The 71,558-nt window shown below is 41.0% G+C and overlaps 5 protein-coding genes across 10 annotated transcripts; 2 read left to right on the plus strand and 3 right to left on the minus strand.

The window, feature by feature from the left end:
* Positions 1-4,209: 4,209 nt before the first annotated feature.
* On the plus strand, positions 4,210-24,383 carry cntnap1 (contactin associated protein 1). The gene is given in 25 exon segments (XM_029438324.1): positions 4,210-4,378; positions 8,616-8,717; positions 9,277-9,470; positions 9,763-9,916; positions 10,260-10,463; positions 10,676-10,860; positions 11,150-11,299; positions 11,477-11,738; positions 12,690-12,839; positions 12,930-13,104; positions 13,699-13,805; positions 13,911-14,033; positions 14,632-14,835; positions 14,926-15,082; positions 15,164-15,291; positions 15,381-15,554; positions 16,392-16,610; positions 16,724-16,963; positions 17,072-17,311; positions 17,487-17,614; positions 17,753-17,846; positions 18,141-18,371; positions 18,460-18,479; positions 18,481-18,505; positions 21,060-24,383. Coding segments are annotated over 25 exon segments (3,927 nt in total). The 5' UTR covers positions 4,210-4,317; the 3' UTR covers positions 21,260-24,383.
* A 61-nt stretch (positions 24,384-24,444) lies between these two features.
* Positions 24,445-37,407, minus strand: ezh1 (enhancer of zeste 1 polycomb repressive complex 2 subunit). 4 transcript variants are annotated; one of them, XR_003832638.1, is made up of 20 exons: positions 36,637-37,070; positions 35,564-35,747; positions 35,317-35,442; positions 34,028-34,150; positions 33,421-33,538; positions 33,024-33,257; positions 32,015-32,117; positions 31,561-31,724; positions 31,075-31,166; positions 30,811-30,967; positions 29,605-29,783; positions 28,600-28,691; positions 28,267-28,295; positions 28,058-28,183; positions 26,749-26,927; positions 26,538-26,633; positions 26,348-26,429; positions 26,177-26,257; positions 25,935-26,080; positions 24,445-25,850 (listed from the first exon to the last, which is right to left on the minus strand). XR_003832638.1 is itself a non-coding variant. In XM_029437543.1 (20 exons), the coding sequence occupies exons 2-20, from the start codon at positions 35,741-35,743 to the stop codon at positions 25,790-25,792; spliced, it is 2,307 nt and encodes a 768-aa protein (XP_029293403.1). In that variant the 5' UTR covers positions 35,744-35,747; positions 37,307-37,407; the 3' UTR covers positions 24,445-25,789. The 4 variants fall into 4 exon arrangements, 3 of the variants coding, with proteins under 3 accessions (XP_029293403.1, XP_029293402.1, XP_029293404.1); XM_029437543.1 differs by lacking the exon at positions 36,637-37,070 and adding an exon at positions 37,307-37,407 and having other exon boundaries at positions 25,996-26,080; XM_029437542.1 differs by having other exon boundaries at positions 25,996-26,080; positions 36,637-37,069.
* Positions 37,408-40,202: 2,795 nt separating this feature from the next.
* Positions 40,203-45,711, plus strand: ramp2 (receptor (G protein-coupled) activity modifying protein 2). Of its 2 annotated transcripts, none has more exons than XM_029438720.1 (6): positions 40,203-40,459; positions 41,013-41,078; positions 41,156-41,185; positions 42,980-43,012; positions 44,163-44,337; positions 44,429-45,711. In XM_029438720.1, exons 1-6 carry the CDS (start codon positions 40,300-40,302, stop codon positions 44,676-44,678), a joined length of 714 nt encoding a protein of 237 aa, XP_029294580.1. In that variant the 5' UTR covers positions 40,203-40,299; the 3' UTR covers positions 44,679-45,711. The 2 variants fall into 2 exon arrangements, with proteins under 2 accessions (XP_029294580.1, XP_029294581.1); XM_029438721.1 differs by having other exon boundaries at positions 41,016-41,078.
* Positions 45,712-53,078: 7,367 nt separating this feature from the next.
* Positions 53,079-54,630, minus strand: apnl (actinoporin-like protein). The gene is made up of 3 exons (XM_029438316.1): positions 54,584-54,630; positions 53,963-54,085; positions 53,079-53,872 (listed from the first exon to the last, which is right to left on the minus strand). Exons 2-3 carry the CDS (start codon positions 54,064-54,066, stop codon positions 53,416-53,418), a joined length of 561 nt encoding a protein of 186 aa, XP_029294176.1. The 5' UTR covers positions 54,067-54,085; positions 54,584-54,630; the 3' UTR covers positions 53,079-53,415.
* Positions 54,631-55,434: 804 nt separating this feature from the next.
* LOC115012593 (bryoporin) lies at positions 55,435-58,959 on the minus strand. Of its 2 annotated transcripts, none has more exons than XM_029438287.1 (4): positions 58,887-58,959; positions 57,406-57,546; positions 57,022-57,130; positions 55,435-56,110 (listed from the first exon to the last, which is right to left on the minus strand). In XM_029438287.1, exons 3-4 carry the CDS (start codon positions 57,123-57,125, stop codon positions 55,681-55,683), a joined length of 534 nt encoding a protein of 177 aa, XP_029294147.1. In that variant the 5' UTR covers positions 57,126-57,130; positions 57,406-57,546; positions 58,887-58,959; the 3' UTR covers positions 55,435-55,680. The 2 variants fall into 2 exon arrangements, with proteins under 2 accessions (XP_029294147.1, XP_029294148.1); XM_029438288.1 differs by having other exon boundaries at positions 57,406-57,466; positions 58,887-58,950.
* Positions 58,960-71,558: the final 12,599 nt, after the last annotated feature.

Here is a 71,558-nt window from a genome sequence, read left to right on the forward strand (position 1 = left end):
AGAGAAGACAGTGGGCAAACAAACTGGGAGGCAGACTAAATAACTGTGGCTTGTCTGCTGCTTGAGGGAAATACAATCCAGTGGTGTGTGTGTGTGTGTGTGTGTGTGTGTGTGTGTGTGTGTCACTGGCTGTGGCTCTGCATATGTGTATGTGTGAACTTCTGTGTGTGTGTGCATGCTCGTGTTGGCAGCAAACATGAGAAACAAAAGTGTCTAAGCTCCATGCATATCCACTGTGCTGCAGCTGTGGTGTCACTGTGCACAGATCTTCTACGTCTCCTTTGTGAATAAATCCACTTTGAAAATGTATGTAAGCGTGTGTGTGTGTTCATTAACAAGAGTCTGTATAGGTCAGTCGCGGCAATAGGTGTCATTGCTTGTACTTCAACACACGAGCATCACTCGGCTGTTTTAACAGAGTAAATTGGAATCTGATGAGAGCTTGAACTGGAGGGAGGACATTGACTAGAACCATGTACGTTGATCTCTTACAGCTACATCTCTTATCATTTCTTAACGTTAACAAGGCTTAACAGTGACAAGTGCTCTACCACAGATCAAATGACTAAAACAAAGAATGATGAGGCTAAAATAACAAGACGGGAAAATATACAGAAAAAAAAACTCACTAATGGCAAAAATTGAAATGGTGATATGAAGAGTGGTATCAATTTTCTCAACTACCTCTTGGCAAGAAAGTGAACAAGTGTTTTTAGCAAAATGTCGAACTATTCCTTTAAGATCACTTGGTCTTAACGTTCCCATCACCCCCGATCTTTGTCCTAAACTGAGTTTGTTGGTGTACACACTCTGAAGTGAGTGGTCGAACAGGTTGTAGCAGCTGTCTTTCACACACCAGTTGAGCTAACACAGGGGGGGGGATCTTCAGAGGTGGGATCCCAGTCTGGGCTTCCCCAGCTGGGCTTATTTTCAGCTGAGATTGGCCTTCACCAGCAGGAGGTCATATTAGTGTATGGACACCTGAGAACCAGCTGCTTTAATAGCCCTGTTTACGGCAGCTCATCCGTCAGTATGTATGGTTCCCATAGGTGGTGGCAAAAATAAACACCTGTCTTAGAGTCCAACTAAAGGACAATCTTGTTTCTGACTCACATTTTCAAACCCGCCACCATCAGCGTTACTCGCTGCCGTTTTGTCTTTGACAAATCAGATACATGTAAATAAAGCCAGTGGCAGATTCCTTCATCCATCTTCCTGACAAGTCACTCAGCCATAATAACAGATCAGCAACACTATCTCTTGGAAACATCTGGGCGTGAGTTATGACTTGACCCCTGTTCATGAGTAGGAGTGTGTCTGCGTGCCCGTGGTTGTGGTTTTGGCAGTGTATGTCTATGTGTGAGAACGTTTTTATGCGTGTTTTCATGCTCGTACCCTCAGCACATGTCCTTTGCAGAGTACAGTGGCACCCCTATGGAAAATACACACAATGCTAATGGGGGCAGGCCAAAGTACAATCTGATTCCAAAAAACTAAAAAAATCCCTGTGAGAAACAAGTCCATCACGGGTCTCCACCTGTGAGTCTGTTTGTGCATGTGTGTTTTGACATTAGAGGAAGACACAGAGAGCGTGACCTTGTACTCCGTGTGTGTGTATGTGTGTGTGTGTGTGTGTGTGTGTGTGTGTGTGTGTGTGTGTGTGTGTGTGTGTGTGTGTGTGTGTCTTTGTGTTTCTATTAGTTTAGAGTGGGATTAAAATAAAAAGTGGGAAAGTACATCATGAGTCCTGGTGCATGTTTTCAGCTTTGTTTCTGTAACTGCTTGCAAATATTTTTGGCATATTTTCCCCATTTTATTAACCAAAATATAATTTGCTCATTCATTTATAATTTATGTACAGGTTTATTGCATTTCTGTAGCATGATACTGTTAACATCACCTGCAGAATACAGTTACGTAATTAATAGATTGTGGGAAAGAGATGAACTGTTCAGTCAAATGGTGCAAGCTGACATCTTGTGTGAAAAACAGAGATCCATGTCTGAGCTTTATCTGACATCTAGTGGTCAGTTGTGGTTTGATTATGAAACTGCTGCTGCAAACTGCAAACTGCTGCTGCAAACTGCAAACTGCTGCTGCAAACTGCAAATTTCTATTTTTTTTCAAATTCACATGCAAAACAAGTGTATCACTCTCATGATTCACACTTCCCCTTAATTACTACTTATCAGCTAAATGTTCTTAACCTACGGGTCTAAACAAGCCATTTCATCCCTACGGCTAATATGAGTCATATATATTGCCTTAAGTTACAGCTGAATACAAAGTTAATTACTTTAGTGTTCTTCCTTATTTTAAGATATTTTAAAGACATTTATTTTTTAGAATAGTTGGAATTATTTCCTCTCATTGGCAGAACTATTCATATAATGAAAATAAGAGGGGTTAATGACTGATTTAGTATATTTTGGGTATATTTTGCAGTAAACATGGTGCCACATGGACTTTGTGAAGGAGGTTGAGCGATGGAGAAGCCTGAAATATATTTGCAGGGAATTCTGTCTGTGGATGCTCTTGTTAATCAGTTCATCACTTGAGCCTTTGTGTTGTTTTCCCCCCCCAGATGTGTGGTTTAACCCCAACTAGACCTTATTAGGTGTTGTCTGAACCGGTCTCTATGGTTACTATAAGGTCGAATATAAAAGGTCAACGGGGAAACAGATGGCAATCCAGCCTCATCACAACCTCTATAAGCTACGTGCAGATGTGTGAGAGAGAGGGAGTGCATGTGTTTGTGTTTACTGTACATGTTATCAGAAGACAACATTTGGTTTGAACATCTTTCACTAATGTTCTCAAACAGAGACAACTCACTTAAGAAATAAGATACTGCTATTTGCTGTTTTACATTTATTAAAGTATGACACACTACATACAACTTGGTAGTAGTAATGATTACACACAATAGTATGCATCACTTTGCACTAACAATTAGAAATCCTATCTTTTATATTCAGAACACTTGAGGGATATATTGAGATAAATGACCTCACCTCTCTTCTCAGTTTAAAATGCTGATTTGATGTCCTACTTTACTCTCCCCTGTCATTTCTGTTTGCCATTGTTTTCTGTCTGCAGATATAACTCTATACTCTTATGGAATTTCAGGGGGGAAAGCCAGAGGCAGGGAGCTTACTAACTGACAATCTGATTTGATTGAAAACACGGTAAATCCCACGCTGGCCCAGGCATTCAATCTCACATCATCACAGACACACTGCCGTCCCATAAACCCACTTCTTAATCCCAAAGCCTTTTTATTTTGTGGTCAATGTGCCACCCATTGCCACAAATCCTCCTCTGCCTCTGTCTCACCCCGCCCCCACCCCCCTGTGTGTGTGTGTGTGTGTGTGTGTGTGTGTGTGTGTGTGTGTGTGTGTGTGTGTGTGTGTGTGTGTGTGTGTGTGTGTGTGTGTGTGTGTGTGCAGGGATGAGTCTGAGTTCATGCACAGCTGGCATCACCATCCTGTAACCTGCATGCTTGTGAATGCACTGGCATGAACAGATACCTGGACGAGGTCAGACAGACGACCCACAGAACTGTGCAGCCTGCTGGTCTGCTGTGATTGTCATTCTTTATGGTTCTGCTGCTGATACAGGATATTACGGTGCTGATACATCCTATTTTGAGATTCAAGTTCAGATCTGTGTTCCTGGAGAGAAAGACTTCTTAACCATCTCCTCACTAACGCAGTGCACTCCAGTTGGCAGCCACGAAACGTGTGCCAAGGGACGATATAAGATGCCAGTGAAAAGAGGAATACATCTTTAGTGCATTGATCCTCATCCCAGATGGAAAAGTGTTGATTTTGACCGATACCTCAAGATTTATTTGAAGATCGAAGACAACTTAATTTTATTCTTTATTGTTTTGGAAAAATACCATCACTCTGCTGCGGACTAAAAAGTTATTTTCCTTCCTTCCTTCCAATCTCCTTTGCATCCTGTGGAAGGGACGCAACATAATCCCACTCCCACCTTGCCTACAAGCACTCGGCTAGTTTACAATTATGTTGAATTATATCACGCCGGAGCCACAGCATTACATGTCGGACATGTGAATGAAACAATTATAAAAGGATATAAAAGAAGAAGTGCGCGCTCTCGGCAAAGCGCAGCATCAGCACCAGCATCCGATGCGCGTCCCCGCCCCGGTAGAGGCTGCCCGAGAACCCGGCAAGAGGAGTTGGAGCTGCGCGAGTTAAAGTTGGGCTACAGGGGGGTGAGAGGATGCTGCAGAACAATCTACGATCTAATTAACATATCATATGCGGAGAAACGTGTCCTAAGTGAAGGATGACTTGCAAAATACTGAGCATATGCCTCTTATTTTTGGGTTTTCAACATTGCTCATCACGTAAGTCTTGTGAAACAGCAATTGTTTTTTCTATTATCTGCTGCTAGAATATCATTAAAATATTTCAAAGTGTTTATACATTTTAATATTGTTTAGCGTTTGATCATATGCTTAACAAAAAGTTGCAAGATAACATTCGGTTATAAGTGGAATATACCACCGAAGGGCAAAATGTAGCCTGAGGTGTTGACATCGTTGAAGGGCAGTAACACACGTTGCGTTAAAATCAGACAACCTTCAAACACAGACCATTTAATTTCACTGCTTGTCTTGGCTATTGTAATTTCAGTAAAGCATAGTTTTGTTGGATTACACTAAAAAGTGTAGAAGCAAACCGCGTCGGTCCTGCAGAAGGTGCGCATGGTAACCCCCATCGCACTGCACTGTCTGCATTGCAGTGCTTTCCCTCAGCCAGCATGGCTTCAACTCTCGACTTAATTGCAAAGCACGATGCTTCTGTTTTGTTTCACTAATCTCCAAATCGCTTTGATCGTGTATGTTTTTGTTGGGTGAAAATCCGCTGAACACATTTTCAAAGAAGCGGTTGAGAGAGCAGGGCACAGCGTCCTGACCGGGACCAGCCCACTGCAGTACTTTTTTTGGGAAGCGTGTTCCCGCACCATCTGTCCTTAAATCCCTGCATGCAGCACACGACGAGCGCGGATTCACCTGGCAGGGAAATCGTTATACTGTAAAACCAGTGAAGCAGTCATGTGGCGGGTTTAGTTGGACAGTGGTGGGGCTGTGTTTGGGGTTACAATTGGATTAGGGAAAAAGTGCAATCTACCTTTCTATCACAGCGCGTGTATGCATACTAATACGCTTTAAGATTGATATCAGGGTCAGGATGACCTCATAGGGTCTTACCTGTCATTTAACCCCAAACAGCGCATTGCATGACTCATTAGTTTTTTTGATATCAGTGGGAGATCAGGGAGGAGGGATGCCTTGTCATGTGACTTCTTATTAGCGACTGTATTCTAACATGAGTTTAACCAGATGTACAGTATTACCTCTGGTTGTTAATGTGGATACACTTTATTTAATATATTGTGCACCTTTCTGAGCTCTTTCTGTTTAGTTATTGTCATAAAATAACATTCTTGAATAAAATGGTTTGTATATGATGCCATGCTACTGCTGAAGTCACATGGCATGCTGGGAAGTGAACGGTGCAATCATTCTTTAGTGTTGAGAGAATTAAAAAGTGAATGAACAGGAAACTCTGCAATTGATTGGAACTTTGTCAACGTCACTGGATCCCTGAAGTGAGTGGGGGCCTGTGTGTTTGGCTTGTTGTAGCTCCTGTTGGTTCTTTATTGCAGACCAGGCCAACTGTATATCTGCTCTGCACAATGGAGCTTTACCAGATTAAAATGGAGCCTCAGATCCCAGAGCACAGTGACCCAGCCTGGGGTGGGGCTGATGCTCACTCTGTAAAGTGTGTGTGTGTGCGCGTGCGTGTTTTATTTAGGAGGTTGTGATGCATGTGCATAAATCTTAAGTTTATGCTTTTTGCATTCTGTCATGGTTTACAGCACATGCAGCAGGAGACTAACTGGTCCATGTGAGGGGAATTAATATCAGGAGAACACACTTGGCTGTTTTGTTCTTCTGGACAGAAATTGAGATGTGAATGTGATTCTGATGCACTGCATGGTTTGTGTTTGTATCTCTGGCAGTATTCAGACACCACCCACTGTGAAGCCTGCCTGGGTATGAATGATTTATTAACAGAGTATGCTATATTTTACTACCATTATGCTGTTCTGTTGCAGTATTAACAGCAGTACCTTGATACATTGTTGATATACTGTTGCTGGACATCTGCATTCAGTTGACATACATGGTTTGCTGTCTGAATCCTCAGCTGTCACGCATCAAAGGCTAGTGACAGAAGGAGGAGGTGCCTCTCTGCATATTGTATGTTACCAGCATGATGTGTCAGTCCAGACACACCAGCCTATACACTTACAGCAGACTGATGATTCAGCAAATATGGTGCAAGAGCTGTATGCAGTCACACAGTCCCCCACAGCCCCTTAATGATAAATGGAGAAAGAGACTTCTCCGTGTGGTGCAGAGAAGGGGGGTTACAAGGAGAGGGGTGAAAACCTGGTGACTGGATGCTCTGCACAGGCTTCAGGTACACTTTAGCTACTGCTGCATCACGACAACGCCCACTTGGGGAGAGAGAGGAAGAGAGAAGTAAAAAAAATAGCAAGATGATGAGCGAGAGTCTGAGCTAATGGGACGCAGGGAGAACAAGAAAGAGTGGATTATTTTCAGAGTTGCACTGAAGATGAAGAGTGAGGGAAAGGAAGCAATGCATTTAATAGGTGGGGTTGCGGAGTGCGTGACAACAAGGAGGAGCTGAGGAGCTGAGTGGCCTGGGTTAACCTGCTGTAGTCTGGGATGGAGCTGCTTTCCACATTTAAATTCCTCTCCTCTACAACTAAGGAATTAAAACAAATCAATACATACTTAAGCTATTAGTAGCAAATGAGCTTCGCCAGTGTAACTGCAGCACTGCATCTAAATATATTTGTTTGAATAGCCATATGAGCAGCGGATCATTTGCAATGGCGGTAAAGGAGTGATGCAGCAGAGATCTGTCATAGATCATCTTCAGCTTACAGTAGCAGGGGATTCTGTATGATAAAGATGGTGAGAAAGCCTCTTAGGGAGGGCAAACAGAAGCAGAATGTCAAGGTCACATTTCACTTGCTCAGCATTTTACCTCCACCTCATTGAGCCATGCTGAGTCCATGCTTGGAAGGTGACAAAACGCATGCTCATGTGACCTACTCATTCTTACAGGAGGACGCAGAAAATGGTGTATTTGTGCCGTATAATGGCTCACGTATGTTTCATATGTTATTTAAGGCAGTGGATAAAAGCTTTTTACTTCCTGCTTTCTGCATGATTTGATGGGATCACTCAGTCTTCTGCTCCCTGACGAAGTTATTTAAAATTTGAGTCTATGCAGCACCCTTCCTCATCTTGCTCCATCTGCAGCTTGCATACTAATTCTGCTAACGGCTTCTGTTTCTAGCCTTTTCTTGTGCTCCATGACCTCAGTGATTGTAAGAACAGGAGTTACAATGCCAGATATCCTGGTTACTGGTTAACAACTCCAAACGTTTAGAGAGGAATATACTGATAATGGAGGAGGAAGAGGAAGAGGAATGTCACATTGGAGCAGCTTTCTACCTTCTATTTTAGTTGGTCCTGTGCACACTCAGATTAAAACATTCCAATTTCTTTGTATCTGCCTACCGTGATACTCAAGTAAAACCCAATTCATCTATATTTTTTAGCCTATCTATATGAAATCTGTTAGGGGTGTCAAAGAGCATACTTTAGCACCTAAAAGGAGACAGTGTTTCTCTTGCAGCTCGAGGTAAGGGCTTCTCACATTCACTTTAGCAATGACACAAGCAAGATTAGCTAGAATTATGGACAGTTATATTAGCCGTGGGCTGGGAAGTGAGCCTGAGCAGACGGGCGATGGTCCGCTCATATTGCAAAATAGCAATTCCACATGACGACAATCTCAGTTTGCCTTCGACTTTCCTGCCCATGAGACAGCATGCATTTTAAATAAATTACACAGAACAAAAAACAGACATGCAGGCACTGACAGGCATGTACACACACCCACAAAGACATTCATGTGACGCAGCAACATATTTATTGTGCGTCTGCAACACAAGACCAGACGTCTTTTGAAATAGGAAGGGGGCGTTGTGCAACCGCAGGCCATTCACAATAGTTTATCTCAGAGATAGCGTGCATAATCAGAAGCTGTCAGTCTCTTACTTCACCGCTCGACCCACCCATCCTGTGAAGAAATGAAGATGATGCACAGAGTAGAAGTCAGGACAGTTAGTTAGATTTATAAGGCTTGGTCCACCACCTTATAAGGAGGCCATTTAGGGACTGTGTCCTGTGGAATATGAATATGTAATCCACCATCTGTATACCTTTACCAGCAGAAATATTATATATGTTTGTGTAATGCTTTGAATTTAATTGGGTTGATCCGGCCAAATTTGTATTTCATGTCTAATGGAGCCTCTACTCTCCAAATGCTGTTTTCTTATCAAGCCGTGCAGCCGTGCCAGTCTTTGTTGCCTTGAGCTGTATCTCTTTGAAAGCGATGTGTGAATGCTGCATTAACAGAAGTCGTTTTTATTAACTTCTGACCTTGGTGTCTTCCTTATTGTCACTGCAGGAGAATGTGTTGATCCGCTGGTCTCCGGGCTCTATGCCTCATCCTTCCTGGCCTCCTCCAGATATAACTTTCTTTACTCTGCCAATTTTGCCAAATTGTATGGTAAGTAGTGTTAAATTCATCCATGATTTCACACCATTCACCCCACAGACCTTTCTAATGGCACATGTGAAGGTACATTAATGTTATTAGTCACACCTGTGTTTTAAAGGGTTATTCCCACAGTGGCAAACAACCTAATTTACAAATACTGCAGTATACGTATGCTACAGTTGGGGACTTCTTAAACTCCTTGGGGATCGTAAACACGACATATGTATAATCTACTTTCACTTTAGCACAGAAATAAGGACCTTGGATTATATAATCTAGCAGTGGAAGAAACAATTATAGTGACTGTGGGAATTTAGTTAGAACATCTGCTAACTTCCTTGTTAGTTAGCTAACAGATCGAGGCCAACAATATAAATAATTGTCTACAATTAGCTAAATAAATTAGCCTTTTACAACAAATATTACATGTAGACATAGTCAGAGTTAGTGTTTAATAATGTTTGTGCCGTCTCCTCATCGTCTTGTCTTAGCCTAGGAAAGAAAAGGTTGTTGACGAACATATTTAGTACACTGCCTCCAGACAAAGACTGCTCTTTCTCCCCTTCAGGCAGCAGTGGCTGGTCCCCATCTGCCAGGGACAGACAGCCATGGCTGCAGGTAGACCTGGGCAGGAAGTATCGACTGGTGGCCATCGCCACCCAGGGGACCTTCAACTCATATGACTGGATCACCAAGTACACCCTGCTCTACGGAGACCGACCTGACTCCTGGACGCCGTACATCATGCAAGGAGGAAACTCTGTAGGTGTCACAGAACCAGACTGGTCGGGGTGGGATAAAGGCCATAACGGGGATGAAGCGAGGATTAACTAGTCAGATGTAATCTTTACAGACGATTTTCCATTCAACGGGTGTTCTATTCAATTCATTGTCACTGGCACAGAAACAAAGACAGCACAGCATATTACATCTCTCAACACTGACAAAGTTAATCTCATCATCAGTTCATCTCCGGCCCTTTTAATAAGGCGTTAACACCATTGCAGTGACTCAATAACTCTCTCCCCTATGTCCCGCTCTTCTCTGTTTTCAGACGCTGCCTGCAAACTGGAATTATTATCAGGAGAAGAGGAATGTCTTCCATTACGCCTTTACTGCTAAACACATTCGTCTGCTGCCGCTGGCGTGGAACACAGAGAATGGAGGGAAGATCGGTGTGAGGCTGGAGCTGTATGGCTGCTCGTACGGTAAAAAATGACTGATGGACACTTCCAAGGGATTTACTGTCTCTGATTCACTTCCAGGGACATTCGACAATTATAGTGTGAATCGTATTTGAAAATATGCCACTAAATCTAAGTGCTAAATATGCTACAATATGTTCCTAGTTAATAAATGACTAAGCTCAGTATCACCTAAATCATTCTCAGAAACATTATTGCAAACACATCTGATGAGCTCCAGGAAATGTGCCATGTAGCATTTACTCAGATAATCCTTAAAACCTAAAAAATGTTATATAAGACATAATATGCACATCACATCTTGATTTGGAAATACTGAATCCATTTTGAAATCTTTTGTCTGCAGATTCCTATGTGCTACAGTACAACGGGGATGACTCAGTGGTCTACATGTACCCAGAAAAAAGGTCCCGTACACAACACGACCTTATTTCCATGAACTTCAAGACTCTGGAGCAGGATGGTCTTCTGTTACACAGTGAGGGGATTCAAGGAGACCTCTTAACCTTGGAGCTGAAGAGAGGCCGTCTTTACCTGCACATTAGCCTAGGTACAGCCTGAGTAGTTTGTTGGATATATAATGTTATTATTATTATTATTACTACATAGACATGGCCACGGAAGAGTTATGGGTGATGAAAATATTGGCATACGTGACAATGACGTCCATCTCAGAGAGAAGCAGACTACTGTCAATCCTGAAATAAAGCCGAGTTGTCTTTTTGTTTTTACCTCCCCCTGTCCTTGCCCTTTGTTTTTCAGGAAGCAGTGTAATACACAATGTTAATGGTCGAACTACACTGACCGCTGGCAGCCTTCTTGATAATCTACATTGGCACTATGTCACTATCAAGCGCTATGGTCGACAGGTGAACTTCACAGTGGACAGTCACACAGTCACAGGAGTCTGTAAAGGAGAGTTTACACACTTGGATTTAGATACACAGGTACTTTAAAAAGTCATATGTTTGTGTGCGTAGTTACAGTATAAAATGTAAACTAAATGCTATGAAAAGTAAAGTAAATGTTTGCTGAATACATTTACTAAGGGATTCTTTGGAGGGTACCAAATGCATTGTACTTACAACTTGTAAACTCTTGTTTTCAAATATTCATTACAAGCCAGTTTATTAGCTCATTTGAATGCTTACGTCTTACTTTTTGCATTTATTTACAATTGTCAATTGATTTTCTTGTTAATTATAACGACTAAGTGACTTAATACCTTTCTCCTAGTTATATGTAGGAGGTGTCATAGAGCAAAATTTGCCTCACCTGCCCACTACACCAAATTTCCGGGGCTGCCTGGAAAACGTCTTTATCAACGATGTCAACATCATTAATATGGCTAAGAGGGAAGAACCTGAAATCCGAATCCCACGAAAGGTAGGGCTTTTATACAAACCATTATACAGCATTCCAGTGCTATCACTGTTTCTGATGATCACCAATAATTGTAATTAAACAACATTACTTTATCTGTTCCATGCTCACAATACAATAACAATCAGGGGAAATATGTTTTATTGTAACTGAAGTCTGATTTCTCTTTCTTTCCCTCAGAAAAAGATGCATTATGCCTGCAGGGACATTCTGCTCAAACCAATGACTTTTGCTGGGCCCAACAACTACCTGCAGGTGCCAGGCTTCTTCAGGAGGCCTCGTATGTTTGTGAAGTTTAAGTTCCGCTCATGGGACTACACAGGGCTGCTAATGTTCACACGATTTGCTGATGACCTGGGCGCCCTTGAGCTGGGCCTAAGCGAGGGTCAGATCAACGTCACTATATTCCAGCCTGGCAAGAAGAAGCTCCAGTTTGCTGCAGGTGGGTTTGTGCAAGTTTTGGCCTTGTCAAGTCAAGTCAAGTCACATTGACCAAAGTGATGTAGGCTACAGACCAGAACAGGTTGCTAAAATCTAAGTGAAAGAAACAGCAACATAAACATCAATACACACAGATGCGACAGAAAAGATAACGTTTAAAGATTTTGGAACATACAACGTCATTTTTCATGCAGTTCGCTAAGCTGTTGCTATGCCTGTCAAGTTTTCCCTTCACATGCAGTTTACAGTGATACAAGTGGCAGATTTACTACACAACATTCATAATCTTTTAAACAATGGGTCCTTGATTTCAGACAGAGGTAGACACAAGCTCACTTCTCATTTCTACATTTATTTTGAATGCTGAAATGACAACTGTCGCTAACAGAGTTTTCCAGCTGTAGCTAGCTAGCTAAACTAATGTTAACACTAAAATTCAGTGAGATGTCCAGCTGACTTTTAAATGTTTCCAGCTGATTTGATAAAAGGTTAAAAGGGTCTTAAACATGTACTTGATGGCTACATACTTGATATCGTGCTAAAAGACTGAGACAAAACTTGTTAGCCAGACATGCTAACGTTTGCACCTTATGTTAGCATGTCTGGCTAACATAAGGTGTTAGCAGACAAACACACGCTGTTAAGTCCTTCATTAATAATAATAATAATAATAATAATAATAATAATAATAATAATAATAATAATAATAATAATAATTGAACTTGTAAAGCGCCTTTGCTCTTTCGTTTTTTGGTTTTGCATAGGCTAAAAAAGACCCCAACTTACAAACATGTTTGATAGGTTATTATAGATGACAGTAACTACTGCCATGTCTGGTTACTGTCGTTCAGATATCCTTGTTTGGGGCCGGGGTTCTGCTAAATGTCAATTCTTGATGAATGTGCATTAGGCTTGTGATCTCTGTACTGAATCTGATTTCTCCAATTTCTAGGCTACAGGCTAAATGATGGTTACTGGCATACAGTGGATTTGGCAGCCAGAGACAACCTGCTAACCCTCACAATTGATGAGGAGGAGGGCTCGCCACTGAAGATCACTAACCCTTTCACAATTCGTACAGGAGACCGCTACTTTTTTGGAGGTGAAGTGATGACTATTGATGACAATTCCTGAAATCTTAAAAATGTGTTATTTATGTGTTCAATTCATACATTTGCTTTCCTGCGCTCAGGTTGTCCGAAAACTAATAACACAATAAGGAAGTGTGAGACGAAGCTGAACCGCTTCCATGGTTGCATGCAGCATATCTTTATAGACAATGAACAGCTTGATATCGACATTATTCTGCAACGACAGTGGGGGCGCTATGCTGAGCTGTTGTTGGGCACCTGTGGCATCACTGACAGGTAAGAAATATCACCTAATTTATGATATGTAGCATAAAGCATTCATGCCTGATATGATTGAATTAATAGAAGGTAGGGATGCACGATATCCGATATGACGATATTTTGGCTGATTGCCGATGCTGATATTTATTTTTAAAGCCTTGAACAGCTGATATAAATGACGTGCCAATGTCATCGTGCATCCCTAGTATCAGGAAATTGCATAATAAAATATATGGCACTGAAAATCTATCTTCTCAAGTCATTTGAGTCAAAAAGTTCATACTCCTATCATACCATAGTCCTTAATTAATTATTTCTTTATCGTCTCAGCTCTCCTCTGATGTTGTCAAAGCAATGTGATCGCATTCAAAATGTTTGTGAGGCGCTTGGCACTGAATTGTTAGTCTTCAGAGTGAGACAACACTTCTTTAGAGCTGACGGCAGTCATCACCTCATACTAAGTTTCACCTTATCTCAAGGCTTTCAACAAGAAACAACTAACAGAGAAAATAGAGAAAGTGGAAATGAAAGAAAGAAAACACAACACTTATGTAAGTCTCACTTTTGTAACATCAACATACTCAGTATAATCATATCTTTTGTTTACAGATGTAGTCCAAATCCATGTGAACATGAAGGCAGATGCATCCAGTCCTATGATGACTTCATCTGCCTGTGTGAGAACACAGGCTACAAAGGAGAAGTGTGTCACATGTGTAAGTGCTGGCTGGCAATCTTTTCCCTGTAATAAGTATGATGATTACACTTGCCCCATTCCATATTTCTTCAAATAATAACAAATTGATCCTGTCGAACAACAGCGGTCTATAAAGAGTCATGCGAGGCCTATCGACTCAGTGGCAAGTATTGGTCTGGAAACTACACCATCGATCCTGATCTCAGTGGACCTCTGAAACCATTTGAAGTGTACTGCAAAATGAAGTGTAAGTAATCACTGTCACTAAGAAAATACAGCGCCAGACTCAGGTTATTATGTTCCTTGTAATGAAAAATGTGTACTAAACCTTCACGGATTTTTATTGTGTTGCTGCCCAGTGTTGAAAACGTTTTGGGGGCAGTTCAGGAGAATTTCACAAACATTTTTTATTTAAAACAGCCGTTAAAACCATCCATTATAGTATTAGGTATCATCCCATTAGACATGGAAAGAATCGTTTATAACTTAAACAGAGAAGAGGAGTTTAATAGAAATTGGATTAAATTGGTCACGGAAATAGTTGTCTTTCTTTTATTTCTTTGGTTAAATACAGTAAACATTTATAAATGTGGCTGGATGAATGAAACAAGTGGCATGCATACTATAAAGTAATATAACATTAATGGGAAATTAAAAGAGATTGTGTGTGTGTGTGTGTGTGTGTGTGTGTGTGTGTGTGTGTGTGGTGGACAGGTGTACATTTTTTAATTTCTAACCCTTCTGTTCCCATTCATTCTTTTCCTTGTTCTTACATTAATATTCTCTCCATCCTTCTCTTTTAAATCTTAATCACCATGACCTATATCTGCCATGCCTCTTCACAGCATATAAAGCTTGGACAGTCATTTTAAATGATCGTGTGGACGGTACCAAGGTTTCTGGGAGTTCAATAGACCGGCCGTATATTGGAAATGTGAACTACTGGAACGCCTCGTGGGATGAAGTCACTGCTCTAGCCAACACCTCCATGTACTGTGAGCAGTGGATCGACTACTCCTGCTACAAGTCCCGTCTCCTCAACACCCCCAGTAAGGATTAGTCAGTGCATTCATTTGGTAGTGTGTTCATGGAAAACAAGAAAGATAGTAAACTAACACACCATTTGTTTTTCAAAATAGATGGAAGACCTTTTGGATACTGGATTGGTCGTAACAACGTGAGTCACTATTACTGGGGTGGAACATTCAGAGAGGTACAAAAGTGTGGCTGCGCGATCAACCGAACCTGCACCGATCCCAAATTTCAATGCAACTGTGATGCTGACTATAGACAATGGTGAGAGAGGAGACATTGTGCGGGTCTATCTTGTATCTTTGACACTGGCGAAGTCTTAACATCCTCACTGTGGCTTTTCAGGTACTCAGATAAAGGCTACTTAGACTTTAGAGACCACCTGCCTGTGAGGAGGGTGGTGGTCGGGGACACCAACAGGACCGGCTCAGAAGCACAGTACACCGTCGGGCCCCTTCGCTGCCATGGCGACAGTGAGTTTATCGATTATGGGTTGTGATATTCAGCTTTGTTGAAGGGTTGAGAGTTGTTGTTTTTATATATATTTACATTTTTTCCAAAGGAAACATCTGGAACACCATAGCCTTCACCAAGCCTACGTACATTACCTTCCCCACCTTCAGGCCAGGCTCCAGTGCTGACATCTCCTTCCACTTCAAAACCTATCGTGACCACGGGGTCTTCTTGGAGAATTCTGATGACCAACTTCGAAACTTCATACGTATAGAGCTGAATTGTGAGTTGACTCATCTGTCACCAGGGAGCTATAGAGGGTATGCACGGGACGACAACTTAGCTGGAAGTCACTGCGGTTACGCCCACAGAATAGCAGCGTTAGCGTTCAGCTCGACTGTCGCGAAAACACTAAAGACGCATCTAAAATGGTAAAGAGCTGTTGTGAGATGGACTATACAAATGGATTGCTTCAATTAGCATAAACAACAACATTTAACAAAAGTACAAAATTCGGCTTCACAAGGTTCACAGACAAAACAATTGTTGTTTGCTAGTCAAGATGTCTCCACATGTACACCCTGCTAACTTTATTAGCATAAGCCTGTTGCATTTTACCGTGCATAAATTAGCCTAGCCGCTACTGGATTTATCCGCTAGCTTAACAAATGATTATTTATACGTTTTCTTACTCATTGACAGAAGAGCATGGTTGACTTTCAGCTTGCATGCATGTTTTTTCAGCAGGAACAATTTTGAAACAGATTAACTAAAACTGCTGTAGCGAGAACAACAAGAAGGTTATGAGGTCAATGTCCATGTACCCCTGGTTCTTTGGTAAGTTGTAACATCACTGACACGTCCAACTGCCTTTAATTTAAGCAGATAATTGTTTATTTTACTCCTGGTCTCCCAGTTTCCCGTATTAACGGCCGCCATGTTGCAGGATGTTGTTTTGCCCTATTACCACTAGTCCAACTGAGGGGGGCGTGTTCCAGTGGGAAAGTGACGTCAGTGCATACCCTCTATTCTCCTCAACTTATTTATCTAAGATTTATCTAAGATTTACTGTATGTTTTTTTTTTAACATTTCTTTTCTTTGTCCTCTTTTCTCTTTCAGCCACACATAACCTTTTGTTTTTGTTTATGGTTGGTGATGGCATCATTAATGTGACACTACGCTCTCCTGTTGCACTCAATGACAACGAGTGGCACTTTGTTCAGGCTGAGCTTAATGTGAAGCTGGCCCGAATCAAGGTTGATTACCAGCCTTGGGCTGTTACTCGTTTTCCAGGTCAGACTTTCGTCACCATGAAGTTTACGCATCCTGTTCTAGTAGGTAGGTTGCCTGAAGTGAACTTGGAAATGTGACATGGCATACACTGGACTTAATGTATCCTCTCATTTTGAGTAAAGATGAATAACCACTGATGAAAGTATTCTTTGTATTAGGTGCAGCCAACCGCACCCTGAGACCTTTCTTGGGTTGTCTTCGAGGGTTGCGGATGAACGGTGTTCCTATTGATCTAGAGGGGAAAGTAAATGAAGAACAGGGTATAAGGAGGAACTGTACTGGACAGTGTCTGAATGCTACCATACCATGCAGACACGACGGCCAGTGTATGGAGGGCTATGCCGCCTACACTTGTGACTGTAACAACACAGCTTATGATGGTTTCTACTGCCATAAAGGTGAGTGCAATCATATTTACATGAGCCCTGACAAAACCTTCACACACTGACATAATCTACAGCAATACTTTGCAGCAGATATCTAATTCCCCAATGATCTTTTGTAAGACATCGGAGCTCACTTTGAAATTGGCTCGTGGCTGAGATACAACATACGAAAGAAACCTATATCGGACGAAGCAGCATGGGCCAACTGGATCGATCCGCATTACGACAACTTCAGCCTCGGCTACAATGACACAGCAGATGATATAGAGTTCAGTTTCAGCACCGTTCACAAGCCAGCGGTGTTGCTCTACATCAGCTCCTTCGTCCAGGACTACATTGCTATAATCCTCAAGACTGATGGTAAGAGAAGCTCAGAAGAAATGTGTGTGAGAATGTGCAAGCTGATATTGCATATGTAGGGCAACAGATTCACTTCTTTCACAGATAAGAGTCTCAGAATCTCACAGAAAGCGGATGTAAAGCAGTTATTCATAAACACAGTATATTGATGTCTCTCGTTTTCTTTCTCCTTCAGGTAGTGTGGATCTGAGGTATAAGCTTGGACTCATAACACACAAGTACCAGCTGACTCACAGAAACCTGGCAGATGGATACCCCCACTTCGTGAACATAACCAGACACAACAGAACCATCAAAACACAGGTTCATGCTGCCTACTGCTGTCACAGTGTAAACTCCTGACTGTTGTGCACCCACCTTAGCTTAGCTTAGCATACAGACTGGAAACAGCTAGGTTGTCTCTAAAAGTAACACATCTGCTTTATTATGCCGTGTCCACAGGTGGATTACATGGAGCCCATAGTGGAAAAGATAACCTTAGTGGAGGACGCCAGGTTTGACTCTCCAAAGTCCATGTTCCTGGGCAGAGTGATGGGTAAATATCTGATTTAACACTTGATGAGAACATGTAGCCTAATGTTTTCATCGTGCTGCCGGTATTATTAATACATTCATTAGTTTAAGTGGGAAGTTTGTTGATGATTTACTGTTTGTCATAAATGTATTATCTCAGGATAAACCCCCTTTTTCAAGCGGGTCCCAAACAAACACTCACCAGACAAATAGAAAACAGAAAAGTACAATAATAGGCAAATGATGAGTAACTTATTCCTATCAGATAGAGTTCGAAACATCGAAAACACAAAGTCTTTTCCGTCTGCTCTTCCAGAGGTTGGTGACATTGACTATGAGATCCAGAGGCATAATTCTCCTGGCTTCATAGGCTGCATATCTGGGGTGAGATACAACGTCTACGCCCCTTTAAAGGCCTTCTTCCGTCCAAATGAAACGGATCCTCCGGTAAAGACACAAGGCTACGTGTCTGAGTCCAACTGTGGCGCCTTCCCTCCCATCCTGGGTTATGTACCGTGGGAGGTAGACCCCTGGTTTACCACTATAGGTGAGTTTATACCTCCCATAATGCATCGGTACAAAAAGAGAATAGTGTTTTGAGTTCATCCACTTATTGGTGTCCCTCTCCCTTACAGAGTATGTTTATATCCATGACTGACCTAGGCCTGTTTTGGATAACAGGTAAGATTACTTTTTTTACTTTCTATTCTAGTGAGAAGTTGTAAACACAGTTACTGCCTTGTTTCTGAATCACTGTTTCCCTCCTCTCCTACATCACACAGTCTTTTGAAATTCTCTTTCCTTTTGTCCTAAAACCCTCTCCTACTAAATTAGAGCAGGGCTGTCAGGTACCAGTGTTGCCTTTTGAGTGTTTAGTCTGACTGTAGAATGAAATGTATTATATGTGGGACAACACCGAAAAATCGTACTTATTGAAAGATAAACAGAATTTCTAAAGCATTATCATCCTGGAGATTATATTTGAGCTCAGATTATCTTTTTTAATCTTCCTGAGTATATGAATGAAATGAATTCAAGTAAAATATGCTTATTTGTCTTTGCAAGAGATGTGTACACTAATATGAGTACATTTGTATACAATACTCATCCGGAAATAGATCATTTATGATGAGTACAATAACTTTACACCATAAAAGCTATTACCAAATAATGTAATGATATTAAAACAATCACGTAAAAGGAAAAGAAAGAGATTATGACCTAAGGAGTTTAATGTAATTTGAGAAAGCTATGATAGAAATGTTATTTAATTCTGATGTAATACATCATTGTGATATGAAATGATGGAGACATCATATAAAAATAACATATGCATTAAAACAAAAATCATTTAACCGAGGCTGCATTTTGACAAATGTGTTTTTCTCTGTATATCTATGGATTTCTTGAAAACATCAATATTTAATATGCTTCTTCCACAATGTAATCCCCATGATATCCCTGCACCTTATTACAAGAGGAATGTTGAGACCACAAGAGCGTTTTGCAGCACAGTATTACAGATGACGGACACAATTAGAGCAGGTCTCCCCGGTGAGCAGCAGAGGCTGGAGTCTCAGGGTTAAACTGCAGCGCAGAGACTCTCTGCTCCATCCCTGTCTGAGACCTTCACCGGATCAGCTATATTTAGTCTGCATGGGCCGAGCTTACTCTCCATCATTGATAGATTCAGATTCAGATGAATTATGCTAATGCGGGGCATCAGCATGTCATTATCAAAGATTTGTGCGCTTTTCAATCAGCCCAACAATAGTGCCCTGCTGGTTATCAGACACAACCTGTCTGATGCAACGCTCAGGATAAAATGCTTATGTCTGAGAAACAACACCACAATGTTGTTGATAAAGAACAAGTGCTGGTGCAAACAAATCTATCACAACGATACCTGTGACAAAAACACTTTAAATACATGTTTTGCTTCGTTGCTGCTCTAACATCTGTGTTGGGTGCACATCAGCATCGACCCATCATTCTCTATATGCATCTACTGAGGGTATGAGGGGTGGAGGCCTTTTCCAGCATGCATTGTCAGTAACACGAGGAGACACTGTGGACATTACACAGTGAACACATTGAGTGACAAACAAACACACATCTACAGGTAATTTAATGTCTCCAGTTCAGCTGACCTGCAGGAAACCCAAGCAAACACAGGGGGGGGGACATTAAAACTACACAGAGCTGAAGTCGGAACCTTTGGTTGTGAAAAACATCTGTAGGTGCCAAGTCTCACAGGCTGGTCTCGTAAAACAAGAACCACTTTACAAATCTAGGATTCTAGGAGACTGACTTTAACAATCATATTAGTAGCACCTGAGAAGTATCTCTAAGTCTCAGTCCCAGTGTGATGCTGCAAACTCATGCACAACACTAGGCTGCAATGCCTTCCTCAGAACTCTTACCTGAAACCTCCGAAGACCGCAGCCAATTAAAAGTGCAGCAGCACGAATACTAACCAGGACAAAAAGATCAGAGCTCATCCCCACAGTCTTCAGAAACCTTAACTGGCTCCATAATATCCTCCTCCTGGTGCATAAGGCTCCACAGCAGATATCAGATCTGAATTTACGAACCGATAAAGATTTATCACCAATCTGCGGAGATTGCATTCAGTAAACTAAAAATATGTTATAGCTAATCTGGTGTTCTGAGATTTGCACTTTCAATGAGTTAATTTGTAATCAACCTCAGGGCATTCTTACTCAGTTTAGCATCACATCATTTTCTGCTGTTTAAATACTTCTCTTTTCTTTGGCTTTCTGTTCCATTGGGATACGCCATGCTCTCTTTCTCCATGTTAAGAACTATGAAAAGGAGTTATACACATAAACTTGAACTTGGACAAAAGTACTGGTCTGTCTGTGGCAAAGACCAGTACATTTTGGGATGTGAGGTGCATAAACAAATCAATACAAAGTGGCGCCAAAGATGTTGCAGAAATACAAATAGTGCTCAGGATTCAGTCACCGTAGACATTTCTCTGTGTGCAGTTTGTCATGACTGAAACCTGACTTGATGGATGTTAGAGGAACATGGTTCTGGCACATCTTATTGTCATTACAGATACTATCAGAACAAAATGGCTGACATAATGTAATAATATCGCATTAGGAATTCAGTCAAACAGAGCCTGGTTCTCATTAGTATTTGAAAAAGCAACTCTTTCCTCATTGTGTTGCAGATTAATTCTGACTGTGCTATCTTTATCCTGCAGTCATTGTCGTCCTGGCGCTGCTGCTGCTCTTTGGAGGCCTGTACAGCATCTACGTCTACGCGTATCAGCAGAAGGGAAGCTACCGCACCAATGAACCCAAGAACCTGGAGTCCCCCAGCAGCTCCAGGCCTCTGACCGAGACCCTGAGAAGAGAAAAGAAGAACCTCCCGGAAATTGAAGAGGAGTTCAGGAACAACTAGCATGACAGGACTTTTGGGATAGTGGGTGGGGTTTGAATGGGGATTGGGGAGAGGGAAATAGCACTTAAAACAACCACAGATACCTGTATTAAGTTTTCTAGTTCTTTCGTTCTCTTTTTTTTGTTTTTTTTTTGTTTTGTTTCCGTTGAGTGGGATCAGACGGCTGGTGCTCTACATAGTGCGTGTTTTGGTAAGGGTTACAAGTTCACAACAAGCCCCATGTTGCGGGAGTAGCCAACAAGTCTCACACTGTATTGCAGGGTGAAATACTGAAGTGCCTCATCTGAGCAAGCTCGATCTGAAGAAACATAGTTCCTTCAGATCGGGTTTAGATTAGACGCTGTGGGATCAGGATTTTAAGGGATGTTTAGTTAGAACATCAGTTTCATGTATTCTAACCCGTTTATTGATTTCCTGAGACATTTTTGAGACCGATTAATGCTACCAATATCTTACTGTATAGATTCATTGCCATCTAAGATATACCTTTTGATGACAATCTCTGATGGAGCCATTTTTGACATCATAGTCCGTCTTGGGTTTGAGCAGTGAACACATCTGAGAACTAGTGAACTAACCCAGCGCAACACAAATCCAGGTCACTAAAACAAAAGTGGTGTTCATGAATAAAAACTACCGACACTGGCATGGAGCTTTGACATGTTAAGCTTTGAGATGATGCATATAAAGATTGTAAGAGGTATATACGCTTATACTTGTTGTATTGCAGCCTATAACAGCGCATTACCTATACAGAATGGCACATGGAAGTGGTTCACAATTGCCATGGTGTCAGTAGATAGCAGCTTTGCCGATTACAGTATGCTCTAACACATGCTCAACTATGGCGCTTCGGAAATGAAAGTGCGATAATGTGATACTCTTCTAGGCTTGAGAGCTAACAGGAAGTTGGTGTGGTGCAGAATCAAAACGTTGAGGTGATGAAGCTCACCAGGGACAGACTGACCTAAAAATATCCTAGTTGTCATTCCCTCTGTCTGGTTGCTCATATTATGGTGCAAGCTGCCAAAAGCTCGGTGCTACAGAGAGTTTGATTGGGCAGACATCTCTCACAACAGTATTACAGAATAACCAGTCTTTTCACAATCCTTTCATCCCCAATAATAAGCATCTTTCAGGAAACAGCTGCTCCCTGTGGCCATGTGGAGAAGCATACATAAATACACATGCACACACAATAGCATATGTACAGAGGACCACAAGAGTGTAAATGCTAATCTTTTACTTGTCATACTGCTAGAAAATATTTTTGCATAATGCTGTAGGACAGTAGCCGACCACGCTGCCATCGCTGCTGCTTGTTTAGCTGCTTTCAGTGGAAAGTCGAATATTCTACCTATATAGTCTCATGAAATGTTCTTCTCTGGCAAGATGACGTTTCATTTGTGGTGCAACCAAAGCTCTAGGCTCTCATCACTCACTGCAGCGCTCCTTGATACTAAAGCACTACTGTGTGTGTGAAAAACAAGTCAAACATTTGTAACATATCAGCTATGCATTGTAGAGCATGACCGCACTTTGCAGTAACAGGCAAAAAAAAATACGAGCTTCTTCCAGCCATCAATGATGTTAATGTTTATTTGCAGATGCACAAAATCAACTAGGATGTAATGAGTGTATACGTGAATATATGAACAATGTGTTGAGCGACTTTTATATTCCTACGATTAATAACAAAACAAGATAAGAACAGTTAAATAGAGTGCTTTGAATGTAAATCCTCTGACTCTGCAATGTATGAGCAGACACTGCAGTGAAGACTTTTCATTGTAGGCTGCTCAGCACTGAAAGTGAACGTATTCATGGTAGCTTTCTGAATGCTCAGGATAAAGAAAGTACAGTACTTGTTCTCTGTAGCACTAATACACTTCCCAAACTCTACATTTTCTTCCGTTACAGATGGGCAGAACTGTGCAACATTGTACATTGAAAGGATGTAAAAACTGCAATTACTGTAAAGGCACGACGTGCTAATAATGTATGAACATGTATAGATTCGGCCAAAGATGGCATTTACAGGCTATATTTTTAAGAATGCTGTAATGAGATGAATGATACTGAAAAGTTTGAAGCGGAGTGAAACTGTTGGTTTGTGATCGACTCAAAGAATAGTTTGTGTGTTTTTGTTAAATGGACAATCACCACTCAAAGTTCATATTAGGCGTGAGCCAACAAACTTGGGTCAAATATGCTTTGTTGCCTATTAGGAAAGAGTCGACTTATGTATTATATAAATGTATACACCTCACTGTATTCATTGGTAAATAGACTATAAACATTCAGCCTAGCATTGTCACGTCATTGCCACTCAGTATTTAATCATTCGTGGTCCCTGGAGCGCGTGTATGTGTGATTGACGGGATGTTTCGATGTTTGTGCTTTCATAGTTTGACCACAAAGATACAACCTACTGATGTTAAACGAACATGTGCACTGACGCCACATATCTAACTCACTTATTGTAGTGCACCAACAGTAGTGCAGTGAGACAGAAACAGGCCTGGATGTAGCTTCAGAGTGGCGTCTCCACGTCTCCGTGCTGATCCTGAAGTGTCCATCCTGCATCCTAATAGTGGAGGCAAGGCTGTGAATACAATAGATGAAGATGAAATGACCAGTAGAGGGAGTGGGTCAGAAGGATGTTGTTAACTCAGGGTATCTGCTGATTTCACTAAAGGAGTGCTCTTTAATTCTTCCTGGAGTTAAACCTAAAAAGATTAACATCCGAATTAAAAACGACAACATATATTCAAAGAGGCATAAAGTAAATTTGGGTTCAAATGATTTGTATCTATGAGATTTTAAGGCCTTAAGACTTTTCCACACTTCAGATGAATCTGCAGATCCCCTGTCAACAGTGACATCATGTGTGGAATCAGATGATAAAGCACCAGAGGAAGTAGTTCCACTTCTCTGCACCATCAAACCGAATCCTTCTGCAACAGGTACCAGAAACATTCATTACAGTTGTGTTTGTGATCACACTGAAATGTTCTTCAATCTGCTCAATTTTGTTTTGTAATACTTTCACTGTAAATGACCATTACTGTGTAAATCAAGGCAAAGCCAAACTGTCACCTCAATAAAAGAAGCTTGAAGGAAATTGTCAACGTGTTATTTTAGCTGATGAGACAGTTAACACACTCAAGGACTAGAACCGCAGGTTTTAATGTATAAAGTTAAACTTTTATTTTTATAGGCATACACTGTACATAGCAGTAAACTCCATTTTGTTCATCCCTATTGAGAAAGATCTCGTTTCAAAGTGGGCTTTAATGTTTTATAAATGAAAAACAGGGTGAATAACAAATCTGGACATATAAAAAAAATAAAGATGATGAAAGATATTTTACATTCACATGTGGGGGACTTTAATATTTGGTCAAACACTGATAATTTTGCTTTTCCCATGGTTATAACCTTGCAACGGTTACCTTTTACATTTTACCTGTTAATTATGCAACACATCCACACCTTCAGCCTTTTCCTGTGTGGAATCATTTGGCACTTACAAGGAAGACATTTACTGTGTGACTTGTTAATGTATTAATTATTTCCTTCACAAAAAGTGTGAAGGCCTCAAGATCATGTAAACATGACGATAAATGTTGGATGTGCATGAACGTTGCTCAGAGTACCAATAGAATGGGTTAATGTGTAAAATGAAAAGAGGGATGAGATCTCTTCACCATCGTCTAGAGGTTACATTCAGTCAGTCGGTTTCTTGTCTTGGTTGCCTATTTTTGCAGAACAATGATATAAATGCACAATAACTTATTTCACCATAGAGACGTGGTGCTGATGCTAGCTGCTGAAAAGGTTCATAGAAGCACACACAAAGCTGTCAAACGTGGTCAAGATCTTCTGACGAACAGGCAGTGGGTAACATCACACTACATAACTGAGAGACTGCACAGAGCAGAGTCTGTCTGAAGCTAACGCTGTGGCTAACATGTTTAATGGTTTGTTTATCCAAGAGACAGCACATGCATTTCACTGATCATCATTAGGTACGATGTAAAAGCTTGCATTACGTATTGAGAGGTCAAACAAAAGCCGGTCTATAAGTACAGTAACAAAACTTCTTAGCGAGTAACACACTTGAATAATGGATAATCACAACCTCTTTGCTTTAACAAGATGAAATGAAAAAAACTAAACATGTGACCCTCTTGGAGCAGTAAGCGATACAGATTAATAGTATTTCCACTTTAAATAGTTTAATTTCATAAGCTTGGCGTATACACTCTTGCAGGTAGGTGGGTGGGTTTGGGAAGATGAGAGGGAGAGCTGACTGCTGTCACTGAAGGAGATGGTGTGGTGTCTGCAGGGAGCGCCTGCTAACAATACGGAGGGACTCTCTATTTTCAGAAGTGCACGAGAGAGGGAAGAGACTGCGACTGTTCATAGAAACTCCTCTTCTAGATGTGACGCTACAGAGAGGGACAAAACCATTAGTGGGTGGCTGAGGATTCAGGGGCAGGTGACGGAGGTAGGCATCCGGTGTAGCTAATTCATCTCTGCCTCTCTCTCGATCCCCACATATTTGAGGGCATCCGCTTGGCTGTATCTGTGGAGGGAAGATAAAGGGAAGAGTCTGAGTTAGTATACCAGGACTGCAGAAACTAGAAATTCAGTCACAATGTACACTGGCCTGATCTTTTCTGTTTTACTTTGCAGCTGATGGAGAGTCACTAAAAGGCCTGTGACTCTACCTGTAGTCGAAGAATAGCTCCTCTCCTTGTAGAATAGCTCGTTTGGCAAAGATTCCAATGCGATGGTCTCCATTTACCATTACCACTGCAATGGTAGCAAATAGCATTAGCTAAGGAAAGAACAGTTTTCATCCCTAAATGCTCAAAACTTGACTCCAAAGCAAAACAAACGCAGTCTTACCTTTTGCGTAGCAGTTGGGATTAACTGAATGATTTGCAAACCGGATTTTGTTCCCCTTTCGGGTGGCATCCACCACGAAGTCTTCAGAGAGACATGGAGTATATTAAGGATTATTTAAAATACGGTAACAGTGGTATGGTTATGAGCAGAGGAGGAGTGGGGAATACTTACCATTGTTCAAGTTGAAAAGGAAGCTAGACATGTATTTGTCATAAATCCTTCCACGTCGGTCTGCCTCATCCTGGGAGATCAGCTGCTCACACACAGGAATAATAAACACTGTAAGTACAAAACTTCAATCGAGCCGAGAGCTTTAAGATATATGAATGTTTTTAATCTGACTTAAACTGCATGGACTCGCCTCTCCGCAGTATTCAGAGATGAACTCATTCTTCTGAACTGACTCTTTGATGAAGGTGCCCCATCCTGCCACATCTGATGGAGCCAAAAGCAGGTGCTGAGAGAAGTCAGATAAAGGTTAGGACACACCACGTCATAGGAGTGATCTCCAGAATAACGAACATCATGTTTGAAATATTTAACCATTTAGACCTTCAAGTGTCCTTGTGTACCTTTTTTAGCCCCCTCTGGATGCTGCAGTTCTTGCAGGAGATCATTTTGCTGTCCCAGTGCTCTGCAGTGCCGCAGCTCATGCACAGATCCGGGTCACATTCCCTCACAGCCAGGTAGCAGGGACACTGCTTAGTGTTGCACTGTGTCTTACACCTGCAGCCCGGGAAGCGGTTCTGGCCTGGAAAGCATTAGAAACACACACAGCTGCTATGAAAGGGAGACATGCTGAGGAGGTTTATGAGCAAACTGCAAGCAGCAATACAGGAAGATGATACATTATATGAATTTGCCGAACAGAGTTTAATAATGATAAATAATTCCATCTCGAAACGCAGTTTCAACTCTCAGGTTGAGTAATGCTGAGAAGCCCATCACTCAGAGACCTCTGCTGGCAGATATGCTGAAATACAATTTTGCAGAGTGAAACACAACACCCTCCGGGCAGATGAGCGGAACGATCAGGCAAGAATAACCAAAATGTCTTTCCAGAAGCCTCTTGCTTGGGGAAAACTGTTCCCAACAAGAGCTACAGGCAGCATTTGTCTTCTCTGTCGTGCCGGGTTTAAACCCTCCCAGTCCCAGCCCGTGTGGGTTTGATGTGTGTGTATCATCAAGCATTGTTTAGCTGGAGCTGTCTGACTCATACTGATGGTGGAGATGGTGTTGTATATCAGGCACAGAGCCTGTCACATCCCTTTGATTTCTCTCCAGGTCTTTAGAGCACACACATGTGCAACCGGGGTTGTTTCCTGTTTGGCCCCGGCTCTCCCCTGCTACGGGAAAGGGCGAGGTAACAGTCGGGTAGGGAGGAGGGGCGAGAGAAGGTGACCGAACCACAACTAATGAAGCAAAATCATCTTTTCCAAACCAGAGTAAAAATATTTACTTCATCTTATCCCCTTTCTCTGTTGTAAACTCTCCAGAGGACAAAATACAAAATGCATTCCTCCACCAAGTGGCCATTTTGGAAAATACAGTTCTGGGTCAATGCTGCTGCAGAGAACGCCTCATTGTGAATGCAGCTCTGTATTAAACAGACACCCACCTATCCTGGCCAGAGGACAGTTTCTCCTCTGACTGCTGCCAGAACACTGCAGAATCATTTTACATTCTGCTGCCCTGCTCTATTGTGGCCTGGAAAAAGGGCTTTAAGGCTTTCAGTGGAAAATGTGGTCATGACAAACAATTTCCCTTTAGCATTACAAGGCAGACAGAACTACTTATGTGTTTTTGTGTGCGCAAGAAGGAAATAAACATAGAGTTCATGAGAGCACGGTCACTCAGGTGAATAAGAAAGGTGACACTCACACTCCTGCTCGCACTGGCAGAACTTCTCACAGAAATTCTGGCTCATCACACATGGGCAGGAGCTGTCGCATGGATGGTCGGGGTGATCACATGGTTGGTATTTGTACACCTGATTGGACGAGTTATCTGGAGCAACAGAGGAGACAAAGCGTTGAGAATGGCACAATACACTGTGTTGTATTTCAGGTTTTGTTTTTAGGTGAACATACCTTTCTTTAGCTGAATCTTAGCCCATAACCTGCCACATTAAAGAAACACAATGACGGGGTTAAAAAGTCCTCTAACTTGTTCCGCACCGCTTCAGTTCATTTACTTTTCATTGCTTATTAAGTGACACAAATTGAAGTGTGACAGTAAAACCAAATGCAGTTTCCACACAGAATAACCCTTATCTCTGTGTGACTAATTATTTATTTGAATTGATCTATTCAGGGAAGTTTCACAGAGGGCCAAGATCCTTTTTGCAAGAGGTCGTGTCATGATCATGTTCCATTGCTCAGAAAATGGTGGTGAAGAGAGGGAGAATAATGCTGATATCATGCCTGTGTTTCCGTTTCTTCTTCTGGGGCGCGATGCCTCCATCAACCAAAGGAACACGATGGACCAGGACCTCCTTCACCGCAAACTCGTACACCTGTGGGAAGAGAAAATGACAGAAACAACATCCTGCTTATTAATCAGTGTGTTGTTGTGCCTTCTCAAATCTGAAACGTAATGACGATTACATCACAGAAAATCCTTCGCCCTCCATCCTCTGTTATCACAACTCCACTGCAGAGACCACACATACACATGAGTCTGTGTGCACACACACTCAACCGCTTCTGGCTGCCAAAACCCAGATTTGGCCTCTTCCCTAGGACACAGACATACATAATGATGCAGCTGTTTTCAGCATTTCCGCTCAGTTAAGCAGTGGGCGTGGTGCTCTGGATACCAGCAGCAACGTGACAGACAGTCCAAAACACACTCAGGTCGGGCCATGTGACCAGAGGCTGCTTCAACATGTTTAAAATATGTTAAATATTTGTTGTGCCTGCTCTTTACTGCGTGTTTTGTTCTCAATAGTAAAAGTTTCAAAGTCTAATTTAGAGTCAGTTGGAATATGTTTCTCCATATGTCTTGTTATGATCGGCCCATACGACATGAGTCATGTTTGACATAAGTCTGGGAATGTCTACGGTTGAACGACAGCATCACGAGAGAATATGAGAGACGCCACATCTGGTAAGAGTCCTTGTTTATGGTGCCACATGCCATTCTCTCTGTACTCAGCCCAATTACTCACACCATAAAACCACAGGCACAGGATGCATGTGTTATTTCACTCGCGCTGACGCAAACGCGACAGAAATCAGCAACGTAATTATGTCGTCTCATTTCAAAACAGTCAAAACATCGGTTTTAGATTTTCTTTTAATAATAAATCATTTAAAATTTGAAATACATGTTATAGCTAGCGAAAAACAGATGACACCTAACGACTCACAATTACTGCACATTACATTTCACCTGTCCATCCAGGAGTGCAATGCTAAACATTTTACCTCCTTGCAGTTCTTGGTACCGATGAGGCGAGCGATGGAGCAGAAGTTGTTGAAGTATGTGCCGTGTAGCACTCTGAACAGGGACTCCTCCGCCCCGCTCCACTGGACCACACAGCTCGTCTCCCCGTCATCAACCCCTGGACGCAGCTTGGTGGGAGTCTGGCATCGCGAATTCTCCTCTATCACACACACAGAAAAACACTTTAGTATAACTGACCAATTAATTTTGGAAGTCTTCTTTTTAAATCTACCAATATGCAGCTGCGCACACACACTTTGTTTTGCAGAAGGCTTTTGACAGCTTTATATCCGTAATGCTAATTTAACACGGACACATACAGCTATTTCTGGGTGCCATTTTTGTGTATCTGCATGTAGACACTGCATGTGTGTGTTGGCTTTTTGGATATTCAAGACTGATGCTCATACACCCACAGCTCGAGGTAGAGAGCTGAATGTTGCTTGGCAACAGGCTGAATGCAGCATTGCTGTGGCCACATGCTTCAGCACTGGATATCTATATTAATCTGCTTCAACAATCTGTTTTTTTCCACATTAACACGTGCAAGAGAGTCTGCTGAGTCACTGGTTGAGCTCGAGCGGTTTCCAAAACTAACAGAGACTTCCAGTGAGGCACTGATGGCGATGAACAACAACCTGAGAGCTCCAGGGGAGAAGGGGACAATAAAGAACGAGAGGAGATTACTCTTATTTCCCTCCCGCTGCTCCCCACATGAACATGTCAACAGAATTGAAAAAGAAAAAACTAAAAAACCACAGTAAGAGGAGTGGGAGAGGGAAGAAAGTGTTTATGTTGGGGCTGAAGCATGCAAAACTAATGGCTGGTTTATTTTGCTTGGCAAGAGAGAGCTGATATTGAGACGAGATGGAAGGAGGGAGACAGAGCAGGATATCACTTTTAGGCTATCATCTTTGGCCGAATTTCACTTTTCTGAAGGGCTGCAGTCAGTCGGGGCAGACTTCCAGGAAGGGAGGGATCTGTGAGAGGTTTTGGTAAATGATGTATGAGGCCTCAAAGATTCACTTTCGAGAAGCTGGGACAATAGAAATGGGCAATATAAAGCAATAAGTGAAAGTAAAAACTATAAAATAAGAAACATATAGTTAAACTGAACCTTGTTCATGCTTAGAGTACATAGAGGTGGTTTCAAAAGCAGCTCCAAACTCAGTTCCTTTAAGTCTTACCGGAGGAGGAAGTGGCTTCATGGTCACTCTCTTGTACTTCCTCAGCAGATGCAGACGGTCCAGGACAGCTGGAGCTGGTGGGGCGCTGCTGCCTTTGGCGCCTCCGAGACTTTGGTGACCGCAGCATATTTTGATCCACAAACTCTTTAGCCCCTTTCTTCAGAAGAGGACGGGGGACAGAAAAAACAACCAAGTGTAAACAACAAGACGCAGCATGTACTACAGAATGTATGAAGAGGTTAAATAATTGTGAGGTTGGCATACCTGTAACAGGAAGCAGTCTACGCCACATGGTTCAGTCTCTATGCGGATCTCCTTTATCTTCCTCTTGTAAACATTGGGTGTAGCATGGAAAGCTTTATGAAAAGAAATGTTTGTAATTAGTAATGTAATCCTTTGGGTTACAAAAACAAATAATCTAATCAGAATACTTTTTGGATAAATCAAACATTGAAAAAATGTGACTTCCACAAATATTACTTTTTCTCTTTAAACATCTCAAAACAATAAAATAAAATAAAATGCATCTAGCATATTCAGCATTTACTACTAGTTATTTGTTTTTGAAATCTGGTTTGGTAATCCCAATTACATGTAACCCATTACTACCTAACCCTGCTCTATATATCATGTACCCGAGGTGCAAACAAAGAGCTGGGAAGTCATACAATGATCATATTGTATTTCATCACAATCTCACTGAGAAACTAAATGAGAAATAATAATAATAAATATAAATCAAGCCATTACGGTGGAGGAAACAGTCGTATTTAAAGCAACGTCTGCAGAAGAGCGTGTGGAAGGAGTGTAACGACTGCTCCCGCTGTACAGACTTAGCAAAAGGTCCGTCTAGGTTTGGGGTGCAGAGTGGGGGCAGCTTAACCGGGCGCGGGGGCTCCAAGAGGCCCTTGTACCTGTGGAGGTGACAGGGAGAGTTTTAGCAGTCATATATAACATGTGCACAGTTATTTTACCACAGCATTAGTATCATTTGAACATGTTGCTGGGTGAAGCTGGAGGTGTTTGTTTTCTGAGTGAAGCTCTTTCAGATGCTGATGCAACTGCTCTTTTGAGTCAGAGAGCCTGAGAGGGAGCCGCCATTATTACTCTCCTCCCTGACAGCTTGCGTCTCCATGGTGAACACTAAGCAACGGCCTGTTCAGCATTGTGCACATAGATTCCCAGTTAACTGCACTTTTCTTACTTTTCCTTCAGCTCCTCCGTGGTGCCCTTATAAGGGAACATTGAGGCGATGGCTGTAAATATCTTATCGTTGGGGACCTTCTTGCTGCTGGACAGGTCCCTCACTTGAGACAGAAAGAGAGTTGATTATACAAATAACACCGTTTTGTCCACACATCAGGTTTTGATGATACATATTCATGTCATCACGTTTTCCTAATGCTCAAGGCAAGATCAATAACATGTTAGAAAATACAAACGTCATTCATGGATGTGTTTGTGTACCAGTACCTGAATGACTCCGTAGCCAGGTGTGCCTCCATTTCACTATCACTAAGTGTTGGCAGAGTGTGCAAACAGTCTAGTTTCCCATAAAGCTTAGAAAGAGAGGTCATTAAGTTCTGTAATTATACACCATAATAATACACCATATCAGTGTCATGGACAGACAGGTTCCCTCACACACTGCCCATGCAGGGACACAGGGGCAGCTTTAAAGTAAACAATGCCTGTGCATGGGCTGCTGTGGCAGGGCGACCTTGTGGCAGCTGTAGTGTCATGAGAGGAACACTACCAGCCTTGTTCATGTTGCAGCCCTCTTGTTCTGTCACGGGACAAAGTCTGAACCATTGACTATTAGATGACATCACATATTGGTTTGTGGAATACAGTTGTGAAACCTTGGCTTCTAGTTATAAGACGAAAACACAGAGAGCACCAAGCGTGGACAATGCCGAGGTAGTGAGGTGTCAATCACAAGGTAGCTCCACCCTAATTACTTTAAATGAGACCATGTTTGACTAAATGAACATCATGTTTATTGAAGAAGACTTGAAACTAGCAATTGAGAACATAAACTCAGTAGGAAAAATGTTTACCGAGGTCATAAATCAACTTAGAAATAGGGTCATTTTCTCGTTGACTTCTATACAATCTGGCTTATTTTTGATCCCAATGGATTCGTCTCTGCTGGCCATTAGAAAGAAGACAAGTTTAAGGCACTTGGCTTCACTTTTCAGAACCTTGCTCACCCTCAGTAGTGCTCCTCCTCTTCCTCCTGATGAATGCTGCAGCACCAGGTTTGGTCTCTTCTGAACCCTCCGCTGAGCTCCTCCTCATCACTCTCTCGTCCTCCTTCTTTCCCGTCACCTCTATCGCCGCCGTTGTCACCGCTGCTTCCTCCTCTTCCTCTTCCTCGTGGTCCGAGTACTGGCACAAGGCCTCCACCAGCTCTTTAAAGACCTCGTCGTTGATAAACCCCCCCTCTGGGATACAAATAACATGTCAGAACCTAACAAGTGCCAACATCTTTAATATTTTTGTTTTCACACGCTTCCAGAAAAGATATCATCAGCATATAATAAACCCCTAGTCCCGAAAAAAGATGCTAGATTATGGGATGTGTGCAGACATCCTAATTCAACACACCTCTGTCACCATGGACACCATCGTAGTTATCGATGAGTTCCTCTAAGAAGGCCTCGTCCTGGTCCAGCACCTCATCACCCATGTATGGGATGTTGTGGAGGAACGTGTCATCCTCCACCTAACAAACAAAAACTCCTGTCAAGACAGGAATGCGACCATACCTGCTGTTGGCACATGTCAAACCACCTCCTGTGATGACCTACACCTGAACACGTGTTGTAGTTCACACAATGTCCACATGGTCCTGCCTCTGGACATTTTAAGTCCAACAAATGTACACAAGTGGAGTAGACATATAAGAAATGTAAACCAAGTTGTGTTGCAAGAGCAGTGTGTGTTTATGTCCTGTGAGCCTTTTTCCAGTGAAAAACATGTATTTCAAAATAAAACCTTATTTGGCATATAGGGTGCTTTTAACTTGATGTCATGCGTTCTTGAGTTTCTCCAACTGGTTTAGATGTTCCTTCGATTTAATCAACTCACAGAGGACCGTGTCCGTTTCCATTGAACACACGTACATCTTTAAAATTGGAATCAGGTGAATGAGTAAAATAATATCTAAAGTGAGCTATGCACCTGTAACAACACAATGTTGTTTATGTCATACCATGAAGTTGTGCTGCAGAGGCGACCAGGAGTACATGAAGGGGATCCCTGCCACTGTTGACAGTGGTCTCATGGCAATGGCTTGAGCTTTGAATTCTGGGAAGCCAAACTCCACTGTACACATCTGTAAGAGAGCCAGAGTTGGATTAGGGGTGACAAGACAATAGAACAGACCTCAGTATTATTTGACAACTTTATTACTATATAATCAAAGGCATACAGCTCCACCCCAAACAGAAAATAAACCCCGTCAACCCAATAATGCGACCCTGACAGAACAAGGGAAGAGAAACATTCTGTCCTGCCCTCAGGCTGTTTGTTTGATGAGCTCCCACAGGACCAGAACATTGAGCCAGAAATTGAGATTGTAAAATCTTACAAGTGCCTGGGTGTTAATCTGAACAATAAACGGGACTGGTCCGACAATTCTGTAGCCGTTTACAAGAAAGGACCGTTTTGAGGACAATGGTGTCATTAGCCATCTTTTTTGGTGTCTTCTGCTTGGGCAACGGCATCTTGGCTGCTGACAGACTAGTATGGAAGGCCAGCTCTGTCCTGGGGAGCCCTCTGGACACTGTGGAGGTGGTGGGAGACAGGAGAATGATGGCCAAGCTGTTATCCCTTTTGGACAACATGTGCCACCCCCTTCAGGACACTTTGTCAGCACTGGGTAGGTCGTTCAGTGACAGGCTGCTTCACCTGTGTCTGACGGAGGCATGCCGCAGGTCCTTCCTTCCTGCAGCGGTCAGACTGTGCAATCACCACAGTCCTCGGTAGGCCACCACAGACACACCAATAATGACTGTAATACCACTGTTGTGCAACTTTATATATATTATAGTTATTACTACCTGCTAGTTCACTTACTTTTATTATGCTGCGACTTATTTCCACCATGGTTGTTTACTTATTTTATATATTACTACACATGTTTGCTGTTTGTATTTAATATGTTAGCCTACTCATTTCATTGTCTTTCACCGTTTGCTGTTGTAACATTGTACATTTGTTACTCGTCCCGTAAAGGATTTATGATTCTGATTCTGAGAAACCACTTTTAGATCCATTTCTGGCACACAGCTTTGTCCTGAGATATTTTAGTAACACCTGACATTCAGGTGAGAATCAGAGCAGAACACTGATGCTGGTGAAGAGGATGCAACATGATGGAGACGAGCATGGTATGTGAAGTTATATGTTGCGCGCACACACACACACACACACACACACACACACACACACACACACACACACACACACACACACACACACACACACACACACAGACACCTTCTTGTTGGCCAGAGGTCCACCAGACGTTGACAGAGGAATGGTCTGAATCCTGAGTCTGGACCACTCTGCATTCAGGAGATTTGTCTTCTCCTCAATATTTTGCCTGTTGGACATGAACAGGGTCTGGAATCAAACAGAACAAAGAGCAAGTCACACACACTGTAAGACACATACACACACACAGTGAGTGTAGCATGTAAAACACACATCTACTGCAGAAATGTGAATAATTGTGTTGACCCACCTTGACCTCCTCTACTTTTTTAAGGCGTTTTAATTGGCGAAGGCGCATATACTCAGACTTGACCCTCCGTCTCCACTCTAGTAAGCTGCGGGAGGGTACAAAGGAGGAAGGTGGAGGTTTTGGGGTTGCTGGGGCAGCAGCGGCACCAGGAGCTGGAGTTGCAACAGCTGTTTCCTCCATGACTCTTTAAAAAGACAGAGATAGTCAGTCCAACATCATCACATCTTTTAGGAATTTCCTATAGTGCATCAGTTTTCACCACCTATTCTATCACAATAATTCTCAATAATACAACTAATAGGTATTGGTATAACTCATAGTTTTGTTGTTATACACTATCAGTCCCTTTCTGCAATGTATGTGTAATAAGTATTTATTACTATATACAGTAAGTGCACTAACATACTCTCCCTATGGATCTCACAGACATAGCACTTCCTCCTTCACACTCACTGGAAGCCTATTTTAAAAGAGTGCCCCCCTCTGTTGGCAAAACAAAACTGACGTGTAAAAAAAATGCCTTCATCACTGGAGCTTTAAACTGCTCAGTGCAAGACCGTAGCTCCTTTTTTTTTTTTAATCATAGACGACAACTGAGCAAATAATGACCGAACAGACTCATCGTGTGCACGCACATAAGTAAAGTCTCTAATAATGGAGCAGCACGGGGTATCCACATTGCTCAGGAGTGGGCGTGCCTCTTCAAAAAACAACATGAAGCAGAGCAGAAAAGTGCGTAGTACAGTTTTACTGTGCTTTATAAAGACCTTAGTGAACATCAACTTCCATATGCGAGCTAAAGCAGAATCACAAATAAGTACAAAGACAAAACTGAGCTCGGAAAACTGCTACACTGCATTTCTTTCCTGGACTATGAGTCGTGCACATGTTTCAGCCACAGCTATGAAGTGCGCTACGTCCTGGAGCTGCAGCCCTGTAGAGACTGAGTAACAGTATCCATTTAAATGTGTAAAGACGTGCGCACCGAGCCCCACAATGACAGCACGGTATTCCAGCGGACGCGTGTGCACGTCTACCTCTAGCCTACAACCAGTGTCGCAGTTATTAAATACCTTCAAATCCACGGCTTGAGTCCTATTTGTCGCGAAGAGACTGCAAAGAGATCAAGTCACTGTCTGATTTTTTTTTAACAGTCGAGAGATCCGGAGCAATTAAAGGTTTGCTTTGCTATGGATCTGACGCAGATATCGTCTCCGCACGGCGAGGGGATCGCAGAGAAATCCCTACGTTATCCATGGGCATGGTGCTGGAGGTTGTTGTTGTTGTAGCTTACAAATAGCTGCGCACTTGGCTTTGTCGAGCCAACCCGAGCAGGAGGGTGACGTCTTTATTATGATCACAGCCTTTCCTAGCCGAGGAGGATTTATTACTATTCTGCGTCTAGGGAATAAAAAGTAGCGTGGAGCAGCAGCCACAGCACAGCCATTTACACGCACGCACAGGAACTGATGCAACTGTCCAGAGTACTAGATCGCCATCTAAATGCGTGAAGGCATGACGCTGTATGGGGTTTGATCGGCGTATTAATGCAAAGATTAAAATAAATAAATAAATGAATCTCACATAAATATTTTAGTGTTTTTTTTTTAAAAAGCAAAACAAATAAACTGCTCACAGACCCAGAGAATATATTCACCTATTATTACTAATTACATCGATTGTGCAGATTGTGTAGATAAAATAAAGTGTAGACAAATATTAAGAATGAAAAATGATCAATACCTAGTTGAAAACTCCTTCAGTGGAGTTCTATCGGATGGAAAACTGTTCAGTTGTTGTTCTGCATTCCTCCTCCAGGGAGAGCCCGACGCATTTTATTCTCTTTCTACAGAGAGGGCTGGATGACCGTCATCAGGCCACTGATGCCATCACGTACTCTACGTCAAATCCTCATTTACACAACTTCAGTTGCAAACATGACAAAAGTATGTTTTTGGTTTGTGTTGAGTTTTAAGAAATAATCAGCACGATGAGGAGAAGGAGCTTCATCATTTAAAACCAGAATGTACACATAAATCCCTGAACAATGCATCTCTGTGGAAACAGGAAATATATATATATTTAATTAAGCAACATACATTCCAGAATACTTGAATATTTCTGCATCTTTTAACTCTTTTAATTATTTTCTCATTAAAGGAAAATATTTAAATTCCTAATTTTAATAATTATTAAAAATGTTCTGTTTCAGGATTTAAATCCTCCACACCAGACTCTCAGACTACAACAAACAATATGACAAACAACGCAACAATATACTTACACAAATAATCACAAGTCAACTTTTTATTTACACAAAATCTCCTTTGTTGACCAGAATTTATGTATTTTTAAAAGAGTTAACTGAATCTTGCACTCGATCCTCTGCAAGCTTGTTCCACAGCACAAAGTCTGCAGGCTACATTTAGTTTTATACGTCAGAGAGAAGAACAACATATTTCAAAGGGCTTTGAGATATGAATTGGCAAAGCGTCTATATAGAGTTATTTCTCAACTCTAGAGGGTGTGTACCAAACACCTCATCTTTAAGGGGTGTCTGGTTAGGAAGATACAACTAGAAGTAGGGACTCTAACTTCATTTTAATTTATTGTTATTATAGTAGGTGTTGAACTTGGATGTTGTGGATATACAAGGGCAACAAGTCAAATATCATTTTAGGGATAGGATTGTTGGCTGTTAAATGCAACCCTGCATCATGTCTAAAAGGTTGTAACAACATAGATGATAGTTATTCTGTTAATATTTACAACTGTTTAGTTTATATTCGAATGTTTCTTTTCTCTCCAAATGAACCTTTAGCCGGAGAGACAAAAGAAACCACATAAATGTTACTCGTCTTGCACATGAGATAGCACTTATTAACTACTTTCCATCCCATGAAACTCAGTGTGTTGCTCTCTGATCAGCGTGCAGTAATTATGCAAAAGTATCTGATCTGATATAACATGTTGGTCCCGTCTACAGTACAGTAGCTTGTGCCATGTTGATGCCGACCTCTCAAACAAAAGCACAAAACACACAGAGGAAGATAGTCTTGGGGAGCATGGTGGTTATCAGCAGGAAGCTTTTAATTCTGTTTAATGTCAACATTGTGTGTTGGTCTTGGCACTTCATATATGGTGCAGCTTTTGTGATCTGGGACAAAGGCTTGGAGATAAACTTTCACTTATTCTACCTTCCCCTCAACACAACATTTAAAGTAATCTCCTTGCAGACAAATCCATTCATCTATTTAACTCACTCACAGATTTATTTATGTCTGTTTGCGTGACTTTTAAATGTCAGTCAGTTCCATAGAACATAAAACGAGTGGCCTCCTTTTTCTAGAATAAAATGTGAAAGCAATTTTGGCCCTGAGCTAGCTGGCTCTCTCCCTAGTCCAGCAGCTGAGGAAGAGCACTCATCCTTCAGTGACGTGGGATGAGTGCATCAGCTCCATACTGGAGATCCCTGACGCCTCCTCTTACCAACGCAGACTGACGTCAGAACCAGAGGTGGTGGGAAGGGGGTGCTCGTCCTCAGCGCTGATGGTGTAACAAAGCGCAGATACAAACAACATATTACTCACTCACCAGTAGTAATATACTGCATAGGAAATCCCAGGCTCTACAACAAAACCCCCGGAAAGTCTTTGAGCATCCAACCGCATATGTGAAGAGTTGTTTTTGTGGCGCCAGATGGACTTGCACTACATCTGATAGGTTGCCTCAAGTGATGTCACTTGAGTCGGCCATTGTTGAGGCTGCAGGTTTAAAAATCTTGCACATCGTCTCTTCTTGAGGCGACGTTAGACGTTACTAGCATACTGTAACACACCCAAATCTCCAACCACAAGAAGTCTGCGGTCGAGTTGCATTGTGGGTAATGGAGGTGCCAGGTTTTTAAGAAAAATGCATGGAATTAACGAGACGGTATCTGGTTCTTATGCATTCATTTAGATTGAGTACTCTTTTAAATATTATTTGTACTTTCATTAACTGCTAGTTAAATATATATACATATGTTTTCATGTACCTGTTGAATATAGACTAGATTTATAGATTTGTGTAAATGCTAAATGTATTTTCTCACAACAGTTTGGAGGAATGTTAGTCTGCTTGTACATATACAGTTATGGCTATTTAGTCAGAGGCCTTTGTGGAGTACTTACCTATGGGGGTACATGTTTTGTTTATTTAGGCTACTTTTCCTTTGTTTACCATAATTATGAATATGCATTATGGGTATTTAAGATGGCGACTCTCTGTATTTATGCTCGAAATGTTACTCAACATTAAAATCCTTCGAACGGGAGTTATCTGTTACAACTGTACTAAAAACAAATGCATCTCTCTTATGCTTCATGGCTCCTGTAATACAATGAAAGTTACAAGTTACACTTCAAGCAAAACATGCAAAACACAAATATTCAAATGAATCCTTTTAGTCCAACCTGCTATTAGTGGACTCGGTGTGTGAACTCATTATTACCATCTTAATATTGGCTGTGTGGATAAAAGTATTTATCAAAAGCTAGAGGGAGAGAGAGAGAGGGAGAGAGAGAGGAAGAGGGTGGGACTCTACCCAACATCTCTCTTTGGAAACAGAGGGTGGGATGAGAGAAAGCAGCAGATAAAGGAGGGAGAGAGTGATGGTGGTGCACCAGTGGATCTCAGCAGTTCGAACCTTATCAGAGGCTCTCTGTCCCATTATGTGAATCCGCCCATCCTAGGAAATGAGGGCTTCCTGTTGTTTTATAGAGCCTTCCTGCAGAAAGGTTGAGATATGTAATCCCTACCCACCAGGGAAGACGGACAGAGCATTGTCAGGCAAAATGACAGCCACTAGTTTCTCACTTATGTTCTCTGGCTGTTTTGTGACTCTTCTCATCTGGGGTAAGTAGAGGATTTATACTGTCCATTTCTTCACACTTATGATAAAAACTTCTTTCCTTGCCCTCTCTCTCACCTCTCAAGAGGAATGCTTAGGGGCTTGCAGTGATTGAGTGGCTTTTAGAAAGAAGCTTAGTGAGTCTCATGATTGAGTTTTTACATTTTGGTTTAAGGGTCATAAAGTGATTTTGACAAAACACATTTGTGTTTAAAGAATCTTGTGTTACTGTAGCTGTTGAGAACATTACCACCAGATCATTATTAAGGCTGTCGTTATTATCTGCTACTATCTATTAAATGAGATATTGTATTCTCGTTGGAGGGGAACGTGTTGTAATGTCCTCGAGTTGAATGTTTTAAGATTTCCTCAAAAGAGTGGTCGACAATGGGAGGATGCCTTGACCTGTTCACTTCCTACAGTTTACCCCTTGTTATTTCCTTTACCTACTCTGCTGCTGACATCTGTTTACACAAGAGTATCCATCTTTATTCACTTCAATAATTACGTTACATCTTTTTTCTCTCTTCAATATTCAGTATTGTATTTCTGTTCCAGCAGGATGCACATCAGTTGTTTGTCTGGTTGATGAAAAGTTAGCGGCGCAACCTGCCACAACAATAGGTATGTGCACTTTAAAGAAAATAAACATCATACATGACTACAAACACTTGAACTAACATGACTTCCTTTCTCTACAGGATATCACTCAACAGATATGACGGTTGCCAGTAAGTTTCTACTTTATTACAGACTTTAAACTACATGCGTGTGTCTCCCCAACAAAATACATCTGACAATGTTCAGGTTTTGATTTAACCTTACTTAAAAAGAAATACATGAATCCAATTGACTTTAATTTAGCGTTACAGTGATTATATATGTGTGTCCACTGGGGGATTGTTTTGGATCAGTTCTTTAAACTCATGCTTGGCCTGACACTGACAAACACAGAAGGCAGAGCACAGAGATCCTGCTTTCTGCCAAGATCTCCTCGTGTGTACTACCATGAGAATCCAAGACAAACTCGTGGGGAGGTCTCCACCAGTGAGGGTCAGCAGCGGTAGACACGAGGCCCACAGTGGTTTGGGGTCGAAGGTTAACTTAAACCTCATTATGAACAGACCCCACCTGACTCGACTTCCTGAATCTGTTCGTCATTCACCCCATGCAATGTCTGTGATCAACGCATGAACTCCGGGGTTGTGAAACAACTGGAACTTTGGAGCTGCTTTCACTGTTCCTCCTCCTGTGCCTTCCTTTTTTTTTTATTTCCCCCGACTGTCCCCCCTCCTCTCTCTGCCAACTCCCCCCCCCCCCAACTCTGAGCTCCTCCTCTGCTGAAAAGACACATTTCCTGATGTCATTACTAAATCAAAATGCTGCTCGGCAAACAGATGTTGTGAGAGGCCCAACATGTGGATTAAGTGACATAAATGAACAAGTTGGCCGTGAGAAAACATAAACCATACATTCCATTTTTCCATTCAATCAATGAAACCCCCCCTCGCTCACACAGCTCTTTAAAGTGGCGATCGGTGTCAGTGAGAAACTACCTTACGGATGTAGCACACACTTGAGCTTCTCCTGACATAAAGAAACTAAAGTTTCCCACACTCGTGGAGGAAATATAAGTTAGTTTGCCTTTTAAACAGTCAGCTCAGACGAATAACTTCTTGCAGGTTGGGTCAAATTAACCTAAATATGAAATCATGGCTGTCTGCTCAGCACACCCTGCAGGGTCATGATTTCATATACTCCAAAACACTAAGCCCTAAATGTTTACTTATGTTTCCTATTTGGCAGAGGCAGCCCAAAAGGCAAATAAATCACATGCTGTGAGCTGGCCAGGCCTTCGACTGTGAGAAACTGAGACTAAAAAGCAGAACAAGAGTTAAACAGTAAAGGGTTTTCAGATGTGAGTCCAGCCCTGCTTGGGTGTGCTCCCTTTTATTTGGGAGAATGGAGAGGACAATCTCTGTTGCCTCCACCCCTTTAAAAAAGGAAGAAAATCCTAAAGAAACGTGCGTTGGAGAGGGGAAGAGCTCCTGCCGAGGCGCAGGGCCGTCAGACAGATCTTCGGAGAACATCTGGTAACCGCGGGTAACACTGTTTGGACATCTGGTAACCGAAAGTTACACTGCGTCTCTTCCATCCTGTCGGGTTTCCTGTTATGCCTCGCTGTACACAGTCTTTTAGGTTTATTATACATGGTCACCGGTTGGGGGAAACGCACCTTTATTAACTTTTGTCTGACATGAAGGGAGCACTTGGTTTCATTGGGGTATTCCTCTCCTTTCTCTGCGGTGAGTGTGTGGTCTCGTTCTACAGTAACAGTCATGTAAAGGAACTCCTGAGCTGCAACACACATTAATACTCTTTGCATTGACATTTGCTAGGATGTATATATGTGTATGTGTTTGATGAATGTATTACACGGCAGATTTAAAGACGGTTGTATGTGAACTGCCAATAGTTACATGTAAAGCTTTTAAAACTAAAAATCTTATTTTTCTTTGTTTTAGATGCCACTCATGGAACATCTACATTGTCATTTGGTAAGTGACAAAACTTTATAACCGAATGCATAAACATCCTGTATCATTCTCTGAACAAAGACTCTCATGGAGATCTTCTGTAAAGTTCTGTAAACCTTATTCTCATTTTCTAATATGCTCTCTCTCTCTCTCTCTCTCTCTCTCTCTCTCTCTCTCATCTGTCGCTCTCTGCTCTGTCTCTCTCTCTTCTCTCTCCTCTCTCTCTCTCTCTCTCTCTCTCTCCTCTCTCTCTCTCTTCTCTCTCTCTGTGTTCTGCTTCTATCTCTCTGCTCTCTATATTCTCTCTCTCTCTCTCTCTCTCTTATCTCTCTCTATCTCTGTCTCTCTGTCTCTCTCTCTCGTCTCTGTCATCTCTTCTCTCTGTCTCTCTCTCTCTCTCTCTCTCTCCCCCCTCTCTCTCTCTCTCTCCTCTCTCTCTCTCTCTCTGTCCCTTCTCTCTCTCTCGCGCTCTGTCTTCCTCCTCTCTTCTCTCTCTATTCTCTCTCTCTCTCTCTCTCTCTCTCTCTCTCTCTCTCTTCTCTCGCTCGCTCTCTCTCTTTCTCGTCTCTGTCTCTGTCTCTCTGTCTGTCGCTCGTCTCTCTGTCACGCTGTCCTGGCTCTCTCTCTCTCTGTCTCTCTCTCTCTCTCTTCTCTATCTCCTCTCCCTCTCTATCTCGATTCTCTGGTCTCTCTCTCTCTCTCTCTGTCTCGTCCTGTCTCTCTTCTCTCTCTGTCTCTTCTCTGTCTCGGCTCGCTCTCTCTCTCTCTCTCGTCTTCTGTCTCTCTCTCTCTCTCTGTCTATCTGTCTCTGTCTCTCTCGTATGTCTCGGTCTCTCTTCTCTATCTAGGTCTGTCGAGAGAGAGCGGATCGAGAGAGCTGCGTCGAGGAGGGGGGAGAGAGCCGAGAGCTCTATGAGGAATAGTCGAAGCAGAAGAACTATCAGCGTCGCGAGGTCTCTCTCTAGGAGAGAGATTGAATCTCAGCTGTCTTGACTCTATCTTTGCATCTCTCTCTCTCATCTCTCCCTCTATCAACTTCTTATCTCATCTCCCTCTCTCTCTCTCTCGCCCTCTCTCTCTCTCTCCGCCATAGATCTCTCTCTCTCTCTCTCTCTCTCTCTCTCTCTCTCTCTCTCTCTCTCTCTCTCTCCCTTTTTTTAAACTCTTGCAGCTTGTGGGCCTACTCACAATTGTAGGTTGTATTGCGGCCACTGTCATCACTATTATCATGGACCAACAATGGAGTGCCTTTCCGAGCTGCTTCAGTTTTTCTGTCTTCCCGCTTTTGATGAGGCAATGGCAAAACTGAACAGCACTGACTGGTGCACTTGGGGCAATGTGAGCGGGTAAGTAATGTGTGTAATTATTTTTTAACATTAGAAATACTGTTAAATATTTGCTGATGTCTGAATCCTCTTCTCTGTCTCCACACTGCAGTCTGTACAGTAACCTAAGCCTCTGCACCGAGGAGATATCTGACTGTCTAGTGATCCCATGGCCAAACCCACTGGTGGAACAGATCTTTGTGGACATTCACTCCTCGTTCTTCGAAGATTGTCCCTCAGAGGAGCTAAGTGATCCAGCACCAGTCATTGTCTTTGCCCTGGTGATAACTCCCATCTGCCTGATCCCTGTCATGGTTAGTCTAGTGGTGCTCAAGTCCAAGAATGGGGATGGCAGCTCCTAAAAATCCTGACTGTTGTTTTTGACCTACACTCTCCCACCTCTCCTAACCTGAGGACTACAAGCTTGTTGTTTACATCTCACCAGTGACCTTGCAGAGGACTGAATTTTTCTGCGCTTCAAAATTCAGAGGAATTTTGAGATATCAGCCACAGAGGAAACCGAGAAGATGACACTGATTGTGTTCAATAACAACCTCCCCCATGCTGAAAGAGACACGCTGTGATCAAATCTATGTTATAAAACATTCTGTACCGTACTGTGACACAAGTTTTGTTTTCAACCACCCACTCAAGATCTGAACATTTATCTATTTTACTGGAGAACGCAGTATTCAGGGTTATTATGACAAAAGCTCCAGAGCTTGCAAACGTGTAGTCAAAAATGTATTTGTATTGACTCTCCTCATTATGTTGGACAGCAGCTGTGTTGATAAAAGACAAGGTAATTTGTATTACTGAACTCCTGAACTCGAGTCTTGAAAAAGAGTCATGTATATGTTTTAAAGAAAGGACAGGAACATGAGTATAGTAGGATGCATGGATCTGGTTATGTGAGTCATAGCGTATACAAGGTGTGAGGTCAAAGGTTACAGATGGGACACAATGAGTGGCAACTCCCAGAAAAGGAGATTTCTTTCCTGGTATTGTCTATTTTTGAAGACTAAGAAACTCTTCAGCACTTTCCCCTGTCCAAACAATGACAATCCTCATACTCACATGAGGAGCTGATTGAAGTTTACCTGACATCTCCGTCCAGGTCAGACACAAAGAATGACAGACAGACAGACGGACAACTGTCTGCGCAGAATAACGATAAACACTGAGCAACGACACGAAGATAAAAGATTTATGTGTTGTTCAGTCTTGAATGACGATAAAGGCTTTGTATTTATATACTGTGTACCGTTGTAAGGACGTAGTGGACTTACTGTACTATCGGAGAGAACACATTCTGACTGCTCTCACACAATTTACTGTATGTATTTTGATATGCTTTTTTATATTTTATACAATTAAATCTACAGTTTGATTTTGGCCGTTGCTTGTTTTTACTGATCGAGATGCATGAAAACTATCAAAACTGGTTTCTTCATTAGCCAATCATAACATGAAAGAAGCAGACTGTCTTCACTAGGACACACTAACATCATTAACACATCATTCTGGCAAACGCACCCATTTACCTTTGTCAGTATTTGATTAAACACCCCTTCCCCTTGAGTGCGGTGCAGATGGCACAGCTTTGTGCTTCGGGCAGTTTCACTGTATCATCGGTGAGAAGTATATTGGGGTGCAGTTGCTGTGCAAGTTCTGATGTAGTGAAGGAAGCCGTGACAGCAGTCGTATCACACCCTCATCTGGCAACAATGCAGGGTGGGCCTGTGTCAGCGTGTACGTGTGTGTGTGTGTGTGTGTGTGTGTGTGTGTGTGTGTGTGTGTGTGTGTGTCTGACAGGGCTGGGTGGGAACGTGTGTTTGGTGACCTTCTTCCTCTCTAGCTGTCGGGTCGTCCTCGTTCCCACTCGCCTTCTGATCTCATCCAATTCTGCGTTACTCCTTATTGTTACAGCAAGCCAGAAGGAATTCTGATGCCACTATGCAATACGCCATCGTGGAAACAACATTATGTCTGTGTGATCAATGCAAAAGTCAAATACCCACGATCAATTCACAGTACATGAGTTTGTGTTCAGCAGGAAAGCCTGCCCTCTAGTGTTTGTTTGTGATACACTGACTGCTTTGCAAGTCTTTATACATTTGCACTTACCAACATGACTGTCATCTCTGATGTTAAGAGGTTAAAAGTTTAGCTTTTAGCAGTTCCTTTTTGCAATGCACCCATGGGTGTACAGACACCTATCACTGGAGTACTTTGATTCTGAAGAAACATTTTAAACGTGATAATTCTCAGCAAGTTCTGGAGTTTTAAGAATTGTAAAAACAATGTTAGTTACTGTAAAAGCTTACATAACGAAATTGGTTGCTTATGTAGAAATGTGCATTTCTTTGCAACAGTACTGTGAAGTATGCTTTCGCTAGTTATCCTTCAAGGGAGTACATGAGGCCAATAGGTTATTCCACAGTCCTTCAGCTATGCCACAGCAAAATTATATAACGTATAATAATCTGCTGATCTTGACACAATCCCACGGGCCTCAGTTTCAATGATCTGCGCTGACACTGAAGTGGGGTGACTTGATGCTGTGGGGTTGGAATTGCTTGCTGAAATGGACCAGGGAGCACATCAGCAATCCTCCAGATATATTTCATTATGTAAAATCTGACAATAGTAAGTTAGTACTGACACCACATGAATTGACACTATCTTAAATATGAGTTACTGTTTGGTAAAACATATTTGTAGTGTGTAGGATTATTTGGCATCTAGCGATGAGGTTGCAGACTGCGACCAACTGAATACTAATATATTATATTATATATATATTACTGTAGAAACATGGAGGTGCAACATGATGTAGACATGAAGGGCTCAACAACAATTCTTAGTTTCAGGTGATCATACACTAATACAAACATAGTTATGAACACTATATGTTATTTATGCCTCTAATCTTACACAATAACCTTTAATATAAGCTAATTACCATAGCCAGATGATATAATGAAGATGACTAAAATAAAAGAATTTGATTTAAACTACCAATAGAACAGAACATATGAGAAAATATATACGGCACACCCGCGAATACATAGATATATATACACCAGAGACCGTGCTCTCTCAGTGATCACACCCAAGAGTAGCAGCTGTGTCTCCAGTTGCAGGTTTTGGCTCTGGAGCCTCAGTCAGAGCCTCTGGGTCTTCTCACAGTGGGAGCCGATGTCTGTTATGTCCGTGAAATCTGGCAGAGTGGTTGGAAGGACAGCGGGAAATGGCATCTGTACCTCAACTGCTGGTTCCTTTGGCAGACTCAGTAGTGTGGTTGGGTACAGAGGTGGCTGACAGTGTCAGCTTCACTGCTTCATATAAAGGAGCATTCAGCAGCATCAGTGACAGCTGCTCAACCTCAGCTTCCTGGAGTTATTGATATCTCATTGGATTTATAGACGTGTGCATTCATTATAAATCTGTTTGTGTTATATGTTTATCTCACTGACTAGTTTATTTTCAGCATTTGTAGACTGGAGATTTGCCACACTTGATGAAAATGAAAAGATTGCACCCATCGATGCGAGTTATTCCGCATGACATGAGTAATTACTTTGTTGTGTGAGATCCAGGCAGCTGGCACTGCTGTGTCAGAGCTGACCCTGCAGCTGGATGACACCAAGCTGGCAGCAGATGACTCTACATTCAAGTAGGTTTGTCAAGAAAAATGTTGCTCGATCAGTCAGAATAAACTAAAAGAAATACAGAGCGTGAACAACCGTGTTCCCATGCCAGCTGAAACTCTGAGTGACGAGAGGGAGAAATACTCTTCAGTCCTTCTACGACGACGGAAAAGGAGCAGGGCCTGCAACGGTGAAGGGCAACATCATTGGTCTGATGAAGATCCTGGAGCTGCAGCTGCTGGACAACTTGAAGGAAGATCTACCTGAGAAACAACCAGAGGGATTTAGTCAAATCAGAAACGATGCATGCACTCCTGGATCATTTCCATCTTCAATTACTACTTTTGTCTCCACTTGGGGGCAGCGGGAAAGAGATGTGAGCACAACTCTGTTGACAGTTGATATGCAAAGAGTTCCCTCTGACGCATCCTGCACATACGGACCAACATTAGCATTCAGTTGGAGTTTTGTTTCTGGCCACCTGGTGAATGTAAATCCAATATTCACTCTCTTTTAGCTCTGCTTTTTGTCTCCACTTCCTCTTTAGGGAGATGTCTGACTATTTTGCTGCTAAACGCTTCACTTTATTCATCAGCTAGTGCTTAACTATACAGTTTGTTAACGGGCAATAAGCACACAGCAGGATTTTAGTGATTTTCTTAACATACTTAACATACTGTGTGCGCCCTGGTCAAAGAGTCTCACAGTATGATAACAATTCGGGTCAGGACAAATGTTACGTTACAAACTGACATTTTAAAACAATATTTCTTTTACCAACTCACCAACTTTCCAGCCTTAGAGGCATTAAGATTAAGATCATGGCGGCTCACTTTCTTGTAATAATGTACTGTAGAGAACACCCTCCCTCAGGTGATCTGTATTGTTAATGATACACATCTGCACGATGAGGCGTTCCAAATAACAAACTAACATGAACAGGAACAACATGACATTTAGACCCTCACATCTCGTCCAGAGAAACTATGAACAGTCTGCGAAATATGAAGAAAACAAAACAAACATGCAGAACAATGCAACTCCAGCTTATCTTAGAAATGTGGGACTTTATTGTTTTACCCTTGTAGACTGCTGGTGACTGACATGGAGGCCTGTAATTGAGCTCTGATGACGCTGCAGGCGCTTGTTGCCAGTCTGACACACATCAGGGCAGACGAGTGAACTATTTAAGTGGCAGGCCCTGCTGGATGTCAAGACACGTTTGGAGCCCGTAGGAGACGAGGACGAGCCACATTAATAAACTACTGTCTGATAATAACAAAGAGGTAAAGACAACTTTGCTGCTGATTGAACACTCTGAATTACATTAGATGAAGGGCGTAGCTGTTGTTTCAACCTTGTGGAGGACAATGGGGGAAATATTTTGTGCATTCAGGCGCCAGGTGACAATTCAAAATATAAAAAGATCATTTATGCAGTAAGGCTCTAAAGCATTCAGTTGTGCATTTGAATATGATTTCTCCTGTAAATAAACATTTCTCATTAAATGTTATCCCTGCTGAGTCAACACACACGCAGGCAGGATCCACTCCTCCCTCCTCTTGTTTGTCTTTTGTCAGGGGGGGGGGGGGGGTAACCTCTTTAAATGTGCATGTGGCACCTGTTCGCCTTAATGACACATTCATTAATTAAAATAAATGTATAAACCCCCGGACACAGCAAGATTTCTGCTCATAGCCCACATACCTATGTTAACTATATTTAGAAAAAAGTAATATTATGAGAATAAAGTCGAATATTTTAAGATCTGTTAACCATTTGTGTACCAAATAGACACTGATGGACAACAGTGGATACATTTCAGTTGTCACTGGATAGTGTGAGGGACATTATAGTTTATTATATTTGACTGGTGTAATCTGAGAGTACATTTAATACCAGAGTTGGCCTCTAGATGGCAGTCTTTGAGAGCATATTTAGTAGTTGAACACTCAAAATCAGCAGCTTTTAAAGTATTCTTCTATTCACTTTGATGTCAGAGGAATATGTAATATGTTGCTGGTTGTATCCTCAGGCTGTTCAAAGGGCTTCAGTTCACACCCACACCTAAGGTCATTGAAATCCGATGAAGTTCTGCTTCTGTTTGGACACTCCCTGTTTGAGTCAATATACAATACAGTTCTCACACTGCAGGCTTAGTTTCAAAGCAAATAGAACGACTGGAAATCAAACAAAACTTTGAAGCTGAATCTTTAATGCAATTATGATTGGGCTCATCCACTTGATCGGCCCATATTCATGTACTTTTTTTTTCATGCTCTGAAGAGACACAGCCGCTGTACGGTCTTCATAACAGGTTGGGATGAGAACGATGATGAGGGGAAGTAAACAGAGAAGTACAAAGAGAGAGGACACGCATGCTGCTGTGCTTACTTCCCTCTTCCGCCTTTTCAGTATCAGTTCAACAGTGTGTTAATACTGTACGATTCAAAGAGGCTGTAAGAGTTTCTTTGCGATGGTAAAAGCACCTCACCTCTGCTTATCCTCTTGCAGTGCCTTCAGCTGGAGCCTTACTGTTGTTTTTGTGTGATCAGCTGATTTTTGAATCAACATACCTTCACACCCTCGATGGTGCACCTGCATTCATTCACTTCCCCTTCCCCTTAATACCTGGAAGGACTTTACTATGACAACCAGCTAGATTCACTCCTGTTTAGTGGCAAATAGCATCAGTTTCAATCCACAAATGCTGAGCTCCTTAAGTTTATCTGCACAGGGAAACACATTTCCTCTTTAAGAAGTCTAATCCCTGTTGTTGAAAGATATTTTTCCAGACTTACTAAATACAAATGACATAAAGCACAAACGAATGCATTTGATATGAAATATCCATCGTTGCACTCAGAGATGCTCATCACACAAACGCATGCAAACACATTTACTGTACATACAAACGCAGGCACAAACACACACAGTCAACACTATAATACACAACATGAAAGAAGACTTATGTGCAGGTATAGTAAACATAGAGGAGACATTGAAAGGAAAGATATGAAAGGATTGTGTGTGAGCCTATCCCCATTTCGAAGCTGTGATAAACAAATGTTTCTGCTTGGTGTCCCTCATCTGTTTATAGAGAATTGGTGTTATTTTTCCATACACTACTCAACAATGCTTCAGGGATTGAGCCTAACAGGCGTAGTTTATGCCTCTATATTATGTATGGCTTTTATGCAAATGCAACGGTGACAGTGAGCAAAAACCTTTGATCTGGGCTTCTTTGTGGCTCCAGCAGCTAATGCAGCAAAAGCATCGTGAATCTAACGGGGGAAACAGAATCAGGAATGCGTTGTTGAAATTATAAATAGGATCGGGGGAAACCTGATAACTTCTCCTGTGATGTATATTAAGAGCTGATACCGCCTCCTGCCTTAGAACGCCATATTTTCCTGAGGTTAATGATTGTATCTTCACAAAATTGGCTGCAAAACAAGTTGTTAGATGAGGAGATAACACATCAAGATTGTCATTTCTCCCCCAATTGAAGAATTATAAAGCTTTTTGTAAATGTAATGAGTCGCTGTGCAGTCATAATAGTGGGGGCTTCACCTAAATCCATCTCTGTCTCATTGACTACCACTGCTTCCTGCCAGGACCATAATGTATCTATTAATTTTCTCCTTGAGTTTACTGGTTCATAAAAAAGAACAATAACCACATAACTGAATATGTTTTAGTGTTCTGGCTCTGACAGGATCTTTGTGTAAAACATCTGGGTGGAAACTGTTCTAAGATTTTACTATTTGTTTTTTGATGTTAGTGTTTATTGAGACATTATTTAGGATATATTTCTTATCATTACATATCATATATTATTATTGTTAATAATAACCATAGGAACTACAACAATATAATAATTTATTATTATTATTATTATTATTATTATTATTATTATTAATAATACTAATAATACTAACCATAGCCAATATAAAAATATAATAACTTATTATTATTATTATTATTATTATTATTATTAATAGTAATAATAATAATACTAACTATAGCCAATATAAAAATATATATAATAACTTATTATTATTAATAATAATAATAATAATAATAATGATAATAATACTAACTATAGCCAATATAAAAATATATATAATAACTTATTATTATTATTATTATTATTATTATTATTATTATTATTATTATTATTAATAATGATAATAACCATAGCCACTATAACAATATATATAATAACTTATTATTATTATTATTATTATTATTATTATTATTATTATTAATAATAATAATAATAATAATAATACTAACTATAGCCAATATAAAAATATATATAATAACTTATTATTATTATTATTATTATTATTATTAATAATGATAATAACCATAGCCACTATAACAATATATATAATAACTTATTATTAATAATACTAATAATAATACTATCAATAGCCAATATAAAAATATATATAATAACTTATTATTATTATTATTATTATTTAATTTAAGTAATAATAAGAGGAAGAAGAAAAAGAAGAAGGAGATAAAATAAAAACTAGTTTGTCGAGATCAGTGTGTTCCGTTTCTTCTATGTTTTGTAACAAGCTGCTCTGTTTTCACAAAATTGTATAATTTAGATTCAGGTTACTTTGAGAAAAAGGAACATCTTAATTGAAATCCACAAAAGAACAGGTGCAAAGATATTTCATAATCATACGCTCTGACAAATCCCAAAGAATGTGGTCATTTTGAACAAAATGCCAAAAATGTAATTAACTTTTTGTATTGCAAAAACAATTTAAATATGAAGTTAAACCAAACTCCATAAAATGAGGGTAGAGCTACATTTAACATTTCATGTTGGGCGACATGAGTCAGGGCGTGTCCCTGTGCTGCTCTCATGCACCTTTATCTAAATGTCCCTTCAGAATCATCCTCCTGCATGCTTTGGATCGTACACGTGCACAGAAAACATATTATTCTTTTCAAAAAACTTCTTATTTCTTTTTTTTTCTAACTCAATCAACACACACACACACACACACACACACAAATAGCTTGAGCAAAAAAAGGTTTATTTTATTCCCCCGACTACTGTGTCAAGGTAAATACAGACAAGCTCTCGTTTTCATTAAGCCGTGTGCCCTCGTCCTCCAGTGAGTCATCCTTTTGATTTTCATTTCTAAAGATGCCATTTTAGAACTGGATGCTATAGAAACAGACTGAGGCTTCGGCTATAAAGGGGAGGATAATTTATCTGCATTTATAAACAAACTAAACTCTGATCTGAAGCAGTTTTACTGAGACGTAATACCCAGGCATACAGACACATGTCAGCAACAATACACCTGTTAAATCATGCGTGTTGACTGTATTTCAAATGCAGGTAAACGTTCGAGGTGGAGGGATGCATTCTGCTGTTGGGACTTGTAACAGAAATACTGGTTAGGAGGGTTCTCTACATTGGCTGCTGCCCCCTGTCTGTGAAGAGCTTATCCCACACCTCCACCTTCATGACGGCATTGCCCAGGGGGCTCATCGTGGCCTTGATATCTAGGTAGTTGCCCACATAATTGATAGCTGATCCAGTGGCTTCCTCCCTGACAAACCCATGCTCGTGCTGTTTTTTCTCGTAGTACATTTCTTTGTACAATTCCTTATCACAGTCACGGCCCTTTTTATAGATGCCTACAGCAAACCAGTTCTTGTACAGGTTGTAGTCCCATGGAACTGAGAACATGATAGCCAGAGTCTCGATGTAGTCGCTCCGTGACCTCTCGAAGAGGTCGTAGGTCATCACGCCGATGCTGCCGGTTGCTTTGCCGCCGGACTTGGCAAAAGTGCAGACCTCTGACTTCAGAGGGCGCACTGTGGGTTGAGGTGGGTTGTATGTCTCCCCATTCTCAAGGTACACCCTAGGTACACAATCAGATACATATATCACACACATTATTTTGGATCTATATAATACGTTATGAACAAAAGACTAAACACTCGGGGCTTACCTGGGTTTGAGGAGGCAGTAGTTGTTAGTGTTGTTTAAGATTTCAATGGTGACACTTCTCCTGCTCTTTACATCAGCAGCTACAGCTTCAGCGGTCTCCGTCATGTTGGAATGTGTTTGAGATCTGCTTGTAAAACAAAGGTAATTGATGTGTTAGCCATCTGAGCTGAACAACATCGCAGCTGTGACTGTGCACTTCCCTGCACCCCTAAACACACCGCCAATCACGAGCACCACACTTACTGCAATGTCAAACATGTCCCTGACCTCTGCTTTGCTCACCTGCTGCATTGGCATCATATTAACCTTTAAACGTGCACATGAGCTGGTATGGGGTGTGAATGATGCCTTTCAGAGGTTAATGAGATTTCAGAAACAGCGGTGAACTATCAGAACATAGCTGCAGACTCGTTTTGTCTCACTGGGGACTGCACCTCTTCACTAACGGCACTAAGTAGCACGCAATAATGATGTTAGAGTGAAAATGATCATCCCTTTTATCAACAGATATAAGATACAGTTCAAACAAACGCTCCATCTTTGGTCGTCCTCTACAGATAGCTTTTTTTCTTCAGCCATTTTCTGATCAAGTTATTTTCTGAAAGTATTTTCTGTGACTTACCTGCTGAGAACTTCTGTTGATGCTCCCAACTGTCAAAATGGAAAAAGTTACCTGTAAGGGAGTTGCCGGTAGTTTATTTATTTTTTTTAAACAAGGATGTATGCCATCCCCCCCGCAAAAAACCCCTCCCACTTGTAACACAATCCCAGTTCGACAGCACACGCCCTCTTTCAACACACATTTCTCACACACACACACACACACACACATACACACACACACACACACACACACACACACACACACACACACAAAGAAAGTCTGAGAACAAACATTATCGTGTTTTCCCTGTGGAACAAACTGCCACACCCGAACCAGTGGAAAAGTTTCCAGAAGTTTCCTATTCCTATCGACCTGTCGGGTGACATCATTCCCTCAGGGCGCTCATTGTCTCCTACAGGACAAGTTGAGACCGACACGTGGGAAATGAAAGGCCACTGTGTCTCTCTTGAGACGCCATTTGTTCATATTTGATTTGTGTTATAGTCGTTACTTTTAGCAACAATGTATCAACGCTGGAGAGATAGACTAGCATCAGTGGCAAAGTGCAGCCACATCATTCGCTATTAAAGAACAACGTACAACTTCAAATTCAAAATTCAAGTCAGGACTTAAGTTCTTAGCGGACACCCTGCAGCGGGCCGGTATCTTGTTTTCAACACTTTAGAGCTAGATGGAGTGTCACAGCCTGTGAAGAACAATATTGTTATCAAGCCGATTAAAATAACATGGATGCAGATATTCCATCTGTTGCTACTCATTAGAATTGGATCCAGCCTGGAGATTAAAGAATGATTACTGTTCATCTGTAATAATGAAAGCATATCCCACACAACACAAGCATTGGGTCTGAAATGTTTTATTATCATAATCAAATAAAAAGGGGAGAGTACAATATACATAAGCCCAAGAAGTAAGCTAATGGAGAATCAATGAGCTGGCAGTCAGATATTGATGGCTTTCAGTGGACACAAAACACAGATGACAGCAGAATCAGTCTTCCTCTCGCGTGTTTCTCTGGATGTCAACACCAAGCAGAAGTCAAATCAAATGAACTTTGTTTATTCTGTTGGGTCCAAAAGACAACAAAGTACAAACTAACGACCCATTTTATCATACAGCTCCACTTTAACAATTGCTTTGCCAATAGCAGACATCGTCGCCCTCAATTCAACATACTTCGCATGATACTCCAGCCCGGAGCCGTGTGACTCGGAGCGGGTGAAGTTAGAGAGATCTTTCCCATCATACAGCATGTTGTACAGCTGCTTGTCGCAGGCATGGGAATGCTCAACCATGCCCACGGCCAGCCGGTTCTTGTACAGGTTTTGGTCATAGGGCACAGAGAACATGATGGCCATGCGCTCAGAGCAGACCCGGCTCTGCATATGGAACAGGTCGTAGGTCAGCAGGCCCACGGCGCCCGTGGCCGTGTTGTCGTCCTTGGTGAAGGAGCACACTTCGGTCATGGTCGTACGGATCGTAGGCTGGGGCGGGTGGTGACAGAAGCCACTTGACATGTACACCCTGTAAAAGAGAGCAGGAGACAAGTCCTCACCGTCACTACCAAGATAACTTTCGTGTCACACTTTACGACAGTTGATGAAAAACAAGAGTTTTGGAAGTTTTTTGGGGAGATCGTCAGTGTACTTTTCAAGTGTTGGGCTTTCCAGGGTACCGGAAAACTACCTGATGCTGATGGATGGAGTGTGACTGTGCAAGTACTGCTGTGGACTTCTAAGCAACAGTGAGTGTACCTGCATGCGATGTGCAATGAGGCGGTGTGTGTCACCTCGTGATGGATAGGTGGATGTTCTCAGCAAAGTGATGTCACACATGAAAACCACCCATCCAAGATATGCTCTGTCCTGCCACAGCTAGATAAATGTAGAAGTATTGCAGAAACTCCAATAGTTGCTTGTCATTTCTATTTCTATTTGTTTTATTGTTTCATTAATTCCCCCTTTTTTTAGGAGAAGTGGAAGAAACTGACAGATTTCATTGTTGAGGGATAGGCGACAAACAAATGTGATAATTTATTCATGTTAAACAGATGGTACGTCGACAGTTCACTTGTAAAATCATTGAGCTTTTCTTCAAACGAAGTACAGTACAACCACATCGAACTGGAAATATGTGCTTTTTCTAAGACTATTTATTTATTATTATTTCCGAAAGCATTGCATACTAATAGTGACTGTAATCACGCGTCGCAATCTCAAAGCACTTCAAAGCATAAACCTTTTAAAAATGAAAACTTCTCCCTGGAATCAATCAAACCCGAGTAAAGTCACAGGCCGTGATAGTAGTGCAGAAAACAATGTCGCTGCAGGTGACTAATAGACTTTTCACTAAACATTTTTTTTTAATCTTCACCCAATTCACTTTGTAATTTAGGTTTTTATCACTTGTATATGTAAATACAGTTCCAGACTTACTTGGGGTTGATGAGGCAGTATCCAGCGCTGACGTTGGATATTTCTACAGTGCAGTTTCTGTTGGTGGTGAGAGTGGCTGACACAGCTTCTGCTGTTTCTGGCATCTTGGCTGCAAGAGGAACAGGACTGAAAGCTTAGAGCAGTATATCCGCACCATTCAGCAGGTATTGTGCAGGAAATGGATCCTATTGTTTTGTGTTATACGTCATAAAGGCTCAAAAGAAGTTCTCTTCCTCTCAATTACAAAACTCCTAAAGACAATTTATCGCTACATATAAAATGTTTATTATATGAAAACTGTTCTTATCTGAGGGCATATGATAAGAAAGACAATAGATCACACTTAATCATAATCTTGCTATAAGTAGGAGTAATTATATTCACCTCTTTGGAGTTTAACACACGAGTTGCGCGAGGCAGCGTCAAGTTTCCTTTTTCACAGATCCTGCAGAGAGGTGGAGAGTGTCTCCCTTGTGTGATTACACCTCCACAGTGCTTGTTCCAACACAAGCACAGGCGTGTCCACTGAGAGCAAACACCAACCCTTATTGAAAATTACATCTCCAAAAAAGAGGCACATGGGCCACCCTATAATATCCCACCATCACAGTACAAAGCAAACATCGTCCATAATAATAATTAGGTGAATCATGGAAATAATTCATGTATTAATTAGAAAACGTCTCAGTCAGCATGTTTGCCGTCACCTCAGACATCTGTGGGATTAATATCCTCTCTGTATGCTGAAGGATTAAGCTCTAGAAGTCATTTCAAGTGTAATTTAAATGCAGCACATTTTTGGAAATCTTATCAGATTATCTACTCTTGTTTTTTTTCTTCAATTAGTTGAATTGATTTTAATTTAATGTCACAGTTTTTCAATAAACTCTCCTGTTTGCTCCTCGGGGACCCTTTGCAGCTCAGTCCATGTAAAAATAAGTCATGTTCTGACTCGCATTGCATGAACCTTCAGTCCCGTTGAGTTGCTCAACTGGTTACTTGTTGATGTTGCAGGTGAGGGCTCGCGACAGATTCCTGCGGGAACCTCCCTGCATCAGTCACACATTTCAACACACTGTCTGACTCTCAATATCACTAATTCTTTTACTGCCGACTCTGCTCCCACTGGAGTGTGCAGTAGAAGAGGAGACACTCCCTTCTTCCATGTAGGAGCAACTTACAAAAACAATGTATTATGTAACACAGCATGGTACACTGCAGCGTTATATTTATCCATAAGACTGTCGGGCCTGAGGGTCTTCCCAATTAAGTATGTTTTGCAAACTTAGTGTGTTTCGAGATTCATTATTCCACCAACCAATTCAAGTGAATTATGGCAGCTGTTTTATATCATACATCAGGCGCCTGGAACTAGATTTAAATCCTTCAACTCCAATGCTTGAAGTCACCAGATGGCACCAAACATACTTTTGCAAAAAAATACATTTGCACTACATAGACTTTGTCAGTTAATGTTTGCTTTCTGATGGTTGGCCAGTGACCGTGGCAGCACATCTCTGACAAACCTTACATATTCAGCATGCCCTTCGTTATGTCCTGTGAAAAGGGCATGGCCGTATTTATATAGTCGTAGGTGAAATACTTCATATCAAGAGCGACAAGTCTAATGGGAAATAATGAAGTGATAAAGACAGGCTAATCAAGAGCACAGTTTTAGGCTCAAATGTATATTTTTTACATCATTAGCGGTGAAATATTTGAAATCGTGTTAATTTTTCATCCATCCAAAAAAAAATGTGCGAGTCTCACAGCTTCACTGCTAAAACCACAGGACCAAAAGTCTTGTTATTTCTTAACTTTACTTAAATGGATTAAAATATGCAAAAAGAAAACTTTCTACTTACCACAAGAAGTGAGCGTCCTCTATCCTGTAACACAGCATCACATACTCAGTAACACACATACAAACATCACGAGCAGATTCATGTCAGAATGGATTCACATGTCCTCTTTATGTAATTGCGCAGGTGTGTTGAGTTGAAGAGCTTTCTCTGCACTTTCTGAGAACAGTTGGTAAGAGGCAATTAGGAAGGTGACAAAAAGACAGAATGTCAGTAATCTCTATTCATAGGTTTCTGAAGCTTTGAAAGTGGTATGGTGACAAAGATAAATGTACGTCAAAGATGAAACCATATTTAATTACAGTATCTCGACATCATGTCACTCAAGTCACTTCTTTGTCTGTTGGACACCTTTACCTCCCTAGAAGAGCCGTGTAGATTATTGCAGATAGACTGTAGCAGCTACCATTAACTCCAAATGTGAGTCAAAGCTGAACTACAACATTTAATATCGCTGAACACTCGATTGCTTCTTTCATTCCATTAGATTGCTTGTTTACTCTTTTGAGTATTCAGCCTTAATTAAACTGTAAAGTGAAATGTTATGTCAGCACGTTGTCACCACTGAAGGCTTTCCTGCACTAAAAACAGCTGAGCCATGGACGTTAATTTACACAACAGTCAAGACTGCGTCAACACTAACACCTTGGTGGAATTACATTGTGTCTGTTGGCTTTATTGTCACTATTTGTGACAATCAAAGACACGCTTTCAACTCATAAGCACACTTTGTAGAAAGGGTTGCTCGGGTCAAATGCAAGCTTAAAGGTAGCAACACGATGTTAAGAGGACAAATGTCAGCAAACAAGCAATCAGCACTAAATGAATATAATCTGGAGTAAAGCAACGGTCGCTAGCTTAGCTCACAGCACGATGACTTCGTATTTGTAAAGTACCATCGACTCCTGTCTCATCTGCAAACTCTGTTGCGGAGCACTTTTTATTCAGACAGAGGAGGTTAAATGAAAGTGAATGGTGCAGCACACCTCACCTCTCTGTCCCCTCAAAGGTCAGCACTGTCAAGACAGCTTGCTATTGATGATTCCTTTGAAATTAATTGCAATTGCCACAAAATGTCTCTGTTTTAAATCACGGGCTGCCTTCGAAAATACTTTTTTTGCTTCCTTACTGTCATGATCAGAAAGTATCTGAAGTGGCAGCCTCGATCAGAGCTGCGTCGGTAGGTCCTGTGTCTTAAGCTAACCCCTGTTCCTTGACCTCGATGGAAAACACGGTAAGGTCAAGGAACAGGGGTTAGTTAAAGACACAGGACATTAACCGGCCCTTAAGACCTAACAGGTGTGCAGATGTGCAGGAAGGTGATGCATCAGGTGACACACTGGGGACACCTGGTGGGCAGGTGTGGAATAGCAGGCAGCTAGTAAACAGCAAAGTGAATCACTCACTCAGAATCAGATGAAGAGGAGCAGCTGTTGCCATAACTACATCAGCAAATAATCCACAGAAATGATAGCGTGTAATAATATGTGTAGAAATATGAGACTGTCAGGTTTCTAATCTGGTTTATGATATTTGTCCTCAGATCAGGTGCAATTGTCGGGAAAGGTTGAGACCGATGCACAGCAGTGAGAAGGAGCCTCAACAGAAACAAGGACACAGCCTCCTCCACTCGTTCCCATCAGGGAAGTGAAATATGTCAACATACCACAGACAATATTGGATTTTAGGGCATCAGTATTTTTATAGCTAAAGGTGATGATTTGCACCCACACAGATTCGGAGCAGGAGATGAACTAAATAATTTTTATCATCCTCAATTTTCAATCTTGCATGCTTACAACTTGACCCTGCAGCATTTATTACAGCATTGATTTCTTTACAGCATACCAAACAATAAAACACACACAAACACCGATACCACACAGCTGCAGGAATCCTGCTTATTATATAAGTGTGTCTGATATTTCAGAAATGTCGCAGCCCCGTCCGTTATCAGACACACGTCAAGCCTCGTCATCCAACGCCTGATGTCTGATTTTCTTTTGACCTTTTCCCCAGAAACACTCTTTCACTACCAAATGTGATATCGACGTTATGGAGCTCTGGGAAGGGGCCACTCAGGACGTGGGAAAACAACCATGAGAGTAAATTGCTCCTCGGGCTGCTAGCTTAGGCAGATGTGCCAGAACAGTTTCATATTGATATGACTTTGTACTACAGCAGGGCGTCGGCTCTTACCTTTGTGCTGCTCTTTGAGTGTCAGGAGGCAAAGCACGAGGTGTGCACAGCGACCCTTCGTTACATCAAAGATTCACATGCTTTGTAAAGAATGTGAAAACACAAACAGTTTTGCTTTTGTTATAAACTAACGTCTAATAACTGACGGACACATTTGAACCTGCATGTGAAGTCAACCACTTTGCAGCACTCTCTCTCTCTCTCTCTCTCTCTCTCTCTCTCTCTCTCTCTCTCTCTCTCTCTCTCTCTCTCTCTCTCTCTCTCTCTCTCTCTCTCTCTCTCTCTCTCTCTCTCTCTCTCTCTCAGGAACACTTTAGTTCATTCTTAATCTCTTTATTTCTGCCGTTATACCAGATGATGATTGTTTTCCTATTGCAGAGCTTTTATAGTTTCCCTTTTGGACCAATCATTGTATCAAACAGTGCTGATCCAAAGCTAAAAATGTGTTTAATTCTTTATGTAAAAATAAAACTCTCTGCAGCTCATCAGCTTCTCAGTTGTTTTTCCTCACATTTTTTAAATTTCTTTAACTTCTTTATATAAATACAGTACCAACATGGAGAACACGTGAGGTTTGGAATTATTTTCATACTATTTGCATAATGGTATGAAAAGAACATACCTGATGAAAAGGGCAAGTCACTGCGGTTTGTTTGTTTCTAGAATGCCGTGTTACATTATGTTTTTGTTTCAAAGGTCTGAGGCAGACGTAATATACTCCGTCGTTATTAGAACGTCTAATATGATATGATGTTGATGATAATAATAAGAACCTTGCCAGTTTAATCAGTAGGAAATTGAAATATGGTTAGCCCATTAACTGTCTGGGAAGACGGAGAGATATTTATCTTGCACTTAAAGTTAAAGTAAATTATATTTACTCTATTATAACTTATCTTACAGATTCTGTATTATCTTTTTGGATTTTCTATACACCTGCCTCCACTTATAGGAGCCCACATGACGAGTTATATCTGCTTATAACTACACAGCAGTGTGTTATATATATAGTTTTTTAACTATGTAAGTACTTTAGCTGAGGCCAGATGTCATTTGTAAGTGGGAGCAGATATTTTAGGTTCATTTTAAGATATTTTAATACTCATTTAGCAAATAAACGACTCATAAACATACACGTATGCTCTGTACTTCAAGATTAAAAATATAGTTTTATCTACCTACGATAAACAGTGGCTTCATTTATGGCTCAATAAAGGAGACTTGTTTCATTTCATTATATTTTATATTACTTATTTGTATTGTGTTTTGTTTAGGGTGTTAATTAGACTTCCTTTCAGAACCACGTCCACAAGGTCGTATTGTTGTGATCGACTGGAGCCATTGATATTGTCATCTCTAGATTTATGAGTATGCATGTAAGGTTTTAATGCAAACTACAAAAGGATCAAATCATTTATACAAACAAACATTTTTAAATTCATTGTATTTACATGCATTGCGCATTAAACAGCTGCACATTTTTTATTTCAGCAGGTACATTCCAGTCAGTAGAAGAGAAATCAATTTCATTCAATTGGATACTTCCATGTATTGTCCTGCACACACGAGATGCCCACTTCAGATTGTCTGATGAAAGCCTGCATGCTGAGACAGACTCTGCAAGTTTTATGCTTCAAGGCGGCATTACTCGGGGATTTTATGATGTACAGTTTCTCAAAAGTAGAAATGTAAAATTTCAGACAATCAGTTAAGCTAGATCCAATCACTGAATATAAATACCCTCCCTTTTCTTTTTAATACATGATATTACCGCTGCATAAACTCTTACAATTTCATCAGCCTTGAGAATGGGAGATTCTGATTAATCCCTTCGGTCATCAAAATGGTCTTCAAAGGTAAAGGTTCTCAAACGTGGGGTAATGGGTGGGGGGAAGCGGAGGGATTATGCAAACTTCACAGTGATTAATTTTGGCCTGAGACGTATCTCCACTGATGGTAGCCGGGAGAGGAGCATATTGATTGATTGCTGCAGGGGGCGCGAGGTTCTGCACATTTACTTTTTGATAAATAGGCTGTCAGGGACACGAACAACCAAATATGGCTCCGTAAATTAATGTTTAAGCGATTATGGTATAAGTGTAAATATTACACATCCATTAAGGAGGATTACATTTGGTGCCACTTTGAAATAAAAAGGGACAAGCCCGCAGAATATCCCACAGCAGAGTTTTCCATTCCTCCATGCACCTCGTGGAGAAATGTGGTTTTAATCTGCATGTATAATGTTTTAGAATTCTAAATAGGAAAGTCCTTGACATTAATCTGTGTGTCCTGCGAGTGTCTGAGCATGCATGAGCGTGCAAGTGTGTATGTTTATGGAGGCTGGTGTGTGTTTTCAAGAGGGCAAGGACTGGAGATGGGGGCTTTAAGTTGACAGAGCATGCCAGTGCATCCACGCGCTCAAATTAGCACGGGATAAAACGCATCCTGGGTGTCGCACTAGAGGAGAGAGTGGGAATGAACGCTTGCTTTAAAGATGATTTGTGCTCACCGCGCGGATTAATTCTCCCACCTAAGAAAAATCAATTGCACCTTGTGCAATAGGAATACATTTGTGTCACCTCATGGGGACAAGGAAGTGAAAACACAGCTCAGAAGGTTGAAACAATGCACATCAAAATGACTAAACGCCAGCTCAACTAACCAGGAGGCTCATTCTGGAGAACCGCCTGTAATTAAGGACTCTCTCTCTTTCCATCTCACAGCTCAATGTGAATTAAATACACTTTCCGAAATAGCACTTGTATAATCTTTTACTTTTGAAGCCTCAGCATTTGATCGCTCAAAATATGCAAATATATTCAGCATATTCATCGTTCATTGTTCAAGTAAACACTCTGCATCTCATCTTTGTCATGCAATCCCTTAACTGACCCTTACACTGCAGGTTACATCAGTAACGAGACTGTCTGGCTTCATTTATCATTTTTTTGGGGAACATACTTTATATATATACACACACACACACACACACACACACACACACACACACACACACACACACACACACACACACACACACACACACACAGATACCTTTAAACACTGTTGAAGAGCAATTCACACATGTACAGAAGATATACACATCATGTGCAACACAAAGAGATTCTGATTTCAAACTTAAACTGAAATTCCACTGGGAGAAACCCAGTGTGTGTGTGTGTGTGTGTGTGTGTGTGTGTGTGTGTGTGTGGTGTGTGTGTGTGTGTGTGTGTTTTATTTTCTCAACAGCATGTCAAAGGAATGAAAAACAAACAAATCTGTTATCCTCGTGGAAGCGCATTCTGCCACAATTCTGCTAATTAAGAAATGTGAATATGTAATGCGTTTTCTGTCCTTTAACACTTGCTATGTTCTCTGAAAATCATTTTGACTTTTGCCCTTTGCTTCCATGTTTTCTTTCAAAGACGCTTTAGGACAATATCCGCATCATGCAAACATGCTGTATCGCAGAGTTTGCCAAACATTTCCATATCCCCTGACAGAACGTCCTGATCCTCGCATTGACTAAATGATAAACACCAGGGCCTCTGTTTGCCACTGATCTTCTGAAGAGAAGACAGACAAGGAGATCAATAAGCTCCCCACCCTCTATCCCATCTGTGGGCATTGGCTTTTCTTCAACACCCCCACTCTCCACCTCACCCAACCCTTCCCTTTCCCCAAATGGTCGCTCTGTCATCACATCCTCCAAACGGCCCTCGTGCAGCCTCTCTGACGGCTCGATCCTCTGCCTTTCGCTGACACACCCACAACCCCGTACCACTCTTCCCCACCCGCCCCACCTTCCTCTGCTTCGTCCTGCTTTATAAGAAATATAATCCCATCGATCCAAAACCCGATGGGAAGCGTTGATCTGTAAACAGACGAGTGCTCAATAAGAGATGTCCAGTCCTCTGGAGAGGAGAGGGAGGGATGGCGGGTGTTGGGGTGTGTTGGCTGCAGCTGGTAGAGGTGTGCTTATGAGAAGGGCTGCCGGGAGGGGAGAGAAGGTGGTGGAGTCCTAGTATGTGTGTGTCTTTGCATCATTTATCAATTGTATTGCTTTCTTGTCTGGTTGCTGGCTGCCATCGCCCCTCACCTGACCCTCCTGTTCTTGGTAAACCTCACTCTCATCCCTCTTGCAGCCTCACCTCGATCAAACTATGTTCTGCTCATGCGATTAAAAGTCTGCAGCTGAGGGTGAACAGATGAAAGGTGTGACATTTTGCTTTTGACTGACGATGAATTCAGAGTGACGGGCCGGACAGACGCATCCAGGCACGGATATGGATTCATTTTTTTCCCCTTATGTTCCCTCACTCTCCCCACATCCCCTCCTCTGCGCCCTCCTCCCTTCCCCGCCGTCTTATTTTGCCTCTTCCTGAGGTGATGGGGCCGAGCTGTAAGGGAGTGTGCCCCCACACCCCACCTCATCCTAAATCATTACTTGACAGTTTAAAAGGGCACAAAGCAATGGATGGCTTTTTTCCTCTGTGTTTCCATGGTTATTTTCTTTCTCTTAACCCTTTGTCTTTTGCTCCTTTGATTAAGTGAGTGGATCTATCTGTACTTGCGCTGCTTCTGTGTGTCAAGGTCATTTGTCACGGAGAGAGTGAAGCACAGACTCTCTAACCAGATGGAGGGTTTTTCACTGTGTGAGGTGCAACATTAGGGTTTGCTTTTGTACATTTTTAGTACAGTCAGAGGACTCAATCCAGACCTCTTCCATCTAAACTGAACTTGCGTTAACCTGAACCATCTCCAGCCACAGGTGGGGGACGCCTATGCAGTAATGGCTTTTTGTGGTGAGGCTATTGATTAAAGCATACGCAGCTTTAGGAGAAGCTGCAACGTGCTACTTTCAGAAAGAAACAACAACCTGAAACATTTGGGAACGACCATACAATGCTGGAGAATGAGTCTGACATCCAAGTGAGTCACAGCTCACTTCATAATTTGAATATTAACGTTAAGTCTTATCAGATTTTCTTAGTTTTTTTGACTGCAAATGCCGTTAAATGCACAAATTGCACTGTTTCCCCCTCACTAAAGAGTCATCAGACACACACTTGATAACATTCTTCTAAGGATCAATCAAGACTGAGAGGATGTTATGACCATGAATTAGCAGTGGCGTAGCAATCGTACTGTAAACTATTTTGATTTAAGTTCATTTGCAGGCCAGCTATACTCCGATGTCGGAACATTTACGAACCCGCCCACAGTATTGATTGGAACAATCCACAGAACCAACAGAGGCCTTAAGGTCAAAGACATATTCTTGCTAATGACCTGTAAAACAAACTGTATCGTTGAAAGGTGGCATCAATAATGATACCTTGAACTCTTGTAATGCAGGTCCCTAACTCTCCCTTCAGGCCTCAAATGCAGTAACCATGGGGAACACGTGCACGCAGAATGTTCACAGTGCTGCTTGAAAACATCATTACTGTGACACTCAGGCAGGAGGAGACAAGGTACATGAGAGAAGCTCTGTTCCCACGTACATCTGCACAGCTCTCTCTACATCTGCTGGACTAGAATATAATCAGCTGGACTGGTAAAGAGTGACAGCGAGCATGAGCAGTGTGCATTCTTGCTTTAAGTATGCCTTCAACAGTCCAGACACTCAGAACAACTCTTCCTACTAGTCCTACTTTGGCTCTCCGCTTCTCGAAATGTCAAAAATTCGCCAAACATACCGTATACGTAGAGATCAGCGGGTGCCATTCTGCTCTAAAATAGGGTTAGCTGTGGTCCAAGGTGGATGCTGTGCACAAATTGAGAGTTTTTATTTCAGGTTTGACCCGTGGACCAACCTGGGCAAGAAAAAGCTTTTTGACACACAATTAAGAAGAAATAAAAGCTGTCTCCTTGGTATACACACGGCATGCAGAGAGTGTAAGTTGTATTAGTGTTTGTCAATTGAATTATGGTCAAATCACAAGTAGCAAGCCATCCATCAGACACCAACATGACCAGTCAGGACCATTGATCTACCAATGTTCCCAGTCAGCAATAATCAGGTGGCTCTCTAGCTCCGAGCAGATCAAGCTTCAGATCCAAACACACGGTCCCACGTTCTGAGGGAAACAGAAGTTCATTTCAATATGTGCAGAGAAAAGCAAATATCTTTTAACAAAGGCAAAAGGTTTGAAATATAGTAGATCAGTCCAAGAAGTGCTGGCAAAACCGGACTCATCAAACAAATGTTCAGTACGATTGTGCATAATTTGAACAATAGCAAATTAACATTTAATGTGAGAGGTTTATCAAACATGTGCTTTGTTTGTTTTAATAAATGGCTGGAGCTTAGCACTTGTAAGTTGTCCAGAAAAGATGATCTCGCATGAGAGCAGAAGCCAAAAATACATTTATAAACAGATTTCTTCCAAATCTGAGCTCAAAATGGATATTTCATTATTATGGGTGTCGAGCCAGCTGTAACCTGTTTTATTGTGCTGTCTTGGAAAATGTTGTTTTCTACCATTTCAAGTGTGACATATTTGTGCATCTTGGATCTTTTATTATTGACAATTTCAGTTTTTAGTTTATTTTGTGAGTAAGTATAAGCCTTTTATTCTTTCTTTCATCACGAAACCATCTATTTTAACTCAAATAGGGACAGATGGGGATCATACCAAGAATGCAAGCACAGGAATGCAACAGCCTTTTAGTACCATCTTCATTTCAATCTGGCTGTATTGCCAGTAGGATCTGGTGACGCAAACTTGGGTCTATTTGAGCTGAGAATCAGCTGCAGTTAGCAGCACTCAGGCTAGTGTTGGCCCTGGGATTCATCGCAAGTATCAATATACCTAAACTTATATTTCCCTTGGTGACGTAGAGTGTAATGAATCTGGTAAATTCCAGTCAATTCAAATGAGTTTTGTCAACAACAAAAAAAAAACACACCCTCCATTCGCTTCTTCTTCATGTCACATCTTTATCCTCCGCAGAATGTAACATCTGTGGAATACACGCCATAACTTTAATATCTTTTTTGTTATTGCACCAAAAATACCAAGATCAAAACAATGTGTATCAGAACTAAAACTGCATGCTTGATCTCCTCGATAGTGTCATCACCAACTTCAACTACCAGACAAACCCCTGAATCAACGCAGCAAGTAGACAGATGGCTTGGCCAGAACAATCCTGTTTGTTCTATATTCTTACATATTAAGTGGTGGGTATGTGGTTCAAACTGGATGTGTTGTTCTAGTATTTTCAACCATTAAGCAACACACAGGCTGGTGCTGTGATGACTCCCAGCTCATTATTGTTAGTGTGTATTTCTCCCCGAGACCTGCAGGATAAAGCTGGCGCCGGCACGGTGAGGGAAGCTGCTTCAATCTGGACCAGTCCAGTACACTGGCTGAGTTCCCAGATGAAGGCTGGAAAACAACATCTACCAACGATGCAGACAAACTTCTGCTTCTGTTAATCTACTTCATTATGTCTTCAGACATCGTTCACTTATTGTTGCAAAGAATGTAAGCTGCGTGTATACAATAGTCGTGGTGTTACTGATTCCCCAGATTTCAGCTGATCGAGTCCAAACCACATAAAAATAAAAAATAAATATATATGTTATATATATATATGTTATATTATATTATATATTTTATATATTATTTATAATTGTATATTATATATATATATATATATATATTATATACAATTATATATATATATATATATATATATATATATATTATATATAGTCAACAACCCCTTTAACTGTGATATAATGACCATATATCACAGTCTGAAGTGAACTATTGCTTTTATAAAACGGTTACCAAGTGTGGCAATATAAAAGAAAAATACACACTCCAATTTAAATATTTTTTATATAATATAATAATTTTATAATATTATTATTAAATAATGATGTTCAAAATAAAATAGTCCCTCCGTTGCCTTCTGCACAAAACATAGTGCGAGGTGGTTGCTATGCAACAACACTAATAGCTGCTCTTCACGTAGCTCTGCATGTCGTCTTTTAGGGTTTCTTCTCTGGAGGCACTGATCGATCCACTCCTCCAGAGCAAAGCTTTGTAACTTTGTTTCTTAACGGACGTAATTTAACAGCTGTAATGGTTGTAGCTTTTTCTCAGACGCGGAGGGATACTGACTTGTTGTGAAAAGTAACTACAATTCTATCCGTGATATATGCTCATTATACCACGGCTAAGAACCAATCAGATTGCTTGATTTGACATGTCCGTTTTATAAATAGAATTATATATATATAATTGTATATTATATTTTATATATATATATATAATGTAGAATATATATATTATAATATTATTATACTATATATATATATATATATATATATATATATAATGTATATATACTATATAGATATATTATAATTATATATATATATACATATATATAATGTATATATATAGAGATAAGAAAAAACATTATATATATATAAAATTGTATATTCTCTATATATATAATTGTATATTCTCTCTCTCTCTCTCTATATATATATATATATATATATATATATAATATACACACATATATATATATATATATACAACAACATATATATATATGTATTATATATATATATATACACACATATATACACACACACATATATATATATATATACACACACACATATATACACACACACATATATATATATATATATATACACACACACACACATATACACACACACATATATATATATACACACACACACATATATATATATATATATACACACACACACACATATATATATATATATATAGAGAGAGAATATACAATTATATATATATATATATATATATATATATATATATCCTCTTTAATTATAATAAAATGCATGAAGGGGTTTTGATTAAAAAAATAAACCAATAAACTAAATAAAAAAAAAGGTTTGCATTAGATTATCAGAAAAACTAAGTAGAATCAAAAGGGCTCAAAGACAATATTTTCTGTCTGAATCTGGTAACATGAGGTGTGCATTAACTCGAGGAAGGAGCAGAAAGCCCTGGGTGATTCCCCACCTCTCATAAACCCAGAATAAAAGGGCGTCGTCACACCCTGATTGGCTGTGAGGGGAAATTCAGAAAGCTGCTCTCAATTCTTAATTAGGAACCAGCCCCCACACCCTGTGCATCAGGTGATCTCAATTACCTTTTAATCAACTCAGGGAAATTGTGACATTCAGCTTAAATGAATAGCGTGTATGTCACCGTAGGCGGTTACACCCACTGAGTGACAGTGTTAGCGTTCAGATTGACTGTCGCGGAAACTCAAATAACATGTCTAAAATGGGAAAGAGCTGTTGTGCGATTGACTGTTCGAATGAATTCAAACAAGAATTGGATCTTTTTACAGACTGCCTAAAGCTAAAGAGAAGCAAATGGATCGCTGCAATTCAGCAACATTTAACAAAAGTAGAAAATGTGGCTCACAAGGTTAAGAGACACAAACAAAGTCAGAACAAATCTGGCTCGCTGGGAGTGAATGTGAATGTGTTGATGGAACTACGAAAACAACTGTCATAGGACTACAACTTCCATCAGCAGTGATATGCACAGACAATCTGAGTGGCTGTTACTGTAACCTGAAAAAGGCCTATCAGCTTGTACCTGAATGGTTAGTTGTATTAAAAACTGCATCCTGTTAGTGGAAGTTAACATAAAGTCCATGACAAAACTATACTGGGTTGAATTAAAAATGCACCTTATTTCTCTGCATTAATAGCGTCTGTCTTCAACAAGCGTTTTGCCCGCTGCAAAGTTTATTTCTTCAGTTGGAAAGAATAAATTCTACAAAAAGTTATGCAAATGTTATGACTTCACAGAGAAAATATAAAAGCTGGATAACCTCTGGAATCCAATGCAGTTAATTTCAATAAAAGAATGTTTTTATTCAACCCTAAGGGATCATTTGTTGCAGGGCGTACAAGATACAAATTAAATAAAGTTTGGATGAAATGGTGATTTAATTTAGCTTTAGCCTTGTGCACGTCCTTGGCCGTAAGTAAAAGAGTCTAAGGAAAAGGAAATAAAGTACAACACTGCAGCTCTTTAGTTTCTGTCCCTTATAGTTTACAAGTAATTACCTCGAGTTCTTCTTATAATCATATTCTTTCCTTAAAGAAGAATTGTATTTGATTTCGAGATTTAATAATGAATACATATAAGTAAAAATAAAAAGCTGTTAGTTTTGTAAAGCAATTAAAAATAACTTATTTGAAATCTCTTCCATCTTCTCGATAATTGCATTTTCTGTCTTACGTTCTCATAAAATGCCCCTTAATCCTTTTTCACACCACTTAGTACATATTCACACGACCACTTACCAGGAAACCTCGGATCAAATACAAACTTAGCAACTCCTTCCTGGTAATGATTGATATTGAGAAGTTTCTCCGTCTGTAGCTTCTTTGCTTTTGCTGGATAATAAAGATGTTCAACAAAGAAC

Source organism: Cottoperca gobio, chromosome 8 (assembly GCF_900634415.1).
Source record: "Cottoperca gobio chromosome 8, fCotGob3.1, whole genome shotgun sequence".
Lineage (NCBI taxonomy): Eukaryota > Metazoa > Chordata > Actinopteri > Perciformes > Bovichtidae > Cottoperca > Cottoperca gobio.

Excerpts from the sequence above, each read along its gene's own strand:
- LOC115012593 (XM_029438287.1), bottom strand. The coding sequence starts at position 57,125 with ATGCCAGAAACAGCAGAAGCTGTGTCAGCCACTCTCACCACCAACAGA. Across the intron at positions 56,111-57,021 it reads TACTGCCTCATCAACCCCAA|GGTGTACATGTCAAGTGGCT; the intron begins GTAAGTCTGGAA and ends TCTCTTTTACAG.
- ezh1 (XM_029437543.1), bottom strand. The coding sequence starts at position 35,743 with ATGGAGGAAACAGCTGTTGCAACTCCAGCTCCTGGTGCCGCTGCTGCC. Across the intron at positions 31,167-31,560 it reads ATACGACTGTTTCCTCCACC|CTTTCCATGCTACACCCAAT; the intron begins GTAATGGCTTGA and ends CTTTTCATAAAG. Across the intron at positions 26,634-26,748 it reads TCCAGAGGGGGCTAAAAAAG|CACCTGCTTTTGGCTCCATC; the intron begins GTACACAAGGAC and ends GACTTCTCTCAG.
- apnl (XM_029438316.1), bottom strand. The coding sequence starts at position 54,066 with ATGACGGAGACCGCTGAAGCTGTAGCTGCTGATGTAAAGAGCAGGAGA. Across the intron at positions 53,873-53,962 it reads TACTGCCTCCTCAAACCCAG|GGTGTACCTTGAGAATGGGG; the intron begins GTAAGCCCCGAG and ends TTGTGTACCTAG.
- ramp2 (XM_029438720.1), top strand. The coding sequence starts at position 40,300 with ATGAGGGCTTCCTGTTGTTTTATAGAGCCTTCCTGCAGAAAGGTTGAG. Across the intron at positions 41,079-41,155 it reads GCAACCTGCCACAACAATAG|GATATCACTCAACAGATATG; the intron begins GTATGTGCACTT and ends CTTTCTCTACAG. Across the intron at positions 43,013-44,162 it reads AACATCTACATTGTCATTTG|CTTGTGGGCCTACTCACAAT; the intron begins GTAAGTGACAAA and ends AAACTCTTGCAG.